This window comes from Phocoena phocoena, chromosome X, assembly GCF_963924675.1.
Source record: "Phocoena phocoena chromosome X, mPhoPho1.1, whole genome shotgun sequence".
In the NCBI taxonomy this organism is placed as follows: Eukaryota; Metazoa; Chordata; class Mammalia; order Artiodactyla; family Phocoenidae; genus Phocoena; species Phocoena phocoena.
The window spans coordinates 42418667-42479614 of NC_089240.1; the positions used below are offsets into that span (position 1 = coordinate 42418667).

Genomic DNA, 60948 nt, shown 5'->3' on the forward strand with positions numbered 1-60948 from the left:
GAAGACTAGGGAGGAAGTGACTGGGGCAGAGGAGAAGCCCAGGAAGGACCATCAGAGGAAGGAAAAGGATTTGAAGAGGAGGAGAGCTGGAAAGGGAAAGCCTAGGTGAGATTTTAGAGGGGAGCAGGTGGAAGTGAAGAGGAAGAGGGAAGGGTGGGGCAGCGACCAGAGGCAAAACAGCTGAAGGGAATAACCAGGAAGAGGGAGCAGCAGGGGAGGGGCTGAGCTGGGCAAGGTGCAGCTGGGACAGATCCTGTGGGGTCACTCACATCCATGAACTGGGCTGGCTTCCTCCCAGGAGAAGGACTATGGCTGGGCAGGAAGCCCTCGTGCTCCTGCCTGTAGCTAGAATAAGCAGGGAAATTGAGGCTGATGAGAAGGTAATTCTGATCCCTGACCTCAACCCCTTGGGTCCCCGACTCACTCCACAGCACCCCCAGGGAGGGCTCCGTTCATCTTTGGATCCTGCAGTTCCATCCTGTGGGCAGAGAAATGGGGTGGGGGGTTCAGAGATGGAGCAGGGGGGCTTACAAAGTGGGGAGAATTAGATGAAGGGGGTCGGGGGGGTCCGATAGTGACAGACAGATAGATATAGAAACAGAGACACAAAGATGAGGTGAGGGGAACAGGAACAGAGGGATTAGAGAGACAGGGAGACAAGTGGAGATAATTGGAGACAAGAGGGAGAGGCCGACAAAGAAAGAGATGGGAGAGAGAGAGAGAGGGACTCAGGGGAGAGACGCCAACAGTTACTCACTGAGACATGGAGAAAACGAGGGCAGCAAGAGGTAGAGGGGTAGAGACAGAGACAGAAAGAGAGAGATACCGACCCCTCAGCAGATGAGATGGCCATTTGGAGCTGGGATAGCCTCTCCTCCCAGACCCCAGACTCACTCTCTCTTGCTGTCTGTCTCTTCCCTGCCCCGGTCCCCCGCGCACCCCCCTCTTCCCTCCACCCTCACCGAGTGGTCATGCCTCTCACTCCTTACAGGGACACGTGTCCGCCTGACTGCCCCACCCCTCCTAACGCCCCCTACCTCCCTCCTCCCCGCCTGGGCCGCCAGCCTGAGCCCAGAGCTGATGCAACCTGTTGGAGGGGCTGAGGATGGGAGGCGGGCTCAGCGACCCCAGCCCCCCACACCCTGGACGCGGCAAACTGCTCTCTGCCACAACTCTGAATATTCTCACTAGAGGCCAAAAGCAATTCCCCAAACTGAACCCCCCTCCAGGGATAGAAGTGACCCAGGGACCCTCATTTAATCCCCCTTCTAGGGACTAGAGAGGTATTTTCTGGGACCCTTGTCAAGTCTTAAACACTCGTATTCCAGTAGAAGTCACTTTAGAGACACTTCCAGACTTGAGATCCTTTCTGGGCTTGGGGTGTCTCAGGAACATGGCCAAGCCCTAATTTCCCCTCCTGAAGAGGAGCTGTCTCTGAGGCAATCATCAAAAGCCCCCTCCCAGGGCCTGATGTGTCTCCTGGGGTGGGGTGTCTCTGCAATCCCCACGCAAGCCTGGAGCCTCCCTCTTCTGGACGGAGTGTCTCTGAAGAAGCCCCCAGCCCTGAACTCACTTCCTGGGAATGCTGTATCTCAGAAACCCCCATTCAAGGTCCCCATCATGACTAAAACTCCCTCCAGGAAACCCCCTACTCAAGCCCTGAATCCCCTTCCTGGGTCGGGGAAGGCTCTCAAGGAGCCCCTTCATCAGCCATGAGCACCCTCTGGAGCCTCCCACCCACTCCTGAATTCATTTCCTGGGATCAGGGTACCAAAAGGATTCCCCCTCCCATTCAATTCCGCACTAGTGCTAAAAATGCCTCCAGGGAGCCCCTGAGCCCTCTCCCAGGACCCCCATTCGTGCCTTGGGGACTCAGGAGCCCCCTCGATGGCCAGCACCCCCTCCTCACCTTCCTGCTCCTCTCAGCTCTTGAAGCGGCAGCAACTCAGAACTAGGGCTCTGGGACCCCGCCGGGCGGCAGGGCTCCCGCTCAACCAGACCCTGCCTTCGCCTGCCCTCTGACCAATCAACTCCGCCAGGCTTGCTCGGCGGCTAATCAGCACTGCCCGGGCCCCATCTGGCAGGCGGATTTTTTTTTCCTGTAAAGTTTTAACTTTAATTCAGTTTCCCTCTTCTGGTTCTGGGCAGGGGGAAGTCGGGCGGGGGTGCCTCCCTTCATCTGAACCCACATGGAGGGAAACAGAGGTTTCGGGGGAGGTGGGGGAGATGGACTGAAAGATCAAGGGAGAGTAGATCCACTCCTAGAGAGAGGGACAGACAGAACAGACTCAGGGGTCAGACATACAGTGGGATGGGATGGATGGCAGGAGGAGAGACAGAGATAGGAAGAGAAACAATCCCAAATAGAGACAGGCAGGCAGAAGAAACAGCACAAGGACAGACAACAGGAGGGGACAGAAAGGGTATGAGGGAGTGGTAGACAGGCAGAGGGGCAGTCAGCGAAGAAAGAGACTCAGAAACGGTGGGCAAGGAGAGGCTCTCGCAAGCTCCTGGATGAATGCAGATGGACAGGTGGACACAGCCAGACACATCCCCAAACAGAGATTAGGAACAGACACACTGGCTCAAAGGGACAGAGCAAGTCCTGCTGAGGCAGAGAGACACATGGAGGGGCAGGTGGCAACAGGCAGAGAAAGTCAGATTCAGGCAGAGGAGCAGACAGACCTGGGGACAGCAGTGGGACAGGTGCAGGGAGAGGCACGGCCAGGCCACCAGAGGCTGACCTCAGACAGACAGCCCAGCCGAGAGAGGACCCTAGATCTTGGGGGGTCCCCAGAGGGAGGCAGGGAGGGCACTTGTAGTTGGGCGGGGAGTGTGGATACACACTGTCTGCAAACTAGGCACACCCTGAAGTCCTGGACCCCAGCCTAGGCCTTGGGTGGAGCCTGTCCACACCCTAACGGAGGAGCCCCACTGTCTGTCTGCCTGTCTCTCTTAAATAGGGGTCTGTCAGTTGACTCCATTCGGGCATGTGATAGGCATGTCTGTCCCAGGCAAAGCATGTGTCTCCTGCAGGAAGTCAGGCGGGGTGGACATGGGGTCCAGGCCCGACTCGACTGGGCTGTTTGTGGCCCAGGTGGACAAGAGGCCTCTGTCCCAGCCCCTCCACCCACCTGCCCGCCCCCCACAGGGAGCACAGAATTCCCGGAAAGGCCAGGGGCTGGCTGGGGCTTCAAAGCTAGCCTGGAGGCTCCCACCCCACTCGCAGTGGGAGGAGGGTGAGGGATGGGGCGTTCACTTCCCCACAGCAGGAGAGAGACTCCCGCACACTCAGGGATCACAGCCCCATCCAGGGGCTTAGAGATGGAGGCAGGCTCGCCATCACCCACAGAGGTACAAACTCGCATGCAGACTCCCAGCCACACACAGAGAATATAGGCTGACCAATACGAACACGCGCAGATGGCACATGGAGAGCCCAGGCCATGGGACAGCCACATATAGCCACACAGAGTGACTTAGTCCGATAAGTATCATCACCCACTAAGCCACACACAGAGATCACAGACGGATGCAGTGACAGGCTCACACTGCTTTACAGCCACTACAGACTCACAGACATCATCACCCATGGACCCACAGCCACGCCAAAGAGAACCAACAGGCAAATCACACACAGACTCGCAGCCACACACGGAGCCAGAGCACACAAATATGATTCCACAGAGCCGACGACATCATACACAGGCCCAGCATCTCCAACACATGTGATTCCAGGTTCAGATGACCCTGGAGGCCAACGTCCAGGTTCAGCCTCTATCATGATACCTACGTGCATGTGAATTTGTGTATGAACTTGCGACCACACACAGCTCTGGTCACAGAGAGAGAGGCACCCACAGGCAGACACGATTGTACAGACAGAGAAGCCGCAGTTACAGACACATGCACAACTGCATTCAAGCAGATAGGTGCACACAGCCTTGTATACACAGCTATTCACACAAATCAAGTCGGGGAAGACATGCACAGGGAATGCATATGTAGGCGCACAAACTGGAAAAACAGGGATGCAGAGAGTACACTTACTATCATTACAAAGAGGAAATGCAGAAAATACACCTAAAGCTGCATGAAGAGGAAACAAGGGAACATACACTGGCACCAGAAGAAATGCCCTTAGGGAGCACACACCTATAGCCACTCACCGAGGAGAGATGCAAACATGGTGCCAGAGAAGAAAGACACACAGACATCGGAGACACACACACAGAGGAGAGACAGATAAACACACTTCTCACCCACGAGCATTACAAAGGAGACACATAAGCACCCAGGGAACACACACACACACAGCCCCATATAGATGAATTGCGCAAGCAGACGGGACCAACACACAGTTGTCAAAAAGGAAACACACGAGTTGGATAGGCAGCGATAGACACAACCAGGCAAGTAACATAGTAAGACACACGTGGAACTCACATACATGTGTTTGTTGCTGGGAACATGTACAGGTAGCTGAGATACCCTCAGGGTATTCATACACAGGCGCGTGGGCACAAGCCAGCGGGTGCACACACACACACCACTCCACCGTCTATCCCGGCCTACTCCGTGTCTCTCGTCTCTCTCCTCTTCCCCCCTGGGAGCCATTAAACATCTGTGCTTCAGGCCAGCCAGGGAAAGAGACACCTGTCAGCAGAGGCCTTGGCCCAAATGACTAAAGGGCGGGGGGACGGGGACTGGCTAGGCAGGTGTCTAGATTCCAAGAAAAGTTTGAAGTGTCCCATCCAAAGAACTAGTGAAACTTCAACAAAAAACAGATGCCCTCACCCACCACCTCCCAGCAGCAGCTTCCTCCTCTGATCATTGTCCTCCCCTCCAAGGGCCAGCCCTGCCCTCCAACATTGCCCAGCACAAGGCCACCTGGGCACACAGCTGGAGGTCAATGAATGCTACTTATCAAGTGTCATATTATCATCATTATTTTTATTTCTGCCGAGTGAACTCTTCTAGGGGAGGGGCAAACCTTCATCCAGCTCTGCACCCCATAGCTCAGCTAAGTTTCAGGGCATTGCAAATAGCAGGTGTTCCACATATGCTGGTAGGAGGAAAAACAAAGGGAAAGTGAAATCTGGCTGCAGAGGCAGCCTGCTTTAGAAGGAACAGATGTCTTTAAGCTTGACCGAGGCCTTGAGGCCGTGCCAGGGATAAGAACGCTTTGTTCGTTCATCAAAGTAGGGCCCTTTCTCAGGGTCATTTAAGGCTTTTGTTGGTTCATTAAAGCAGACCCTCGTGGGACACTTGGGATTCCTATCGAATCTATTAAAAGTCAGTTTAGGATCTTGTCAGTTCTTCTAAGCAGACCCCTGCTTTTCATTAAAACACTACTCAGCAGTCTTCAGGGGAGGGAGACACGGAGCAAAGCAGTTAACAACGCAAGCTTTCCCAGCTCTGCCACTTGGGAGCTGTGCGGCCAGGAGCAAGTTTCGAAACCTCACTGTTTCAGCTTCCCACAGGGCTTACTACTGCCTAACTCAGGGCCATGGGGAAGATTGAATGAATTAATACAGGTGAAACGCTAAGAACAATGCTTGACATACAGTAATCGCTCGATAACATCTTTGTGAAAGGAATTAATGAACTCTTCTCTGCCAGCGAAGGCATCCCCCCACTGAGCTGGGTTTGGATTCTAATCTCTCCTTTCATGCAGGCTCCCCACAGATAACTCTTCCGTCCCTCAAAGCAGCCCCTAGACGGCAAGGCTTTTTGAGTCAGCGTCTGGTCCCCTGCACCTGGACCACCCCCGTCTTTCCCTCACGTGGTAAGATGCCCTCCAGCACAGGGCTGGCCTGGCAGCTCCCCTCTCCTTGACCTTTTCAGGAGGCTGAGGGGAGGACACCTTTACACTCAGTGGGGTGCTGGGTGGGAGCTGCAGGCGGACACCCCACTTCGGGAAGAGCCTGGGGAGTTCAGAGCCTGGCTCCTGTCCCCCAATCCCCCCAGCCCTGCTGGAGGAAGCAAGTTTCTTTGCAAAAAATTAAACATCCTCTTTGTGAGAGGCAAGAAAACAGGAAGCATCCCACAGGGTGAACATGGGCCCCCAATGCCTGGCACCCCCTCCTCTCTGTGGAGCAGCGCCTGGTGGCTTGAACCCTTGCTTTCTCACACTTGCTCACCTCTGCAGGGGAGCCATGTTCCCACCGCCCCCCACAATGCCCTTGAACTCCGCTGAGAAGCTCTGGCTTCCTCCCTGGCTCTCCAGGGTCTCTGCGCGGCTGTCTACACCTCCTCCCAGGGCCCCACATAAATGCAGAGCACACCACTACGGAAAGAGTGAAGGAACAAAGCAACAAAAGGGTGAATTCAGCAAACATCTATTGAACACCACCTGTGTGCCGGGCCCTATTCTAGGCGCCAGGGGGGCAGCAGTGAACAAAACAACAGAAACCCCTGCCTAGCGAAGCTCACATTTCTCAGGAATGATGAATCTATCGTTCAGTTGTTTGAATACTCGCCAAGCTCATTCCCACTTCAGGGTTTTTGCACTTGGTGTTCCCTCTGCCTGGAATGCTCTTCCTCCAAATATTCCTAGGGTGTGCTCCCCTTCAGGTCTCAGCTCCAATGTCACCTCGTCAGAAAGCCTTCCCTGAACACACTGTCTAAAATAGCAATTCAATCCCTGTTACTCTCCAATCTTTTCACCCTCCTTTATTATCCTTCATAGCTTTTATCACCACCTGACATAACACATTTATATACTTAATAGTATATTTCATTTAGTAGTTACTTTAGTAAGTAGATATGTATAGATACTAGCAGATTTATATATATATATATCAGCATATACATTTATATAAGATATGTATATTTTATACATAAACTATACAAAAAAGCATAGATATATTTCCACATGACATATTTATTTGCTAATATATAATTTATATACTAGTAAATATTAGACATCACTATATATTTCTATATCATCACATACGCAGTAAATGGCATATGTTTACACATAGAATATATATATATATATTCTCCTTTGTCTCCTTTTCCTCATCTGTAAACTGGGGAAAACACAGCTATTATTAAAAATGAAATTATGTAAACTTATAATTAAATAAATTAGATTTTAAAAGGTGATACTCAAAACCCATCACTTCTTAATTATTATTTTACTACATTTCATTATTTCTATGCTCCTGAGATCATTTATCCCTATTTTAATTGTACTGTAGAAATAATACACAATGGTGCACTAGTGCATCTCTTCCAAGACTCTGTGTTCCGTGACTACACCTTGGTAAGTTGAAATTTGACAAGATGATAGTATGTAAACCATGGAAACTGGCAAATGTTAGAAATCAGGGCTTCCTCTCCCTCTCCACCTAAAGAGCTGATTGTTAACCATTTACCAGCACACCACTGAGAGCACTCAGAAGAGTGCCTGGCACATGGTAAACGCTGTAACAAATGTTTCCATTACTATATTTGCTTGTGCACTGGGTCGAGATGCAGTCTTTTTTTCTAGGTCCGAGTTAAAAGTGTTTGAAGAACACAGAATTGCAGTGTGCGGAACTACACCTATTTAATCCGGCCAATGACTCTCTGTGGAGTCTGAACTACTTGTTATCCCCATTCTACAGAAGAAGAAACCGCAGTTCTGAGACGGTAACAGTCAGAAGGCGCTATCAGTTAGCGGAAGTGGGATTTGAAATTGCAGCCGAGCAGCTTCTGCGCGCTCGCGCACTTAATTAACGCACTCTCCTTCCTCTCAAATTCGCCACCCCAGAGGTGATTGCACTTCGCGGCGTGCGAAAAATAAATAGGTGCCGCCGCGCGCATTGTATCTTGGGAAATGTAGTCCACAGGTTCAAGGAATACTATTGTACAAGAAGGGAGGGGCAGAGAGTACGGCGATTTTCGCCCTGTAACAAAAGAACAAAGTCAGTTCTCGTGCCTCGCGACGTTTCAGCCATGCCGTGCGCGACTTTGGCGCTTTACTCACGCCCGTTGCATGCTGGGAACGGCAGTTCGCCCGACGGGCTACGTCGGCGCGAGATGGCGGAACTCACGTGGTACGTTCAGGTCTGGTCCCCGCTTGGCGCGAGCTACCGCCTTCCACTATGACACGCTTTCCACGCTCTGGTTGCCCTTAGGCATGCGCGACAGACATTCGGATCAACTAGAATACAAACTGAAGCCCTACGACTTCTCACCGGTTTGCGCTCTCGCCGAGGCTCCGGCTGCTTGCGGACCGGCCTCCTTCGTTCCGCTTCTCCCCACTCCGAAAGTTTAAGGTAGGCCCTGGGGCGCGGAGGACTTGGGTCCCGGCCAAGACGGTTGAGGCATGCCTGCGCTGTCCCGCCGGTGAGGGAAGGAGGCAAGTTCGCCCTCGGCGCTGCAGCTGCGTAGTCCGGGCAGCTGGCACCAGGTAGGCTCCAGACCCAAGGTTTGTCTGGAGAAGGGGACCACTCATGCGGGATGGTCTGGGGGTGGGCGGGGGGGGCGCAGAGGTCCAGATACCGGCGGAGCCGGTCTTGTGGTCCCAGTGGGGACTTGGGCTTTCAGGTAATGATGAGGAGGGACCGGCGGTGTAGCCAGAGGGCTGTTAATGGGTGGGTGTGGAGGTTTGGTGGGCTGCGTGGGTGTAATAGAGGTCTGGTGGGAGTGTTATTGGGGAAATCGGTGAGGGCTAAAAGGCGTGTTTTAGTCGATGTGTTCAAGGGGGCCAATGGGATGTGTTCGTTAATTAATGAGGGGATGGTAGAGTGGGCAACTAGAAGATAATGGGAGGTAGGTAGGAGTGTGATCCTTGAGGGACTGATGGAGGTATGATATTCAGCGGGTTAAAGAGTGGTGGGGCATAGTGATTGAAAGGATAATGGTGCGGCTGTGGAGGGAATAATAGAGGCCGGTAGAAGTCATGATCAAGGAACTAATGGGAGTAGTGATCAAAGAAGAGAGAATGAGAGGCTGAAGGGGTGTTGTAATCAAAAGATTTTAGTGGGTGATGATGGTATGATCATTGAAGAATTAATAGGAGCAGAGTGAGCAGAGTGAGCAAATAGGAGTGAGTAAGCTGTTGGGTGTGATCGTCAAGTGATTGTTGGGTGGAGATAAAGGTGGGCAGTGAGGGGAGAATGTGGAACTGATGTATGATTATCAGGGATTAACATGAATGTGTGGTAGTGAAGGGTTACAAGGGGCTAGTGGTGTGATCTATGAAGGATCAGTTGGAGGGCCAGGTTAATGGGGACTGATAAATCATAGTAATTGAGAGCTCGATGGGGGACTAATAGACCATGATTCTCCAGGCATTAATGGGGGGGCGGTGATAAAGATGTAGTAATAAGGGAATTATTGGGGGCCTAATCACTTCAGGGGAGAGAGATTAAGGAGGTGGGGAGTGCAGTGAGGTAGTATGAGGATAATGGGGTGAAAGCAAGGGATTAATGGGGGGCTAGGAGGGCTATATGACTCTAGGGGCAAAGAGGAGAGCTGGGAAGACAGATGTTATTGGGGGTAAGGTGGGCAGAGAAGGGTTGATAGTGGGGTTTAATATGTGGTGTGTGAGTGACAGCAGTGGGAGGTGGACAGGGTCAGTAATGGGTCATCTATGAGATAAGGGTTGGATTTGTGGGATCTTTGGGGGGGATCTGTGGGGTTAGTGATGGAGCCTGAGAGCTCAGTGGTGGGGTCCTTCAGGCTCAGTGAGGTCATTGGGGTTAGTGACTGGGCTCCAGCCTTCCCACCTGTTGAGTGAGCTGTCACATGGGTCAGATGAGCCCGGTTTAGTTTTTGTGGTTCTCGCTGCCCTGCAGAGGTAGGTGATGGCCCACTTACTGATATAGGGCGGCGTCAGCTTACTGTTGGCAGGTCCCTGGGCAAACAGTGTGTGAGATGGGACGGACGTCAAAGGATAAGCGGGATGTCTACTACCGCCTAGCCAAGGAGAATGGCTGGCGTGCCCGCAGTGCCTTCAAGCTGCTACAACTTGACGAGGAATTCCAACTCTTCCAAGGTCCCCACTTGGCGGGCGAGTCATGGGGGGATGGGGTGGGCGAAGGGAATAGACAAGTGGGCTAGGTCTACAGAGCTCCCTGTGCTAGGTGGGCTGACTTGGAGGGTCTATGGGGCAGAGGCCAGGCAGGAAGATGGGCAGGTATGCGAAAGGAGCTGGGCATCTAGGCAGCAGATAGATACGGGTGCTCCCCAGGGGAAAGGGGTGAACTTTGTAGGGTCCCAGGTTGGAGAGGTGGGTGCAGCTGACCACTACACCTTCCTGTGTGTGCTCAGGTGTGACGCGGGCAGTTGACCTGTGCGCGGCCCCGGGCAGCTGGAGCCAGGTGCTGAGCCAGAAGATTGGGTGAGTGTGGAGTCCCAGATGGGAGAGTGGGAGGGCAGGTTAGATGGAGGGTGGACCAGGAGTGATAACTGGGCTGACATGGACCATGTTGTCCACAGGGGCCAGGGGTCCGGCCACGTGGTGGCCGTGGACCTTCAGGCAATGGCTCCACTACCAGGTGTGTTACAGATCCAGGGGGATATCACTCAGGTGAGAGCATGGCTTGGGGTGTTGGGGTGTATCCTGGGCAAAGGCCCCCCAACCTGGGGGCTACGGCAAGTGGAAGAGAGAAAGAGAAAGACAGACTGAGAAAGACAGACAGAGATGGAGTAACTGAGAGAACCCAAGAGAGTGTAACAGCAGAGAAACAGAGCCAGCCTGTCATCATCACAGAGAGACAGCAAAAAATGATCCCAGAGATGGAGCCTGGTCTTAGGCAAAGCCTGAGAATTTGGCTGACCCAGGGGCTGCGGGCCAGGGCCAAGGGCAGGTGGGGTTAGAGGGCTGTGGAGGGGGTGCTTTGGGGCCACTCATCCTCCCTCTTTTCCGTAGCTGTCCACTGCCAAGGAGATCATCCAGCACTTTGAGGGCTGCCCCGCGGACCTAGTGGTGTGCGACGGGGCTCCTGATGGTAAACAGCAGGGATTGGGAGGCCAGGCGGGGGCCCTATGTGTGTCCTTCTCTGTATGTCCCGCCTCTGTTGGCTTCTTTTACTGCCTCTCCTCTCCACTGTCAGCTGTTCCTATATCTAGCAACTTCTCCCTACCTCTGTTTCCTATTTCTCTGCCTCTGTCTTCTCCCTCCCCGTACCATACCATTTGGGTTTTGTCCACCCTTTCATCTTCTTATTGCTCATCTCTCTGCAACTGTCCAATTCCATTTCAGTGTTCACTCTTTTTCTTTTTTTATTTTCAGTTAGTTAGCCATCCATCCATTCAGCACATTTACTGAGCACCTGTTGTGTGTCAGGCACTGTTGTACATGTTGGGGAAAATATTTGTGAATAAAATTCTACTAATCTCTGGCCTTATAGAGCTGGTGTTCTAGTGGGAGCAGACAGAAGAGAAACAAGTGATTGAGCTATGTAGCCTGTCAAAAGGTGATAGGTACCATGGGGATGTCAATGAAAAGGAGAGGGAAGAGGGGAGTACCTGTAGGAATTTTAAATAAAGTTGGGAAGGCCTCATTGGCTTTAGCACAAAAACCTAAAGGAGTCAAGGGAATGGGCCGGGGGCACGTCTGGAGGAAGAACAATCCAGGTAAAGGAATTGGCCTATGCAAAGGCCCTGAGGTAGGAGGGTGCTTGGCATGTGCGAGGTATAGCGAGATCAGCGTGGCTGGATCGGAGTGAGTGAGCAGGAGAGTTGTAGGAGGTGAGAACAGATCCTTGTGTGGATCTTTCTGGGCCACAGTGGTGACTTTGGCTTCTTCACTGAGATGAGAGCGTGGGGAAAACCATGAGAGGGCTGTGAGCAGAGGAGGGCCGTGCCTGACTTGGGTTGTGACAGGATCCCTCTGGCTGCTGTGAGCAGTGTGAGGGGTGAGACCTGGGGAGGGGAGGCTGCTGCAGTCGTCCAGGTGGAGTTGAGAAGATTTGCTAATGGCTTAAATGTGGGTGTGAGGAGAGAGTGGTGGGTGGGTGTGCGTCAAAGGTAACTCGAAGATTTTTGGCTTGAACAACTGGAAGGATCAGATGAGATGGGAAAGATGATGGGAGGAGCAGGTTTGGACAGGAAGATCGGGAGTTTGTTTTTGGATGTATTGAGTCTGAGATGTTCGTTCTGATCTGAGTCTGGAGTCGAGGAACAGTCTGGACTGCAGGTAGAAATGATGATAACAATATTCGCGCCTGAGGTGGTTTTGAGAATAAAAATGAGTGCCTAAGGGTTAGGAGCTCAGAGTACGCATCTAGTTGGCAGATAGTATTTGCATGCAGAACCTTAGCAGTAAGAGAGCCTAGGAAATGTTTTTAGCTCTCTAACCTCTCTGGGAGGTTAGAACAGGAGCATAGCTAGACTGGAAGGCCCCCTAATGCTGTTCTCTTGATGCAGTAACCGGCCTCCATGATGTTGATGAGTATATGCAGGCCCAGCTCCTCCTAGCCGTGAGTAACCCTGGCTGCCCCTGCCTCAGTTTGGCCCCCTCCTGGCTGTCTCCACCTCAGCCTTAGCCATCTGTCCTGCCCACAGGCTCTGAATATTGCTACACATGTCTTGAAGCCAGGGGGCTGCTTTGTGGCCAAGGTAAGGCTCAGGGAACCTGGTAGGGGGTAGAAAGGGGTCTCCAAAGGTCATCCTCATGCCTTCATCTCTGCCTCCCCACCCTGCAGATCTTCCGAGGCCGGGATGTGACACTGATCTACAGTCAGCTGCGTGTCTTCTTCTCCACCGTGCTCTGTGCCAAGCCCAAGAGCAGCCGGAACTCCAGCATTGGTCAGTGGGGTGGAGGGGCCAGGCTGGGGGGTGTGCATCTCAGGGACCCATCCGCACGGGGTGGTGGTGGCAGTCGCCCCTCACTCCACCTTATCCCCACAGAGGCCTTTGCTGTCTGTAAGGGTTATGACCCCCCTGAGGGCTTCCTGCCGGACCTGACCAAACCCCTGCTGGACCACTCTTACGGTGAGAGCCAGAGCCCTGGGCCCCATCCCTGGGGAGAGTCTGTCCACCAATGGAATTTATGTCCCAGGAGGGCCCTCAGCCCCACCCCCTGGTGGAAACTCTGCACCTTAGGGGAATTCTGTCCCAAAAGGATCCTCAGCCCCATCCTCTGGAAATTCCACCCCCGTATGGATATTTTGTCCCAGAAGGATCTTTAACCTAGTGGCCTAGTGGTAACTCTTGGACCTGGTGAAAAGTCTGTCACAGGAGGATCCTGAGTCCTACCCCAAGGGAGACTCCACTTGTCTGCGGAGATTCTAGACTAAGAAGACTCAGTCACGTCCCAGGTGGAAACCCCACCCCTGTTTGGGAAGGTCATCCTGTGAGGACCTTCAGACTGGCCCCTAGAGGGAAAAAGCACAGAGCAGCTCTTGTGGCAGGCACACTTGAGTGAGACAAAGTCCAGACAGTATATGGCAGGTGGACCTAAGTGCAGTCGGAGAAAAGTGGGTTGGGGGTGTGTGTGTTTTAGAACAGGTGATCATGGAGGGCTTCCCTGAGGAAGTGATCTGAACCAAATGAAGGATTTCTGGTAAAGGAGGGTAAGAGTAGCTGGTGGATACGTTGGGGAGGCCTTGGTACTCATCCTGGGTGCAGCCTGAGTCACGACTGTTCCCAGACACCCCAGCCCTGTCCTGCCTCATCTCTCCCTGCTTGTCAGATCCAGATTTCAACCAATTAGATGGTCCCACCCGCATCATTGTACCATTTGTGACCTGTGGGGACCTGAGTGCGTATGATTCGGACCGCAGTTACCCACTGGACGTAAGCGCCCAGCCAACAGTGGGTGGGTGGGGGGTGCTGTCCTAGGTTCCCAGGTCCTCACCACCCCCTGCCGATATGTGTCCCTGCAGCTAGAGGATGGCTCAGAATACAAGTATACTCCGCCCACACAGCCCCCCATCTCACCACCATACCAGGAGGCCTGCACCTTGAAGAAGAAGGGGCGGCTGGCCAAGGAGATGCGCCCCCAGGACTGCCCCATCAGCACAGTGGACACGTTGCCCCAGTCCCTGGCCGCCCCACAGCGCCACACCCTGCTGGCCTCTGAGGTCTGGAAACACGGGCCCAGAGCCCTTAATGCCCTTTCTCTGTGCCCACAGTGACCCCCTCCTCGTGTGCCTCCTTCTGCCCCAAATCACATGGTTTCTGGGACAAACTTCTCTTCCCTGCCTCCCAATAGCTATAAAAGTCAATGGGTAAAACCAAGTACAGTGAACGGAAAAGCTTAGCCAAGTATCTGAGTCCCTTCTTTTTTTCTTAAGTAGGTGGAAGACAGTGAAATGAACTGTTCGCCTTAAGATGTTAAGGTAAATTTGCCTTTTTGTCTAAGAATTTGAGTAAATGGCACCTTTAAGAAAAAACTGAGTAAAATTTCACCTTTGAAATTTTTACATCAACTGGTAAGATTTCAGTCAGCAGACCTTTACTAAAACACCTGATCTTATGTGCCAGGAACTGCTTTAAGGATTTTACATATTGAGGTACTCAGTAAACATTTATTGAGCACATGCTGTGTGCTGGGCATTGTTCTAGGTTTGAAGATAGAGCAGGGAATAACACAGACAAATATCCTGGCCGTCAGAGCTTCTAGTTTGGGAAAGAGGTGATAAGCAATAACACAGTCTAAATGCAGGAGTTTCCACCCACATATACACAAACTATTTATCTTGACCTCTCTATATATGTACATACACACACACACACACACACACACACACACACACACACATACACATATATAAAATGTAAAAGTAATATGGGATATGAAGAAATTTTTAAAGCAGGGTAAAGAGGTCAAGAATTCTAGCGGGGGGCAGTTTGCAGTTTTTAAAAAGGTTATCATGGAAGGTCTCACTGAGGTAATGTTTGAGCAGAGACCTGAAGAAGATGAAGGAGGGAATCGTGTGTTTATCTAGGGGAAGAGCATTCCAGGGAGAGGAAATAGCAAATACAAAGGCCCTGAGGTGGAACCCTGCCTGGTATGTGAGGGAGCAGTGAGGAGCCAGTTTGCCTGGAACAGTCTGGGCTAAACCTATCAGTGCTGGAGGGCTTCGCACACTCAGGATACCACATTAGAGGACATCCCTGTCTGGCAATGGCTTTGCAGGTTATTCAGACCAAGTCTTCCATTAAAATAAGAAGTAAAAAAGACATCTTTAAAAAAATGAAATGGCAAATCACAATGGGAAGAGATATTTATAATCTCTATATATAGTATCCTTGATATTTAAAAAACTGCTATAAATCAGTAAGGAAAAGAAAATATGAGAATGGCCAGTAAGCACATGAAAAGCCGCTCATCAGGGAAATGCAGGCTAGAACTAAAAAGATTGACAATACTAAGCGTCTGGAAAGATGCGCAGCAGTTGGAACTCTTGAATACGCCCATGGCAGCATATAATGGTGTAGCCACTGGAAAATTGTTAGGCATTATCTGCTAAAGCTGCATGTGTGCCAGTTCCACTCCTAAGAAATGAGTACTAGAATGTTCCTAGCCAGCACTATTTGTAGTACCCCCAGACTAGATACAGCCCAAATATCCAATAGCTGTAGTATGGATCGTTAAATCCTGGTTTATTCGCAGTGGAGAGCTACACATCAAAGAATGAACATTATATGTTTTATGCATTTTTCTGTGTGTTATGGTTCACAATGAAAGTAAAGGAAAAAACTTCAAAAAAATGTTAGTAGCTGAGCAAACAATGATTATAGTAGAAGACAGTGGGGAAACATATTTTGGTTTAAAACTTCCTTTTACTTTGACCTTTAGTTAGCTGGCAATCTGATAAGGACTCGGAAGCTGTTTGCTGTCAGGAAAACCAGAACTTGAGTTGATGAACTTGTTTTCAAATATCTCATCAACCGGTCCTGAACATACAAGCTCCGAGTGGGAACCTGCAGCAACCACCAGGAACACAGCGAGGAAAGAAACATCACGGAATGTCCGTCTGCACTGCAGAGGGGATTCTTGAGTGGGGTCTTGCCTCTTCTCTAAATCTTTCCAGCCGTGTCCTGATTATGTCCAAAATTTACCCTGAGAGCGGGGGTTCTTAACCTTGGTAGAAGTCAGGGTTATGTGTGGATTTGATGGAGGGAAATATTACATCTTTATTTTCACTAATATAACTGAAATTTTAGCTATACTCCCGGATCTGAATGCTGGCGTCAAATCACAATAGTAAAAGCAGTGCCTGCAGCTTCCACCAATACAGATCACAGTTACTTTTTTATGTTATGTTACAGTCGTTGCAGGCATCTTAAAATATTGTTCACATTGGTCACTACTTTGAATAAGATCTTAAAATTTGATGTATTAATAAAAAAAAGTTCATATAGCATCCCAATGTTGTTTCATTTTAACATGGTAACTTTTTCTAGTTTTATTGAAATATAATTGATATAATGTGTAAGTTGAAAGTGTACAACATAATGATTTCATACATGTGTATATTGCAAGATGACTACTGCGGGTTTAATTAACATCTATCACCTCACATAGTTACAGTTTTTTTTCTTGTGATGGGAAGTTTTAAGATCTGCTCTCTTAGCTACTTTCAAATATACAATATAGTATTGATAAGTATAGTCACTATGCTGTATATTACATCCCCAGAACTTATTTATAACTAGAAGTGTTGTACCTTTTGACCACCTTCACCCATTTTTAGATTCCACATATAAGTGAGATCACACAGTATTTGTGTTTCTCTGACTAATTTCCTTTAGCATAATACTTACCTCAGGGTCTGTCCACGTAGTCACAAATGGCGGGTTTCCTTTTTTTATGGCTGAATAATATTCTATCATATGCACATACCGCATTTTCTTTATTCATCTGTCGACAGACCCCTAGGTTGCTTGCATATCTTGGCTATTGTAGATAATACTGCAGTGAACATTGGGGTACAGATAGCCAGATAGCTCTTAGAGGCAGTGATTCCATCTCCTTTGTATATATACTCAGAAGTATATATTTGGGATACGGGGAACAATTTTTTTTTTTAGCTATGCTGCATGGCTTGTGGGATCTCAGTTCCCTGATCAGGGATTGAACCCACACCACGGCAGTGAAAGCCCAGAATCCTAACCACTAGGCCACCAGGGAACTCCCCAGAGCAAATTTTTTACATTAAGAACCCCTCTCTTAAAGGAATATCAGAAAGTCTGCCATGACTGCCGCCCTGAATTTCTATATTTTAGCAAACAGGAGCTGACAAACACGAGCTACATGGGCAGACCCGGCTTCCGCAGCTTACTCGCTTATCTTTAGAAAATCACTGTTCTTTGTCCACACACCAGCCATTGACCTCAGGACTACCAACGTCCCAGTCTGTGACCCCAGGTGTTTCTATACCTGACTTTGTGACCCTGGGAGTGTCCATACTGAGTCTAACCCCAGGGGGCCCACACCACAGCTTGTTAACCCAGGAGTCTTATCACCCACATCAGTATGACCACAGGAATGTCCACACCCCAGTCTGTGTGACTCCAGGAATGTAAAACAGAAGTATCCACACAAAAGGTGGTGTGTCCACACCCGTCACCATGTAAATTCAGCAGTGTCCACACTAGAGTCAGTGACGTCCCAGGAGTGTGGACAGCCCAGTTTGTATAATCCCAGGAGTATCCACGTCTCAGTTCCCAGGAGCGTAAACACACCAGCCTTTGGGACCCTGTGGGCATACTCACCTCGGGCTGAGTGTACCTGGTGTCCACCCCCATCTGTGTAACGTCAGAAGTATACGCCGAAAGTCTCTCTGACGGGAGCAGTGTCTAATTCCCAGTCTGTGCAAGCCAGTGGAGTCCACACCCCCAAGTGTGTGGCCGAGGAGAGGCCCACCCAGCCTAGGCCTGCTCTCTGAGCTCAGGAGTGCCCACTCTCCACCTGCGTGGCCCTAGTCTTGTGACTCCAGGAGTGTCCACGCCCCTCAGTGTGACCCCAGAATTTGCCACGCCAAAGTCAGTTTGTCCCCAGAGGTACATCCGTCCCAGCCCGTGTGTCCCCAGTGGGGTACTTACTTCAGTCTGAGTGACTCCTGGAGTGTTTCCACCCCAGTCTGTGATGACAGGATTGTTTATTCTCCAGTCTTTGTGACCCCAGGCTTTCCGCAACACAGCCTGTGTTACCCCAGAAGTGTACACGTCCTGGTCAGATGACTGCAGGTTTGTCAGTTGCTTAGACTGTGTAACAACAATGGGTGTCCATTCCCCTGTCGCTGTAACCCCCAGGGTTACCACACCTCAGTCATTGTCGCCCCCCAAGGGTGTCTACAGTGTAGTCTGTGTCACCACAGGAGGGTGTACACTCCAGTCTGTGTGACACCTGGAGTATTCAAAATATAGTCTGTGACCCCAGAAGTGTGCATATCCCAAAGCTTCTGACCGCAGCGTTGTAAAAACTCCAGTCTGTTTGACCACTGCAAAATATGTCAGTCAGCGGCAGTGCCCACGTCCCAGTCTGGGTGACTTCACCAGTGGCATATGTCAGGCTCTGTCACCATAGAAATGTCCACCCCCTCTGTCTGATCCCAGGAGTCTCCAGATGCCAATGTGTGTCCTGAGGGAAGCACACCCCTAGTCTGTGTTAAGAAAGCATTGTTTGTTTACACCCCAGTCTGTCACTGTTGGCTTTCCACCTGCCAGTCAGTGTCCCCTAGGAGTGATCATTCCTCAGCGCTTGAAACACCAGGAGTGTCCACACCCCAGTGTGTGTAACCCCAGGAGGACCCACAGTCAGCCTGTGTTTCTCCAGAAGGGTCTACACAATAGTCTGCATGACCCCAGGATGATCAACTTTCTGTGCGACCACAGGAGTGGCCACCACCCAGTCCATGTGTCCCTAGGATGGTACACCCTTGACTGTGTGATCAATGAAGTCTCTATGCTCTGGGATCTGTGGCCACCAGGGTGTCACTCCCCAGCCTGCAACTCCAGAGCTTTCTACTCGGTGTGGGAGTGAGGAGTGTCCCCACCTCAGTCTCTGTGGTCCCACAGGCTCATTTACTACGTCATCCCTGTCACCCTAGGAGTAGCTGAACTCCAGTCTGCGTGATGCCACAAGCGTCCACATCCCAAACAAGGTGAGCAGAGGGGTGTCTACACTTGAGTGCGTGTGACCATAAACATGTCCTCCCCTTGTCTTTGTGATCCCAGATGGGTCCGGTGGGTTTTACCCTGGCTGTATCCACATCCCAATGTTTGACTACAGAAACGTCCACAGCCCATCCTTTGTGACCCCCCCAAGGAGTGTCCACCCCACAGTCAGAGTCCAGAAGTGGCAACGGCTTAGTCTGTGTGACTTTGGGAGGTTCCACAGCACAGTCTGAGTGGCACCGTGAGTGTGATTATCTCAAACTGTGTGATCACAGAGGTGTCCACACTCCGGTCTCCGTGGCCCAGGAATGTCCACACCTGAATTTCTGTGACAGAAGCAATGTCCAATCTCGAGTGTATGTGACCCAGTATTGTCCAAACCCCACAGTTGCTGGCACAGCGTGTCTATACCCAGTGCCTGTGGCCTCAGGAGGGTGTGCTCCCATGAGGGTGACCACAGGAGTATGAAAGTCCCATGCCTGTGACTGCTGGTGGGTCTACACTCCAGTCTGGGTGACCCAGGGGAGGATACCCCCCATCTGTGTGACCAAAGGAGTCTCCATGCTCCAGTGTCTGTGATCACAGGGGCGTCGGTCACCCATTCAGTGTGACTAGAGGAATGCCCACACCAAATTCGGTGTGATCACACCACTGTCCACCCCCATCTGCCTGTCCTGAGAGGCATCTCTGCTGCGGTTGGTGTGATCCCAGCAGAGGGCACACTGCAAGCAGCATGACTACAGAGGTCTCCTTCTGGATAAACACAGGCTGACTGTGGGTCCTCCTGGTGTTACATACACTGGGGCGTGGACACTCCTGCCTATGATACTCTGGCAGTGTCCACGCCACAGTCCTTTGACTACAGTGGCTCCCCAGTGTATGTGTCCTCAGTCATGTCATTGTCCCAGTCTGTGGTCCAGACCCCAAAGTTTGTGACTCTGATGGTGTCCAAAGTTGAACCTGTGTGAGAAGGTACCAGATCATAGTCCGTGTGACTCCAGGAGTGTCCACCCACCAATCTGTAGGAATCTAGGAGAACACATCCCAGCCCATGAGACTTCAGGAGTGGCCAGGCCCCATCCTGCATGACCACACACCAGGCTGTGTGACGCCCTAGAGCCTCCACACCCGAGTGTGTGACCCCAGGAGGTCCACATTCCAATCAGTGTGACCCCAGGATTGCTTACACCCAAATCTAGTGACCTCATGAATGTCTACACTGTCATCTGTTTGATCCCAGGAGTGGCCACACCCCAGGCTATGTGACCCTGGGAGGATCCATACACCAGTCAGTGTGACCCCAGGAGGGGCTACATCTAGAGAAAGAGTAATCCAGACAAAGGGGAAAAGCCTGTGCAAAGGCCCTGAGGCAGGAGCATACCTGGCACACTTGAGGTAGAGTGGGAGCAGAGTGAGCGAGGCGCGAGTGGCAGGAGGTGAGGTCGGAGAGGTTACAGGGCCTGGTTCTGTAGGGCCTCTCTGGCCACGGGGAGGACTTTGTCTTTTTTTCTGAGAGAGATCTCAGAGCAGGGGTCTGAGCAGAGGAGGGCCGTGGGCTGACTTGGATTGTAACAGGACCCTCTGGCTGCTGTGAGGACAGACTGGAGTCCTTAAGTCAGATCAGAGATCAGGCTGAGCCATGGAGGGCAGGGGCCCCAGGAGCCAGGGCCATAACCACTTGACAGGCCTGCCCAGGGGGCTGTACATTCTCACTGGGGCATATGGTAGCCCTCCTCCTGTTCCCCAGAAACACAGGATATATTGGGGAGAAGTCATGGGGATTGAATGAAAATGACCTCACTGTGGGACCTCAGGCCAGCCTTGCCTTTCCGTGGGCCCTGGGTTTCCACCTTTGGCACATGAGTATAATAATTCTTGCCCTGCCAATCTCTCCAGCATCTCTACTCACCTATTCTCTCCAACCACACTAGCCTCCTTGATGTTCCTCAAACACACCAAAGCATTATTCCCACTTCAGGGCCTGTGCGCCTGCTGTTTCCCCTGTGCTTGAACACTTGTCCCAAGATATGTACATCGTTCACAGTTACATGGCTTCCCCCTTCGTTTTCTTTTCTCTGCTTAAAGATCATCTCCTTAGGAAGCCTTCCCTGACTATCCAAAATAGGACCTCTGTATCCCTGCATCCTGCTTTGTTTTTCTTCATAGCACTTAGTACATCCTAATAGTATATTATATATCTACTTGTTGAGTCAGCCAGGGCACTGCATTCGGGGTGGAGGGACACAAAGCACACACAGGTGGAATTTCAAAGAGACCTGAATGAAGGGACAATTACAGAGGTGCAGAGAGTTCAGTAAACCAGTAAGGTTGCTGAGCTACCCAGGGACTGGCATCAGAGGGGTGCTGCCACCATTCCTAGGCCTGAAGGGGCAGGAACGGGAACAGTGTTCCCGAAACCCAGGAGAAGCTGGAACCCAGCCCCAGCCAGTGAACACCTGGCTTTCTCTGTCCTTGTGTTGTCCAGTCACCTACCGGGGCCTCTCATTGGCCAACCCCGCTGGAAGCCAGGTGGGGCAGAGCGTGGCTGATGAAGTCCACACAGGGACACAGGGCAGGACAGGGAAGGAGGGAGAATGGATTGCCGGGGGTGAGGGGACAAGTAGAATATCTAACGTGTTAATTTAGTGTTTTCCATTGCCTATTGAATAATACTGAGCATGGGAGGTCCCTGAAGACAGGTGTTTGTGCCTGTTGTGTTCTCTTCTGTGTTTTTAGTACCTAGAGCAGTGCATGGCACACTTAATAAATACTTGTTGAAAGTGTAAATGAAACAAAATAATAGATATAAATGTATAATGCAAAAGTGAAAGGATGAGCCACAGACTGGGAGAAAATATTTTCAAAATACATTATCTGACAAAGGACCAGTATCCAGAATATGTAAAGAATTCCCACAATTCAATAATAAGGAAACCAACAACCCAATTAAAAAATGGGCAAGAGATTTGAACAGATACTGCACCAAAGAGGAAATACAGATGGCAAATAAACATGTGAAAAGACGCTCAACATCATTAATCATTCGAGAAATGCAAGTTAAAACCACAATGAGATATCATTATACACTCATTCGTATGGTGAAATTTAAAAAGACTGACCATACAAAGTGTTGGCCAGGCTGAAACTCTCCTATGGTGCTGGTAGGGGTGTTAAATGGTTAAGTCACTTTGGAAAACAGTTAAGCAGTTTCTTATGAAGTGAAGCATACACCTACCACACAACCCAGCAATCCTACTCATATGTATTTATCCAAGAAAAATGAAAACTTGTGTTTATACAAAAACCTATATGCAAATATCCATAACAGCTTTGTTTGCAATCACCCCAACCTGGACACAACCCATATGTCTTTCAACTGCTGGCAAATAAATGAAGAAACTGATACATCCTCACTTACTACTCAGCAATGAAAAGCAAACTACTGATGCATCCAACATTCATGACCCTCAAATGCACTAGGCTAAGTGAAAGGAGCCTGAATAACAAGGCTACATACTGTCCGGTTCCACCTATATGGCATTCTGGAAAAAAGCAAAACTGTGGGGATAGCCCACAGATCCGTGGTTGCCAGGGAGGGGTTAGGGGTGGAGGGAGGGGCTGACTTCAGCGTGGCCACACAAAGAACTATTTTGAAGTGAGAGAACTTCTCTCCTACCAGTGGCAGTTAACCAACTAGTTTTGTTTGTCAAGCCTCGGAGAACTGTATGCTACAAAGGAGACATTTTACTGTATGTAAAATATACCTCAGTAAATATGACTTTTTTTTAAGTGCAGTACTTTGCAAGCAGTAAGGAATTCTATGTCTACAAGATGGGCTGTGATCGTGCCTGTTGTTACTCCTCCTCTCCATCTGGTTTCTGCACAGACACGTCTCAGGAACGCATCTGAGGAAAAGGAGGAGCTGTAGCCATCCTGCCACAGCTCAAGGTAGCGCTTTGTTTGTTGACTGTTAGGACCTGAATTGTGTCCCCCTACAAATTCATGTGTTGAAGCCCTAGCCCTCAATGTGACTGTTTTTGAAGATGGGGGCTTTAAGGAGATCATAATTAAATGAGGAATGAGGTCATAGGAGTTGGTCCTAATCCAATAGGACTGGAGGGAGTCTTATAAGAAGAGGAAGAGACACCAGCGAGCTCTTTCCATGCATACGTGCACAGAGGAAAGGCCATGTGAGGACACAGTGAGAAGGTGGCCATCTGCAAGCCAGGAAGAGATGCCTCACCAGAAACCAACTCGAATGGCACCTTGATCTTGGACTTCCAGCCTCCAGAACTTTGAGGAAATGTGTCTGTTGTTTAAGCCACCCAATCAGTGGTATTTTGTTATGGCAGCCCTAATACATTGAGCAAACTAATACTTTGCCTCTCAGTTTCAGATCTGACTCCAGGAGACTCATTTTGGCCATGTCTGAGGACAGCAGGCATTCAAGTGAAAGAAGGAAAATTCAGCACAGTCTCCCTGTCTAGCTGAACGGGGCTCTGAAGCTCAGAGAGGGGATGTGTAGCCAGAGAAACGCAGGGTGAAATCCACAGCACTCCCACAGATCGGATTCTGGGGGCTGTATCCACAGGACATCCTCAGCCACACTGCAAGATGAGTAAGAATTGTTGGGGGTAATAAAAATTTTTTTAAAAAAGAATTGTGTGGGGAGTTTTCAGAACCGCCCTAAGCCTCCTTCTAAAACCCCACCCAAACCTGGTTCACGCCAGGCTGTTCTCCCACATAACACGTATGCAGTTTAGAGCCACTGGTGCCGTGGTTTGGGAGAGTAGCTGTAATGGTGTAGTCTCAGGCTTGGTGGCAGCCCAAGGTTAGGGACAAATGTCTGAATCTCTCTAGGTGGCAGGGGCTGGGGAAAGCTGGGGTGGATCATAGATCACAGACCGCATCTCACAAGAAAGTTCTGCCAGACGCAGGAGCTGAAAGCAATTACCAGCCAGGCAGGGTTGGTGATTGAAAGCTTCCAAGGGTTATTGGGTGTGCACGCCCACATGGACGTGTGTGTGCAGTGTGCATTCCAGCATGTGTGAAATTATTTGCATGCGTGCCTGGTGTGCTTATGTCTGTGTGTGCACATTTACAGTGTTCACATGTGCACGCATATGTGGTACATGCATGTGCATTCAGGCTTTGCTGGTTTGGGTGCAGGTGTGTTTGTGCATTACACAAGTACAAGTGTGCACCTGTGGAGATGCTAGGATGCAGATGAGTCCAGCAGGGACACGGAGGCCTGTACCCTGATCAGGGTGTTTGTGAATAGCAATAGTGTACACACACTGGGATGTGCTTATGCAGGAGATTTCGTGTTCAAAGCCCTATTACCATGGGCGCAAGCCTGAGTGTTTGTGTCTGTGTGTGTATGGGTGTACCCTAGGGTGCACATGCGTGGCTGTGTGTAAGTGCACAGGTACAGAGGAGCCCATTGGCCCAGGCTTGTGTGTGTAGTGTCTGTGCTTGTATATCCCGGGTGCCGGTGCATTTGCCAGTGTGAATGACCAGGTGCACACATGGGGCTGGGCCTGGGTGTCAGTAAGCACGTACCCCTGAGAGCCTGGGCCTGGGCATGTGTGTAGGCATGGCTGGAGTTATTTCCATCGGCCTGGGCCTGGCTGTCTGTGCTCATGTCCCCTAGGGGGTTCATGAAAGCACATCTGTGTTTGTATGGACTCACTAGCGCCCAGGAGCCTGGACTGTGATGTCTGTGCACGCGTACCCTTGGGCACCCATAAGTGTGTGTGTACACAGGTGCATATTGGTCCATGGGCCCTGTATAAATGTGCGTGTGTGTGTGTGGGTGGGTGCAGGTGTGCCCACAGTCCTGGGCCTCACTATCTGTGCATGTACAACTCTCGGGGCCCATGCACATGTGTGTGCATGGTTTCATGTGTGGACATGGGCCTGGGTAAGGGCATGTGTATACGTGTATCCCTAGGGGCCCATGCATGGCATGTGCTCAGGTGTTCAGATGTACCCATGAGCTTGGATCTTGGTGTCTGTGCACACGTCTCCTTGGGGACACACTTATGGCATCTGTGTGGGGGATGGGCGTGCTGCTCCCCTTCCACCTACACCTGGCTGGGGATTGTAAGAGAAACCAAGAAGTGTGCTTTCTCTAGGAATCCAGGTTTTGGCAGAGGCCGGGGAGTGGGATTCAGGACCGTTTTGCTTTTCTCCAACCTTGTTACTTGGTACAAAGCTAGAGCTGGGAAACCGCCCCTTCCTTCATTCAGCCGAGTTGAACACAGTGGTGGGCTCTGGAACCCTGGAGATGATGTGACCAAACTCCAGACTCCAGGAAAGATGAGCAATGCTTATAAGCCTCCACGATACAAAGCAGAAGTGCCAGCAAGCTGCTCAGATCAGGGAGCAGAGACTCAGGTAAGGTTTCCTAGAGGGTGGGGTAGGAAGGTGCAGGGAAGAGGGCCCAGGGCAAGGGAGGGCCTGGATGTGCAGGGACAGGAAAAGGGAGACAGAAGTCAAGGCAAAGGCCTCGACTCAGAAGGCCAAGGCCTAGGAGTAGGAAGGCAGTGTTCATTCAGTCAGGAAGCCGCATCTGGCTCTCTCATCGCTTGTAGGAGACCCAGAGGCCAGGCCTAGGAGGAGCCTAGAGATGGATTAGGGTTGGTAAGTGGGGGAGTCGTTGATCTGTCCCTGGAATGGGCAGCTTACACTTAGGAAGCTGTTTAGGGTTCCCAGGGCCACTGGGGCCCAGGTAAGCCACCACCCTTCCCGGGCCTCAGTACTCTTTGCTGTCAAATGGCTTGCCTGCTTGCAGCCCAGGCCCAGGGAAGCATTTAGCCTGAAAGAGTAGCCCACAGACAGTGAGCGGGCAGAAGAGCGGCTCCCCAGCGTTAGGCCACTGTCCTGCTCCTCTGCTACCTTTGAGTCTTCACACCCTTTCTCCTGGGGCAAGGTTCGGAAATGGGCTGAGGGAGCCATGCCCGCTGGCCTGTCGGCAGTGGGGAGGCCAGGCCTGGCGGACCAGCCACCCTGGGCTAGGAGGGGGCAGCTCCACTGCCAGCCCCAGCCCCCCACCAACTTGCCCAGACGGGGGTGGGGGCGAGGCACAGGGACCCCCAACCCTCCTCCTGGCTCTGGCTGGACAGGGGGACTGCTGCTCCTGAATTCCAAGGCTGGCCCAGATGTACAGCAGGTTTGCAGAGAGCAGAGAGGTCTCCCTTCTAGTCTCAGCACCCTAGCCCTTCACCCCAAGAAAGCCCCTCAGGTGTAGTGTCAGGGCCCCCACCTCAACCCCAAGCTGATCGCTTTCTTCTAGATCCTTTTAGTAAGGGGGTCACCACTACTGACTGTATAATATTGGGACAGCAGGCCACCATGCACAGCTGGGCAGGCTGTGCCCTGACCAGGGACACCCAGCCAAGGAGGCAGGTGGGGACGGAGATGTGGCCTGGGCTCCTCTTGCATCCCTGGGTCTTGGCATGGGGCCATGTCCGTCAGGAGGAAGGGGCGTCCTTTCCTGAAGTTCGCAAACGTCCTAGGTGAGCTAGTGGCGCCCCTCAGCGTCCAGGTCTCAAAAGCAAAGAAGTGAGGAGATAGATGAGTCAGAAAGCGGATATAACCACAGGGGCTGGGCATGCCTTAACTCAGGAAGGCCTCTGAGCTGCAAAAAGTCTCAGCCAATGTCTAGTTCAGTGCTATACATTGTCAGGGAAAACTGTGGGAGGCTTTTCAATGGGCAGAACTATTCCCAGGTGTCGTTTCAATGGAACGCTCGTGTGTCTAGGGGACATTTATGGCTTATCTGATCCATAGGGGCAGCACCCTTGTCTGTGGCTGGGCCATTTTGAAACTCTATAGAGACAGGAGTTAACATGCGCAGAACTGAGGAGTCCCGTTATTAAACATGCAAGTGAATTTTGTCCTGTCGAGATACAAGTGCTTTCTACCCTGTAGAAAGGATGACTTCAAATATCCTAGGGCATCAATTGGCAAATTCATCTATATATATCTATTCTGCAGATTCTCCTTTGAGCTGATTGTAACGTCTTAGCAGTTCTCATTACTAAAAGCCCTAAGTAAAATCTTTGACGTGTGTTCACTTTATATGTGTATGAGTCGTGACCTTACCGTTTTGGAACTTTTTCTTTAACCACATCTGCCAGGTCATAGTACAGATAAGGTACAGAGGTGGGAGGGGAAGGGTCTTGCGTGAAGGGAGCCCCAGGGGCTGGGGTGGGGAGACAGCTGAATCCAGGCCATCCTGGGCTCTGCCCTGATCCTGGAGGGAAGGGCTGTGCTTTGCACAGGGTGTGGAAAAGGGGGGCTGTGACACCCCCCAACCCTGAAAATGTGGAATGACCCTCTGGGGTGAGGGCCCCCCCTGTTTGTTCCCACCGTCAGTGCTGTGCCCTGATTCAGATCTAAGGCACAGCCAGCTCCCCATCCCCGTCCTGGACAGTGCCAGTTGTGTTGGGCTTATTCAGGACACACAGGTGCTGAAATGCCCCGTTGCCATCCTGGGCTGCTGGGCTGGTGACACCAGTGGGAAGGGCTTTATTCTCAGGCAGGTTGTTTCAACAGCTGAGTCTCAGCTGCCTTATCGATGAAATGAAGGTAATTATGGTTCCTGCGGAGCAGATTAACCGAGATAATGGATGAGAAGCTCTTTAAATAGTCCAGTACAGAGCAACGACTAAATAAATGTCAGCTGCCAGTCATTAGGTCTGTTTGCAGAACTTCCAATGGCAGACATCTTAGAAAGGATGCTTGGGACCCCTTCCAGACGCTGGCCTAGCAGGGCCCAGCTTCTCCATCCTGGGCTAAGACACCTAGGAAGTGCTCCCTGGGTGATGGATCAGTGAGTCAGATCCCTGGCCAGCGAGGATGTGTCTGGCTCACTCTCTCTGGAACCCCTGTGGCTGCCACCCAGGGGATCCTGGGGCCCAGAGGACGAAGCGGGGAGGAGCACAAGGAAAGATGAATTCCCATCAGGTGACTGTGGGGCTCCCTGGGGGAAGTCACCTCTTGGGGCCTTGGTTTCTCCATCTGCACAATGGACACGTTGGAGTTGGGAATTGGCTGCTGAGGACCTTTGCAGCCACCTTTTAGGGAGGAACAGATGGTCTCCAAGAGCATAACAGCTGAAAACTGAAGCTCCCCCCTACCCAGGCCCTGCTTTCAGAGATAAAGCACTGCAGACCAGAAGGGGAAAGGCACACCCCTCCACAATAAGGAAGCTGCTCAAAAGGCTGAGAGGCAGAGTCGGCCAAGAGCCCAAGTGCCTGCGTGTGCAAGGCTAATGTAGAGGAGATTTTGGTCCTTAGGTCACACCTGAGGCCTGCTTGGGGAACTTGTAGGGGCTGAGGGATGGACTCAGTAAACCTCATCTCTCTCAGCCACCAGAAATTCTGCCTCTCGTGACACGTATTTTATACTAAAATGTCAATGTCTTCCAGAAGCTGTGAACGTGTTTGTGGCAGAGGCTATCTGAAGAAGGCAAAGCCTCACTGGAAACGATTTAATCTAATGGTGGAATTTAGGGCAGTGTGGCAATAGGAAGGAGAGGTCTCTGGGGAGACTTCCAAGTACACAGTGGATCTAGAGGCCCCAAGGCAGCCCAGGAGGAAAGAGAAATCTCTTTCCTATCTTAGGTCTCCATGCAAGGCAGATGGCCCTCCCAGGCAGTTCTTTTCCCTTCCTCTGAGAGCTCTGTCTGTCCAGCTGTCAACCTGTCACTTGAGTTCTGCTCCAAAGCTGTTGAGTAGATGTGTATTCATCAAGCATCAATTTCTAACACTGAGGAAGGAGCTTCCTAAAGAGGGAGGTCTGTTCTTCTGGATGATTACAGATAAGTTCTGTGTGGGAGGGTCAGACAGGAGGCTCCAGGAAGCAGATAGGGCAGGTCAAAACATTAGAACAGTCATCACCCGCTCTTCCATCCATCCACCCACCCACTCGCCCATCACCCAACCACTCACCTAGCCTTGCACCCATTCAACCACCCATCAGTGACCCACCTACCCACCTATTCATTCCTCCACTCATCCATCCACCCATCCGTCCACTCACACACCTACCCAACCATCCACCCCCCCACCCACATAACTGGAAACTCTTATGGATCCAGCCCATGCCATGCATCGGGAGCACAGAGATGAATCATGCCCGCCCCCTGCTTTTATGCAGCCCCCAGTCTAGCTGGAGAGACATCCACGGGCATACCTCACTGCATGATTCTGTGATCAATTCTGTGGAAACCCCAAGAGAGAGGAGAAGGAAGGGCATTCCTGGAAGTGGGCACAGCATGGATAAATTTGGGGAGGTGTAAGAGAGATGAGTGTGGTTGAAGAATCAGGTGAATGAAGGGCCGAGGCAGAAGTTGACACTGGAAAGAGGGGGAGGGACCTTTCATCCCTGACCCTGGGAAGCCAGGGGTGACATTTGAGCCAAAAAGCTGGCACCCAGAGAGTGTAGCCAGAGACCTTTGGGTGGCCAGCCCACTCTTGCTCCAAGCCCCAAGGAGCCATGTGTGTCAAATCCAGCCTGCAATTCAAAGAAACAAAAAGACTCCAAATTCTCAGAAAGGATGCCTTTGTGGCAACTGTCTCTGAGATGGACGGAAAGACGGACGACAGATGGATGCATAGACGACTGGTTGGTGTGCAGATGCAATCGTGAACTCTGGTTCATGTCACGTGCTCTGGGGACGCGTGTGAGGGACCAAGCATGGTTGGGGGCATTAGGCATGTGCATCCCAACGTACCCGGCTCTGCAGAGCTGGGGGGCTTGCAGGATGCACGGCTGCATCGCCAAGGGAAGAGGAGGGAGGGGAGCGCTGGGCAGCTGTGCTGGTGAGCATCTCTAACCAGGAAGTGGAGGCCACTCCTAGCTGGGGCTCTAAGAATTTCCTCGACGGAAGCAGCTTCTGAAATCTCCTGAGTGTAGCTGAATTTTTATCTAAGAAACCATCCGAGGCCCCTTGTCAGGAGCGTTGGGCTTATGTTGGCTCTGTGGGATGGCGTTGTCTTTCACAGTTACCAAGTGCCAGGAGGACAGTCGAGGATGTGCCATAGGGATGACATCCCTGGCAGGGGATGGGGCTCGGTGGCTGAACAAACTCCCGTGCTGCAGCCTTCCAGCCTTTCAGGCCCAGTTAGGAAAAGCCCACAGCTTTAATAGCTCGACATGAGGTCGGTGCAGTCAGACCTTGGGGCACCAGAGGGACCCAGGGTAAGGGACAGTGTACCAGGGGGCCCTGGGGAGCCAGGAGCTATGGAGAGACCCAGGCGGGTCCTGGAAGGAACAGGAGCAGCAGCCTGCAGGTGTGGTGGGGCAGGAAGCTGAGGGCAATAGGACTGCAGGGTGAGCGTCAGTGCCCCCCCAGATCCAGAGAGTCTTCTTGGCAGCCCCATTCCAAGCGTGCTCCAGGCAGGCAGAGGCCAGCAGCACCTCCCCTCCTTCACCCACACTAGTCAGCTGCTTGATGGAGTCCTGTAGTCAGCCCTCCCTGGACATCCCCTGGAAGCCCAGCCCAGAGCAGCCCAGCACAGCCCAGCGCAGCCCAGCACAGGCACTCGGGGCCCCAGACAGAACAGATGTGCAGGCCGTGCCTAGTGAGGAGACAGGAGCTTCTGTGTGACAAGGCCTATGAAGGGAGGGTCGGCCCAGGGTATGGGAGTGCCAGAGACAGGAGGCGGGAAAGGTTTCCCCCACCTCGCAGGTGATACCAAGCTGGATCTTGAAGGGAAATCAGGAGAGCTCAAGGATGAGAAGCAGAGGAAGGGCATTCCAGGCAGAGGGCATGGCATGGGCAAAGGCGGGGAGGTATGAGAAGGGAAGCAGAGAGATGGGAAGAAGGCATACTCCTGGTGACAGGGTCTGTGAGGGACCAGGCTCTGCGACCCAGAGCAGCTGGACCAGGGAAGATGAAACACTTTGGGTTAGCCACCATGGTTTCCAGTTCCCACCCAGCTACCAGCTCTGGGGGTGGGACTTTGAGGAAGTCACTTAATCTGTCTAGACCTCACTTTTTCCATCTATTTAATGACATTACTGATGCTCTAGGCATAAGGCCATTTAATTAAGAGCCTGTGGACCAGAGGTTTCAAGGAGCCCTTGAATTTTCAGCGAACTCTGTAAGTGCTGTCAAAGCCCTCCAGCCAAAGACCCCCAGGAATACGCCGGTGCTTGAACAAGTTGGGTTGACTGCTCATTGCAACAAGAGACAGCTCACACTGTGGGGAACCGTGGGGTGTCTTAGTAAGAGGGTGCTAGAGAGGATTTCTTCTAGGATTGGGGCTGGTGTTAGGTGATTTGGGGGAAGGCTTAAGGAAGCAGGGCTTTGCTCTGGATTGGAAGTGGAGTGATTCTGTGATTGCGTATCAGTAAATCTTATCTAGAAAGAGGGAAGATTAAAGTGAGGCTAAAGTTGTAATTGGTAAAGAAGCAGCATATTAGCCAGGTTAGGGGACCACTTGGTCATTTTTGTGGCTCGGACAACCCTCACGCTCTGTCTGTGTTCAAACGTAATTATGGATTGGTCTTGTTTTTGTCTTGATCTATGGCGGCTGCAGAGTGGCCTTGCCTGAGTCTGATGTGCTACAAAACTGTTCACATTCAACGCGGGGGGCGGGGGTGGGAGGTGGGGGGACACACCAAGTTCTGTTTGTGAGTTGGATGCCAGCTCTTGGATATGGGGCCTGCTTTTCTCTTTCTCTGTGTGCTCCTAAGGAGAGGGCTTTAATCAGATTTTCTGGGAGATCTGGGATCTCACAAAGAAACAAACGCGTAAATTCTAAAATCGCTTAGAGCCCAGACAGGCTTTGAATCGCCTGTCCAAGATGGCCCCTCATTTGGCTTATCATATGTGACCTCAGTTGCTGCCTCTGGGAAATGAGCGGCTCTTATAGCAGCATCAGGTTGTGTGGGGGAGGGTGCAGCCACCCGCAGAGGCTCCGACAATGTTGGTGAAATTAAATCACTCTCTTAAAACCAGTCTCTGTGAAATTAAATCCCTCAATCTTAAAACCAACATGGACCATTGAATGGCAGTAAGAAAGACTGTTTGGTTTCTCTTGTGAATAGCAGCTTTTCTTCTTCGTGCTTTTAAAAATGTCCTTTTTACAATTCCAATGCCGGGGAATATGACATCTAACAAAAATGCATATGTGTTTCTCATTTGCCCCAGCAATCCCACTTCCAGCAATTGGCCCTGAAGATACACCTCCAACAATGTGAAAATACACATGCACAAGGTATTCACTGCAGCATGATTGATAATTGCAAAATATTGGCAACAATGTCAGTTCCTATACATAGACAGTGGTCGAATAAAACGGTGGTACAGTCACACAAGGGAGTCCTATGCAGCTGTAAAAAGATCGAGGAGGAAAGCTGTGGATGGATGAGGAGTGATTTCCAGGACATACTGTTAAATGGAAAAAAGCCAAGTGCATAAAAGGGTATGCAACCCTTCGTGTAATAAACAAGATGATATAAGAAAACATATGTATGTTTGCTTACCTTTACAAAAAAGAAACATACAAAGGCTAAACCAGCACATATTGAGATTGGTTGCCTAGAGGGCTGGGTGAGGGCCAGCTAGAAGAAATGGGACAGAGAAGTGACACTGCTTGTTGTCACAACAACATACTTGTTGATAAAGTTCTGACTTTTGAAACCATGTTAATGTTTCACATACTTAAAAAAATAAATGAAGTTAACAAGGATGGGGTAAAATCCTAAAATGGAATACAGACAGAAACAAATGAATCTTAATCATATTTCAAACACAGCTTCACTGAAGGCGACCAGGAAGAACTAGCTCAAGTAACTTTTTTTTTTAATATCTCGAACTCTCCTTTTCAGGGTTAAAGAACCTAGAACATGCCGTCGTTTTCATGGACTGTACTAAAAAACATTTCCCAGGTGGTTGATGCTTCAGAATGTATATGTGTATTCTCCTTTGTTTCCGATAGTATCTGAAAGAATCACTTATTTTGTACTGGATCCCATTTATACAGTTCAAGGGTAAAGTTGATATGAAAAAATTAACTTACTGGGGCTTCCCTGGTGGCGCAGTGGTTGAGAGTCTGCCTGCCGATGCAGGGGACACGGGTTCGTGCCCCAGTCCGGGAGGACCCCACACTCCGCGGAGCAGCTGGGCCCGTGAGCCGTGGCCGCTGAGCCTGCGCGTCGGGAGCCTGTGCTCCGCAGCGGGAGAGGCCACAACAGTGAGAGGCCTGCGTACCACAAAAAAAAAAAAAATTAACTTATTATAAAGGAAAACTCTCTGGGTGAAGTTCATCCAGTGCTTTTGAAGAACCCTAAAGACTGCAAAGGACTGAAGTGCCTAACAAAATTGTGTCTCTATTCTTTGCTCCAGTTAGTTTTAATTATTTTGCTTTGTTTGAAAGTTAACATTGATGGAATGAAATTTGGCCTAAAAGGAAACAAGGAAGAATCAGTTAAGAAGACACGGGTATTATTCTGACTGTAGATGGTAGCAGCAGGCTTCCATGACCATAAACTTGGGAAGTATTTTTGGAAATTACAAAATGAGCGTTCAGTGGGACATCATATTTTGATCATCTGGGCAGAAGAGTGGGAGTTTCTTCAGAGAGCTGTGGTCGTCTTAGTACCTTGTAGTGAATTTGGTATAAAGCCGGGATCCTAGGTGCAGGCCTGGGGATGTGATGGTCCATTGGTGTCAGCCCAGGGCTCTTAGTGGAGGCTTCGTCATTTTCCATGTTTGTTGTATTACACTGGCAAGGAGTTGTTTTTGTTTTGTTTTGTTTTTTAATGTCGGTTCATTGGTTTGTTTATTTATTTATTTTTGGCTGTGTTGGGTCTTTGTTTCTGTGCGAGGGCTTTCTCCAGTTGCGGCAAGCGGGGGCCACTCTTCATCACGGTGCGCGGGCCTCTCACTATCTTGGCCTCTCTTGTTGCGGAGCACAGGCTCCAGATGCGCAGGCTCAGTAGTTGTGGCTCACGGGCCTAGTTGCTCCGCGGCATGTGGGATCTTCCCAGACCAGGGCTCGAACCCGTGTCCCCTGCATCGGCAGGCAGATTCTCAACCACTGCACCACCAGGGAAGCCCAAGGAGTTGTTTTAACTAGTCTTCTTCCCTTTTCAGTATATTTCTATTTGTAAATTTTATTCAGGGGTGATTTCATAGCACAGGTTTGGAAATATCCACTTTCACTCTGGTTTTCAGTGATTTCGCTGTCCTTGCCCCATTGCATGTTCCAGGACTTATCCCCGAACTGGCAGCACACCCTTTTCCTGTGTGTTTCATCATAACTGTGATTAAGGGCTAGTCCTCAGCACTCAGACGTTTTACATTCAAATGCCAGTTTAGGATTCCACATTTTCAAGTATACACTTGCAGTCAGTCGTGAGAACGACGTCAGTTTTCCATTCTACACTGAGAGCTCAGCAGAATTTGCCATTTGGTCATTTCCTGTAGCACAAGCCATTGTGCCAATCTGGGTGTGAAAAAGGCATGTGCTCCAAATCCTTTTCTTAGGACAAAGCCGCAGAGGCATACCACCAACTAGATTCTCCTGTTACAGCTCTTAACCCAGCGAATGCTGTGTCGGGCTCACCTTCCACGGGTCGGGTTGGAGCCCACCTGTGGCTTGTCGGTGGGACTGCATTTAGAGCTGTTGCTGAGGGCTCATTTCCATGGACTGTAAGACAGAAAGATAAGGAAAGAGGTACATTTTCTACTCCCTTCTTACCTATCTTTGATCTTTGTAAATCCCAAGGCATTTTTACATTCTTCAATGCTGCTTTTAGAGCCGCTTTCGTTGTTGTTGTTGTTGTTGTTGAATACTATATTCCCACTGCAGCCAGTTAAGGACATGTAAATAAGTGATGGAGAAGCAAAACGAAATTCCAGACCAAGCTTTTCCATTTACCATGAAATTGGTTAAAAAAACAAAATGGTGCTGATTTCTCACATACCATCTCTGCCACATCACTCCAAGGAGACTGTCTGTGTCCCTCCCAGCATGTCTCCTTTGCATGGGACACCCACGTTCCCACACACCTTCTGAGTCATCCTGTTGCTGTCTTAACATTTGTCCCATGGTCTTCCCACCTTTCCTTTAACATGGTCAGTTCATATAAGGTTGTGTTATGTTGTCATTTATCTTCAGTTTTCTTACTTTCTAGGAACTTCCTGTAGAAAAAGCCCCCCAAACAAAACAAACCTTAATTGACTAAATAAAGATAATGCATGCTCAACTTAGGATAAGCACTAAGGCAAAGCATACGAAATCTACCAAGCTTGCAAGACCAGTTGAAGCTGACTCAGAAACCCTAACACACAGCCGATTGCCAGCGGGCTTCTTGTTGCCCTGGTTAGAGTCAGGCATCCGCTTCTTCGCTGGCGCCCAACACACGTGCTGGGCTCGCAGGGGATTGAGATGCACAGAGGAGGGCGCTATAGGTTGGGCTAGCTGACCTGGCTCCTCTTCACGGGACTGGTAACTCAGACCTGAGCGTGGCCCTGCCTTTTGGCACAGAGCAGAGAAAGGAATGAGTTGAACCTAATCTTGCAAAGCAAGTTCGCTGTTTTATCAATAGTTTGTTGTAGATTTCAGGGATGACGGATTCTGATGCACTCGTTTTATAATGTTTTGGTCCCACCAGCCCTTGATGCCTTTCCTTTAAATGAATTGTAGACAGAGGGATTTAGCTTCTTTCTTAGCCTGTTTTTTTTTGTTGTTTGTTTGTTTGTTTGTTGTTTTTTACCACAAGCCGATTGCCAGCATAATGGAGAGGAAACCAGATTGGATATGGACTCTTTTTTATGCCTCTTCCAGTGTCATGTTTATATATCCAAATGGACATTATCCTCTCAGATTATTATCTGGCACTAACTTATAACTGTTATATTATCGGAGACGGTAGCAATATATCCGTGCCCGGGATGCATCACAGGCCCGTATAGATGTATGCCTACACCTAAGGGTAAATGAATTTACTTATCAGGTTTTACACATCAGTCTCTAATAGAGATTTTAAAAACCCAACGAATTGGCCTATATCTGAGTATACAAGTGTCATTTCTCCGTGCATTATTATATGCCTTCCCTCTAATTAATGACTGAGTTAGTGGAAAATGGCTGTTTATTCGTGTTTTTTTTGTTGTTGTTGTTCTCAACTTTAAAAGTAATCTACCTCTTAAAATTTGTAGTTTAATACTTGTTTGGTGAATTTGTGCCACTTTAACCCTTTCACTATCATTCCCATTTTGTTACATTTCTGTTATGGGGACTTTATGTTGAAATATTGTATAAAGCGTTTGTAGCAGTTTAAAAATAAAATATTTAAAATTATTTAAATTGTTTTGGATGCTTCAATTGTGTTATACGTGATTTACATTCTGTTTGAGTTGTTAATCTGGAGAGTGTTCTTGTACTGAAGTTTGCTGTTAGTAATTTTATTGTTTCTTGTTAGAGAGTGATATAAAAGACTATTCTGATGAAAACATTAAAATTTACAAATTGACATACAAAAGGGGTTGTCCGTTGATTTTAACCAAAGTAGCCTTGAGAGAGAGAGAGGTTAATTATAGACAGACAAGTTAAGAGTGGTGTTTGCTATTTTTCCCCTTCCAGCATGAAATAAATCATTTGAGCTTGTCAGATGTACAGAAAGTTTTCTTATGCTGTTGCTAGCAAGCACTTAATGACAGGGGGGAATTCAAATGATGCATTTTATATCATTGCAACCAATAAAAAACTTTCTAAAAGCTGTGGGAAAAAAATCCTACCAGGGATTGAACCCATGCCCCCTGCAGTGGAAGCACAGAGTCCTAACCACTGGACCTCAAGGGAATTCCCAAATTGAAGTAACTTTTGAACAAGGTATCCATCAGGCTACAGACAAAATGGACTGTAACAAATACTGACCTCTTGTTGGTGGACTTCTCTTCCACAGTGAATCAGGTTAGTGAATCTGAAACTACTGAATGTGTACTTTAGGACTGAGCAAATAAGTAAAATTCTTGTGGCTAATGAGAATCAGGTTTCTCACTGTTGGAGAAGGGAGTTACAAACAGAAAGGGAAACAGAGAAAGGCTCGGATGAACACTCTGGTGTTGGATTGGTATTGTACAATAGATGTCAGTAGGAACTCATGGATTTTAATGTATAAGTAGAAAGATAGATGTGTGCATGGATTTACATACATATGTGTATATGGATTCACAACATATACGCATCCATATTATATCCTAACTCTGTCCACGGAGAGGGCCTAGAATCAGCAACGCTACAGAAGCAATGAGCACTTCTAGTTCCCAGATCTTTGTGTCCTAAGTGCCATTATCCACTCAAAGAAAACGAAGCTTCTCTGGAGAAATGTCTGAGTCCAGGGCCAGGACTGGGAATGTACAAGATGAGCCTGAAACATCTTGATGTGATCTAAAGGAAAGATGTGCTTAAAAAAATGATGGAGACATGTTAAAAGGACACAGGAGCCAGCTCGAAGAGACTCCCACTGGCCAAAACTAGAACAATTTGAGCATTAAAATGAATAATCACAGTTCTTTTAAAAAATGGTGTTGGGAAAACTGTATATCCACATGCAAAAGAATGAAGTTGGGTCATATCATATACAAAAATTAACTCACAATGGATCAAACATATAAATGTTAGACCTAAAACTATAAAACTCTTGGAAGAAAACAGAGGGAAAGCTTCATGACATTGGATTTGGTAATGATTTCTTGGATATGACACCAAAAGCATAGGCAACAAAAGAAAAAATAGGTAAGTCGGCTATGTCAAAATTAAGAACTTCTGTGCATCAAAGGACACAATCAACAGAGTGAAAAGGCAATCCATGGAATGGGAAAGAATATTTACAAATCATATATCTGATAAGGGGCTAATATCCAGAACATACAAAGAACCCCTACAACTCGACAACAACCACCATTTTCAAATGAGCAAAGGACTTGAATAGACATTTCTCCAAAGAATATATACAAATGAGGCCAATAACCACATGAAAAGATTATAAACATCACTAATCATTAGGGAAATACAAGTCAAAACCACAGTGAGGGGCTTCCCCGGTGGCGCAGTGGTTAAGAATCCGCCTGCCAAGGCAGGGGACACGGGTTCGAGCCCTGGTTCGGGAAGATCCCACATGCCGCGGAGCAACTAAGCCCGTGAGCCACAGCTACTGAGCCCGCGTGCCACAACTACTGAAGCCCTTGCACCTAGAGCCGGTGCTCTACAACAAGAGAAGCCACCGCAACGAGAAGCCCATGCACTGCAACAAAGAGTAGCCCCCGCTTGCCGCAATTAAAGAAAGTCTGTGGGCAGCAAAGACCCAATGCAGCCAAAACTAATAAACAAATAAATTTATTTTTAAAAAAAACACACACAGTGAGATACACCTCATACCCATTAGGGTGACTACTATAAAAATAAATAAATAAGTAAAATAAAAAATAACAAGGGCTGGTTAGGATAACCTTGTTGGAACTCTTGTGCACTGTTGGTTGGAATGTAAAATCCTGCAGTCACTGCAGAAAACAATATGGTGGTTCCTCAGAAAACTAAGAATAGAATTACCATATGATACAGCAATTCCATTTCTGGACATATAACCAAAAGAATTGAAAGCAGGCTCTCAGAGAGGCATCTGTACACCTGTGTTCATAGTAGCATTATTCATAATAGCCAAAAGGTGGAAGCAACCCAAGTGTTCACCAATGGATGAATGGATAAACAAAATGTGGCATATACATATAATGGAACACTATCCAGTCTTTAAAAAGAAGGAGATTCTGACACATGCTACAATATGGATGAACCTTGAGGACATTATGCTAAGTGAAATAAGCCAGTCACAAAAGGGCGAATACCGTATGCTTCCATTTACATGAGGTACTTAGAGTAGCCAAATTCATAGAAACAGAAAGTAAAATGGTGGTTGCCAGGGGTTGGGGGACGAGGGGAGGGGATTTTATGTTTAACAAGTATGGAGTTTAAGTTTGGAAAGATGAAAAAAGTTCTGGAGACGGATGGTGGTGTTGATTGAACAGCAATGTGAATGTATTTAATGCCACTGAACTGTACACTTAAAAATGGTTAAGATGGGCTTCCCTGGTGGTGCAGTGGTTAAGAATCTGCCTGCCAACGCAGGGGACATGGGTTCGAGCCCTGGTCCAGGAAGATGCCACATGCTGAGGAGCAACTAAGCCCGTGCGCCACAACTGCTGAGCCTGTGCTCTAGAGCCCACGAGCCACAACTACTGAGCCCACATGCCAAAACTAATGAAGCCTGTGCGCCTAGAGCCCATGCTCCACAACAAGAGAAGCCACCGCAATGAGAAGCCCGTGCACCGCAACAAACAGTAGCCCCTGCTCGCCACAACTAGAGAAAGCCCGCGCGCAGCATCGAAGACCCAATGCAGCCAAAAATAAATAAATAAATGTATTATTTTTTAAATGGTTAAGATGTTAAACTTTATGTTATGTGTATTTTATCACAGTTTTAAAAATTATGTTCAGTGAAAGAAACAAGACACAAAAGATTTGTGATTGTATGATTTCATTTATATGAAATGTCCAGAATAAGCAAATCCAGAATGAGATTAGTGGTTGCCTAGGGCTGTCAGAGACAGATAGGGAGTGAATGCTAACAGTCACAGGGTTTCTTTTTGGGGTGATTGAAATATCCTAAAATTAGATTGTGGTGATTTTTGCACAAGCCTATAAATACACTAACTACCATTGCCTTGTACAACTAACTTGGGTGAATTTTATGGTATGTAAATTGTATCTCAATTAAGCTACTTTTATAACTACATAAAGATAGTAACTGGGACTTCCCTGGTGGTGCAGTGGTTAAGAATCCACCTGCCAATACAGGGGACACGGGTTCGAGCCCTGGTCCAGGAAGATCCCCCATGCCGTGGAGCAACTAAGCCCGTGCGCCACAACTACTGAAGCCCCCGCACCTAGAGCCTGTGCTCCACAACAAGAGAAGCCACACAATGAAGACTAGCCCCCGCTCGCCGCAACTAGAGAAAGCCCACGTGCAGCAACGAAGACCCAACGCAGCCAAAAATAAATTAATTAATAAATTAATTTTAAAATGATAGTAACTGATTTTAACCTGTAAATTATGAGTCCCACACTGATACAAATAAACAAATGAATAAATAAATACATGGGGAAGAAGAGAAAGCTCTTTCTCACAGTAGAATCCCAGCTATCCATGTAAAAGAAAATCATTATATGGCCACCATCATAGTAGTAATTGCTTCAGGCAAGAATCACCAATGGATGCTAAACTGGTGAGTGGAAGTTTGACGAAAAATAGGAAAGATACATAATCTCAAAGTATGTCCCTACAAGATACTTATTAATTACAAAGGGGAAAGAGTACATTTCGGTGGAGAAACCTGGAAAACACCACCTTAATCGAATGATCAAAGCTAATACCAACAATTTGGAATTAACCAATGCTTTGTGCTTCCGGTTACACTGAGGAGAACACAGCGTCACTTCTGTGGAATTCCTGCCCGAAATGCATAATCCAAATCTAATCTTGAGGAAACATCAGATAAACCCAAATTTAAGGACATTCTTCCAAAGCACTGACCTGTGCTCTTCGAAAACATCAAGATCGCGAAAGTTAATGGAAGATGGAGACATTGTTCCAGATTGAAAGAGACCAAAAAGACCTGATAAAGGAATGAAGCTCGTGACCTAGGATTTCCTTTTCCTATAAAAGGACAGTATTGGCACACCCACTAGGATGGCTAGAATCAGATGACAAAGTGTTTGTGAAGATGTGGAGAAATTGGAACCCTCATACTCTGCTGGCAGGAACGTAAGAAAATATCCTTGTTCTTAGAAATTTTATACTGAAGTATTTCGTTGAAAGGGCATCACACCTGCAACTACGATCAAATACTTTAGAAAAAATTATAGATAGATAGATAGATAGAGATATACTGAGAGAAAAAGAGAGACAAAATGAGAGAGAGAAAACATTATTCTGAGGCTTGGCAATTTTTTTTGTCAATCTAATAAGCAAAGAATGGGATCTCTTTGTCTTAATTTTCATATTTAATTATAGGGAGACCATTTAAAATGTCCTAGAATCTATAACCCAGAATGACTACAAAGGCTATAAAGTCTGACAGATATTTATTGAGTGCCCACTCTCTACTAAGCTCCAGCGGTAAAAATATGAAACATCACACCTAGTAGATATGAAATCATATCTGTTGTTTTAATTTTGCATTTCCCTGATAAAGAGATTGAGTTATCTTTTCATATATTATACGTATTGGCCATTTCAGGTGCCTTCTGCCGTGGATTACCTATTCATGTCTACTGTCCATTTTCTAGTGTATTGTTTGTCCTTTTCTTATTGATTTGTAGATGCCCTTTATATGTCCTAGAATCTAGAGACTAGTTCTTTGTCACACACATCAAAAGACTAGATGGAAACAATCAAGTCTGTGAAGCTCAGGGTACACATAGTGAGGATCTTCCAGTTTTAAATGCCAGGTCTTGCAACCAAAGGAAATATTTCTTGCTTGTGCTGTGGGTCATTGTTGACTCGATTTGAGTATGTTTGAAAACTGAGGAAAAAATTAGAATGAAGTCTAAGTCATAAAATGTATGGCCTGTATTCTGCTGTTAAGGAAAGGAATTAATATTTGTGCATCTGGCCTATGTAATTATCCATTACAGTTGACCACTGAACAACTGGGGAGGGTCTCAATCCGTGTATAATTCATAGCCGGCCCTCCATACCCACAGTTCCTCTGCATCCCAGGAATCAACCAAACAAGGACTGTGTAGTACCGTAGTATTTACTATTGAAAAATATCCACCTATCAGTGGGTTGTGCAGTTCAAACCTGCGTTGTTCAAGGGTCAACTGTTAAATATTTTTCATTTGTAATATATGCATATTCATTTATGAGGTAAAACTCCATTTAACTTCATGTTAACATTTTTTTAAAGAGAGGAGACATGCATTTCTCTTCAATTGCCATTGGTATTTCCAAGCAAAGAATTGCTAATCCCACTCTTTTGTTTAACAGAAAGGGACACTGAAGCCCAGGGAGTGGGCATGGCTTGCCCGGCTCCATACAGGCAGGCATTAATCTGATTAGAACCTGTTTTCCTTAGCTCCTCAGGTCAGGGTGGGGTCCAGCTTGACCTTGGCTTCCTTCTCCCTTCCACCTGATAGCTAAGTAAGTATGCAGTCCATGCCCAATAAATGCTCCTTTGGAAAAAGGCCCTTCATCAGCCTAGGGACAGAGCGGAGTGTCCAGACACTGCAGGGTAGGGTAGGCAGACAGCAAGTGCTGCATAAATCCTCAGAGTTGGTGCAGATAGGGCCCAATACAAACCATTGTTGGGGACGCTGTAAGTGCTTTATAAATGCTCCCAATCGGTGCTCCGTACTAGCCTCCGGAAGGAGTCCCTAGGGGAAAGCACAGGCGCCTAATTCTTGCTCCTAGGTGACAGTACTGGTGTTTCTGGACGGTCCCTGGTGCTGGAGAGGGTTGGAAATTCCCATAGCTCCTTCAAAGGATGGGAAAGGAGACCTCGGTTTATTTTCCCATCTGTGAAAAGGGGGCACAACAGTGACACGAAGACGTGCGCGGGTGGGCAGTTTCGGGGGCGAGGCTGATGGCTGGGGAAACGGACTTTCTCTCCTCCCTCCCCCATCTTTCCCATCTCGGCTTCCAAGGATTAGGAATTTGGCGTTTGGACAGTTTGTTCTTGGACGGCCAGAAGACCTCCCGACGCGACCCTTCAGGGACTGGCACACCAAGAGGTCGGAAAGGTGCGGGATCCAACGTTCCACACGCCGACGTCCTCCCGCGCCCGGCTCCTCTCAACCTCCCGCTCCTCCTTCCCTCAATCCTCCCGCTCCCCTCCTCCTCCGTCCCCGCCCCGCTCCTGTCCTCTTATTGGCCGAGCGGGCCGGCCGGGCCTCCCCGGGATTTAAAGGGCCCGCTCTCCGCGCCGCCCTGGGAGCCGCAGCTGGTCCCGGCCTTGCGGCCTGCGGGGGAGGCTGCCCGGAGGAGGCGGCGACGGTGGCGGCGGCTGTACGTCCCCGGCCCCCTGGACCGCAGCTTTCTTACTGCCAGGTAGGTCGCCGGTAGTGCACGTGCGGCTCTCCCGCTCGCATCCTGAGCCGGCCTCCCCTTGCGGGTCTGCAGCGCGTGTGCTAGGGCCCCCTCTCCATCACCTTTCCAACTCTCCCTTCTGCTGTGTCCCTTTCCACCACCTCCACCTCCCTGCAGCCCCCGGGCCTGGGCAGGGCTTTGTTGGCGGCCGGGAGAGGCCGGGTGGGGGTGGGATGGGGCGCGCGGGGGATACAGGACACCCCCCACATCCGTTCAAGGAGAGATGCACACGGCCCCCAAGTGTCACAGGATCTCCCTCTCTGCCCTCCACACTGAGTGACTCTACCTCGGAAACCAGGGAGCCCCCCACTTTGATATACAGGCCTACAATGTACACCATTCAATCACTATCGGACCCGGACTCTTCCCAGCATACAAGAAACACAGGTCCTTCATTCACCGCAGGTCATGGGCTGTGTGTGTGCACCCAGAACACCCACACACACACAGCTGGCAGCTCAATCTGATGTACCTGACACTCACACCCTCCCTCAGCCCCCCAGTACCCTGTCTCTACAAGGGTTGGACAGCCCCAGACAAATCTGAGCGCTCAAGTCCATCTCTTGAGCATCGTCTGCCCCGTGGACATCCCAACTAAGCTCCTTCTATGTCCCCCCTTTGGCAGGTCTATCCATCAGTCCATCCATCCGTGGGGGTCCACAATGGCCACCTTCAGCCGCCAAGAATTTTTCCAGCAGCTGCTGCAGGGCTGTCTCCTGCCTACTGCCCAGCAGGGCCTTGACCAGATCTGGCTGCTCCTTGCCATCTGCCTCGCCTGCCGCCTCCTGTGGAGGCTTGGTAAGTGCCTGCCACACCATGGGCCACCACGCCAGGCCAAATCACACCTGCCACGTTCATCCGTACCAAGCCCCACTTTATCCTGCCACATCTTGCCAAGCCAAGCCAGGCTCGTACACGTCCAGCCTACCACAGCCCACCAGGCTAAGCGCCATTCTACCACACCACGTCCCACTAACCCAGCCACCCCATGCTACACCACACCAAGCCACATCCTGCCATGCCAAGCCATACCTTTCCGTATTCCTGGGTTCTGGGACTGTTGAAAGCTGAGGTTCTTGAATCTTGGGATCCTGAAATGCCTACATCCCAAGGTTATAAGATTCTGAAATGCTGATGTCACAGGGTTATGGAAAGTACCATGTATCCCAAAGTGCCGTGTTATGGGGTTTGGGGATTCTGACAAGTTGAAATTCTCACATTCCAGGCTTCCAAAATGCTGGCATTCTGGATTTCTGGAATCAAGGCATGATAAAATCTCTGGATTCTAGGATTCTGGAATGTTTCCACAAATCGTGGCAAGCCTATATCCAAACAACAAGATCCCAAGTACCCGAGATCCCCATGGGATGCTGAGAATTTTGGAAATCTGAGATTCAGAAGTTCTACACTTTCTTTTTTCTTGTTCTTTTATTTTAAATGGATGTTTTATTTTTTCCCCAGGTTTATCATTTTGAAAAGTTTCAAAGTTACTGAAAAGCTAAGTTGAAAGAATAGTACAATGAACACCCATATATGCATCACCCGATTCTCCAACTGTCAACATCTTGCCACATTAGCTTGATCTATCTACCTACCTATCCATCCGTCCATCTGCCTATCTATCTATCATCTTCCTGAATCACTTGAATAACCTGCTGACACGTCATCCCAAATCCTCTTGTGTGTGTCCCCCAAGAACAAAGACATCTTCCCCCCACAGCCATAGCCTCAACCATCACCCCTCAGGAAATTTAATCTTGATGCCATAATATTATTCAATATAAGTTATTCAAATTTCCTCCAGGGTTCCCAAAGTGACCTTTATAGATGTCTCTTTTCTTTAAACCCAAGCCCTGCCACCTCCCCAGCTCCCCAACACCTGCTTTGGGCCCCCTGCAATCCCACCACGTTCCAACCTCTAAGCCTTTGCCTGAGCTACGTCCTCTGCCCAGGCTGCCCTTCTACCAGCCCTGCTCTAATTCCCTTTCTTTTTCTCTCACCCACAGGGTTGCCATCCTACCTGAAGCATGCAAGCACCGTGGCAGGCGGGTTCTTCAGCCTCTACCACTTCTTCCAGCTGCACATGGTTTGGGTCGTACTGCTCAGCCTCCTGTGCTACCTCGTGCTGTTCCTCTGCCGACATTCCTCCCATCGCGGCGTCTTCCTCTCTGTCACCATCCTCATCTACCTACTCATGGGGTATGGGTGTATGTCCTCATCCCCACGCTGTCAGCAGAAGGGTGGGGGGATCCCCAGGCAGGGAGGACGTGGGGTGTTTCTGGAGGGGATGGAAATCTGGGAGACTTGTTCTTTTCGAAGGCTACACAGAACAGGCTGGACTTGAGCTCCCCCTGGAGGAGGGAGCCCTGGAGAACTATTCCTCCATGAGGTTGTGCAGGGCAGGGAAGGGTATACCCTCTCTGCACCTTGGTTTCCCCCCTTTGTGGTATCTGAGGCCAGAGGAGTCATAGGGCCAAGACCACCACCTTTTTCCTCAGTGAGATGCACATGGTGGACACCGTGACATGGCACAAGATGAGAGGTAGGCAGCCCTGGCCCTCTCCCCTGCCCCAGCCCTCCAGCCCCACTCCACATCTCCTAACTCCCCCCACCCTGTCTTTCCTTCCCCGCTTTTCTCCCTCATCTGCCTAGCCCACTGGACACGCAGCCCTTAGATTCCCCTTACATCTGTGTTTCTCTCTACCGTGTCTCTGCCCCATCTGTCTGTCCCATCTCATGTCCATGCCTGACTCTCTTGAGTCAAGACATCTGCCAGTCCTGGGCCTACCTGCTCAGCTGCCTGTCTGGCCCCATGCCCACCTCTCCACACTTGCTCTTCTTTCTTACCACCTCTCACCTGGTGTTCCCCATACCCCATGATGACCTGCTCTCTGCTCATCCACTTGACCATGGGCACCACACCTAGGGGCCCAGATGATTGTGGCCATGAAGGCGGTGTCTCTGGGCTTCGACCTGGACCGGGGTGAGGTGGGTGCAGTGCCCTCGCCCGTGGAGTTCATGGGCTACCTCTACTTCGTGGGCACCATCGTCTTTGGGCCCTGGATATCCTTCCACAGCTACCTACAGGCCGTCCAAGGCCGCCCGCTGGTGAGGTCCTGGGTGGACAGGTGGGCAGGGACCATGGGAAGCCACCGTGGGGCAGTGTTCATGGAGCCTTGATCCCCACAGAGCCGCCGATGGCTGCAGAAGGTGGCCCGGAGTCTGGCGCTGGCCCTGCTGTGCCTTGTGCTGTCCACCTGTGTGGGCCCCTACCTCTTCCCGTACTTCATCCCCCTTGATGGTGACCGCCTCCTTCGCAAGTGAGCACAGCCTTCGAGGCCTCTGCCCAGCAGTGAGGGGGTTGGGGAGGGACCTGGGGTCTCCCCAGCTCCGAGTTGTCTCTTAACGCTTCTGTCTGTCTTCTGTTACTACAGCAAGAAACGCAAAGCCAGGTAAATGAGGGCAGGTGCTGAGGGCGAGTGGGGCTGAATGGGGGCGGGTGCACAGTCTGTGACTGATTGGTTCTGTGAGTCTGAGACTGTCTGACCATCCACCCAGTGACTAGACAGAGACTGAGTGTCTGTGGCTGTGGTTTGACCAAGATTGGCCCTATGACTCCGTGTACAATGGATACTCCGTCACATACTGTGCCTGGCTGTCCGTCTGTTCTGCTATTTCACCATCAGAAGCAAGTTATGTGACTGCAGTGCCACAAGTATGTGTTGGTGGGTGACACTGACCTGTCTGTGACTCTAGCTAGGGGTTTGTATAGGTTGTTTACCTATCAGCCAGGGACTCCTGTGTGGGACTGGAGTTCTGGCTGTCTGACTGTCGCGTGTTGTGCGCATGTCTGTGATGGATTCTGCCTGTGGGTCTGCCTTCTCTGGCTCCTTGGTATTGCCTAGCTGAGGGGCAGAACCGACCATCCACCCCGGGTGTGACTAGGATTTCATCCAGCTATTTGACTGTATGACCTTCTCCCCTACTCATTGGCCGCTGATTGTGTCTGATGCTGAATGAGGCTCTGAAGGGTGGAATGACTTGCCCAGTGTCACCCAACTAAGCAGCCAGGCACTAATCCCAGGCCTGAATCCTATGCTTTTTCCAGTGTAAGACGCTGCCTGTCTTTGACCGTGTCTGACTGTACAACTGACAGGATGACTATCTGAGTGCAGAATTGTGTGTGCATGAATAACAGGGTGCTTGATGGTCTCTGTGCCTAACTGAAGGACTTCCGGGTATCTTATGGTCACCGAATCAGGTCAGAGAGCTTGGAGTCTGACAGTATGTGTGTCTGGCCATGTGGCTGTGAGGTCAGCCTCTAACAGTCCCTGGGTCTGGATGTCTGGCCACGTGAAGCTGCGGGACCATGTCATAGTATAGGGCAGCTCACACATCCATTTGAGCTACCTGAAACTAACTGATGGTGTACGGATGGATAGATGTGTGGGACTATCACAGCGCACCTCTTTTGCCGCCATATTTGTCTGTCTTGTTGATGAACAACTCAGGCCAGCCTCCAGGGCCTCTCTGACTCTCTTTCCTTTCTTCTCTGCTGCCTTCCTGACCCCTAGGGGCACCATGGTAAGGTGAGTCTACAGAGGGGCCAGGGATGCTGGCACATGGTGGGGTGTCATGCTGGGGCCTGGGCGTGATGCCTCTCTCTCCCTGGCTCCTTTCCTGCAGGTGGCTGCGAGCCTATGAGAGCGCTGTCTCCTTCCACTTCAGCAACTATTTTGTGGGCTTTCTGTCCGAGGCCACGGCCACGTTGGCAGGGGCTGGCTTCACCGAGGAGAAGGATCACCTGGAATGGTGGGGAGGGCTGGGGAGCCCCATCTCCCACAGGGTGCTGCCTAGAGGAGCTGCAGGGAGGAGGGGGGTGTTCCTGGGGGAGGGAACAGCCAAGAACAAAAGTGTGGCCATCAGGTGGGTTGAAATCCCAAATGAGTTTGTGTGTCTCTTTTGCCCACAGGGACTTGACGGTCTCTAAGCCACTGAACGTGGAGCTGCCCCGGTCCATGGTGGAAGTTGTCACAAGCTGGAACCTGCCCATGTCTTATTGGCTAAATAACTGTGAGTCACCAAGTCACCACTCCAAGAGAGTTGGCAGTCCTCAACCCACACCCCTTTCACACATTCATACAACAAGCTGAAGATAGTAGGGACCAAAAAATCTCCCAAATTCCTGCCCTTGTGGAGTTGACATTTTTGTGGGGGTAGCAGTATAATAAAAAGAAAATAGACAATAGTTCAGGTAGTGATAAGTGCTATGGTAAAAAATAAATAAATAAAGCAGGTAAAGATGACCTGGGAGTGTTAGGAGTGTGTGAGTAGGGGTGGATGCAATTTTAAATACATCATCCAGAGCAAGTCTCACTGAAGAGCTAACGTTTGAGCAAAGACCTGAAGAAGGTGAGAGAGCAATCAATGCAAACATGTAGGGGAGGAATTTAACACATGGAAGGAACAGCAAGTGCAAAGGCCCTGAGGCAGGAGCATACCTGGCACATTTGAAAAACAGTGAGGAGACCAGTGTGGTGGGATCAGAGTGAGCGAGGGGACCAGTGGCAGGAAGTGAGTTCGGAGAGGTGACAGGGCCTGGTTCTGCAGGGCCTCTCTGGCCACGGGGAGGACTTTGGCTTTTTCTCTGAGAGAGATCTCAGAGCAGGGTTCTGAGCAGAGGAGGGCCATGGGCTGACTTAGGTTGTACCAGGACCCTCTGGCTACTGTGAGGACAGACAGGGAGTCGGGGAGGGCAGAGTGGAAATGGGGAGGAGAGGTCAGATTCTGGATAAACTCTGAAGATAGAACTGACAGGATTTGCTGAGTTTGGTTATGGGCGTTGGGGGTGGGGGGGGCAGATCAAGGGTGATAGTGAGGCTTTTGTCCTGAGGAACTGGAAGGGTGTAGTTGACACTGGCTGCACTTGGGAAAGACTATATAGGAGGAGCAGGTTGGGAGGGAAGATCAGGAGCTAACTTTTAGACAATGTGAAGTTGGAGGCCATTATAAAGAGACTTCATCCTGGGGGCCCCAAGAGGTTGTGGGTATCCTCACCCTGCCCTATGGCCCTCCAGGAAGGGCAGGGGGGAATCTCAGGAGACACTTTGCCCCACATCTCCCCCCTGCAGATGTTTTCAAGAATGCTCTCCACCTGGGGACCTTCTCAGCTGTGCTGGTCACCTATGCAGCCAGCGCCCTCCTGCACGTGAGCAGGGCGGAGCGGGACCAGGGTGGTAGCTGGATGGGGGTGGTAGGGCCTCCTCCTCACTCACCTCATTGCCCCCCACCCCCACCCCAGGGCTTCAGCTTCCACCTGGCTGCAGTGCTGCTGTCCCTGGCGTTTATCACTTATGTGGAGCACGGTGAGGGCGGAACCCAGCCCAGTAGATGGGATGGAAGGTTGGTGGCGGGCTGGAACCACCGTCCCCTGAGGCTAACCTGACGCCCTTACCTCTGCCCCCCCAACCCCGCATCTGCCCTAGTCCTCCGAAAGCGCCTGGCTCGGATCCTCAGTGCCTGCATCTTGTCGAAACGGTGCCCAGCAGACTGTTCACACCAGCATCGCTTGGTGAGGGTTCAGCCTAGGCAGCCTTTTGTCCAACTCTCTCCCTCAAAAATTACTTCTGTCTCCATCTTATATCTGTCTCAGGGTGCCCAGCTTCCTCTTCCAGTGCCCGATCCACCCCCATAACCTCATCTCTATTCACTGGCATCCATTTATCTAACGAACATTTATCAAGCAACTGCTATATACCCACCTAGCGTTTATTTTCCCCAGTGAACATCTGTTGAGCACCTGCTGGTATCAGGCATTGTTCAAGGTGCTGGAGACACAGTGGTGAACAAAACAGACCAAAGTCCCAGCCCTCTGGGACAAACATTTTAACAGGGAAGACAGTAAATAAAAAATAAGTAAAGTATAATAGTTTGTTAGACTGTGATTAGTGCCAAGGAGAAAATACATAAGAGAAAGAGAAAGGGAAGTATCAGGGGCTGAGTGGTTTCAAGTTTAAATGGAGAGGTGACTTTTGAGTTCTTTAACTGAAGGTGGTGAGGGAGGGAAGCATTCCAGGCAAAGGCAACAACCAGTGTAAAGGCCCTGAGATGGGAGAGGGCCTGGAATATTTGAGGAACAGCGAAGGAGGCCGGTATGGCTTGAGCAGAGTGAGTGAGACAGGGAGAGGTGGGCCCTGTACGTCACAGTGGGGATTTGCTTTTGTTTGAGTCTTTTTCTTTTTCTCATTCTTTTTGCAACAAGAAGTATGGAGAATTTCAGATTTTCCTCCCACCCGACAACCAATGTTTATTACCATAAACCCCCAACTCAAAGCCCTACCCACCATTTTTCCTCCTCTGCCTGAATACTCACATGTCCCCCAACCTGGACGCTCTCATGCTAACAGTACCCTCATCCTTGGATACCCCTTGAGCGCCCATAGGAGGATCAGAACCATCTCTTTCCTACCCTGGGGGTGGGTGCCCTGGACATCCTCATTCCTGTGCCTTGTGCATTTCCCTGTGTGCCCCTGCCCAAGTGGGGCTGGGGGGTGGTGATTAGGTCCAGCTGCCAAGCATATCCATCTGTCCCCCACAGGGCCTGGGGGTGCGAGCCTTAAACCTGTTCTTTGGGGCCCTGGCCATCTTCCACCTGGCCTACCTGGGCTCCCTGTTCGATGTTGATGTGGACGACACCACAGAGGAGCAGGTGAGGTGGGGCCCTGGGCTCAGGGTTACCCAGGGATATGCTACCTATTCATGGGAACCATGAGGACAAAGGTGGGGAGGCCAAGGCATGGGAACCTTGTGTCATCTGTCTCCAGCTTGTGTAGCCACTGCTCTACTGTCCTTCTGTCCCCTTGTCCCTCTGGTTGATTCATACTGTTGGGTCTTTTACTTGGGTGAAGTGTGCAAAATACATTTATTTTACTTATAAAATTTATTTTCTAGAGATGGAGTGCAAAATCCAGGTTTTACTTTTTTTTTTTTTTTTTCAGGTTTTACTTTTTTTAAAGTTAATTATTTCATCATATTTTTATTTAGGTAGAATTCACAAGATTTCTTTAATTTGTTAAAAAAATAGTTTTATTTACATTGATTGTGCAAATCCTGGATTCTACTTAAAAAGTGTATTTCGGGCTTCCCTGGTGGTGCAGTGATTGAGAGTCCGCCTGCCGATGCAGGGGACACAGGTTCGTGCCCCGGTCAGGGAAGATCCCACATGCCGCGGAGCGGCTGGGCCCATGAGCCACGGCTGCTGAGCCTGCGCGTCTGGAGCCTGTGCTCCGCAATAGGAGAGGCCACAACAGTGAGAGGCCCGCGTATTGCAAAAAAAAAAAAAAAAAAAAAGTGTATGTTAAAATGTATATACTAGTTTTATGCAGGTGGAGTGTGCACGTTCCAGGTTTTACTCCTTTTTAAATGAAAAACAATTTCAAAATAATGTTTATTCATATGGCACTAGCGGATCCCGGTTGAGCTTCTCTTTCAGTTCATTTTTTTTCTTTTTCTTTTTTTTGGCCATTCCAGGCGGCTTTCGGGATCTTAGTTCCCCGACCAGGGATTGAACCCTGGCCCCCACAGTGAAAGCGCCGAGTCCTAACCACTGGACGGCCAGGGAATACCCTGCATTAACTATTTTTAAAGTTTTAATAAAAAAAAACAAAAATTTTATTTAAAAAGAAGCAAAACCCAGATTTTGCACATTCAACCTGAATAAAAAATTAAAAATTGTTTTTAATGACAAAATATAAAATAATATAAAGTTTTATTTTCAATTAAAAATTTAAGGAAATTCCCTGGCTGTCCAGTGGTTAGGACTCGGCGCTTTCACTGCGGGGGCCAGGGTTCAATCCCTAGTCGGGGAACTAAGATCCCTCAAGCCACGCGGCATGACCAAAAAAAAAAAAAAAAAAAAGTTAATGCATATCACGTGGTTGAAAAACCAAACAGTATTCAAGATATTCAGGGGAGAGTCTTATTCCTGCCGTCTTACCCCCACCCTCTTACAGGTAACCACTTTTATTCATTTTATTAAACTATCCTTCTAAAATTGAATCATAATAAGCAGATATAAAAATATATTTTAATTCCCTCCCCCCTGCTTTTTACCCTAAAGGTAACACATGAATGACACTGTGCTGCATGTTGCTTTTTTCACATAATTCCTGAAAACCTTCCACATGAAGACATAGAGTGTCCTCGTTCATTTTTTTCCATTGTGACACAATGTAGTTTGTCCCTTATTGGTGGACACCCAGGTGATTCCCACTCTTTTCCTATGGTAAGTGGTGCTGCAGCAAGTAATACCCTCACATCCACGTGGATTCACATAGGTGCAGACAGAGCTGTAGGATCTAGTCTTGACAGCAATGTAGAAGTTACCTTTTTGCCCTCCCACCAGCAGTATGTGATCGTGCTTGACGCCCCGACAACAGAGTGCCTCTCACACCTCGTGGATATGTTTGCCAGTTTGAGTGGAGGAAGATGATGAGTGAGGCTGAGTATTTTTTCGTATATTTAAGAGCCATTTGGGTTTTTTTTTTCCTTTACTGAAAATGGCCTACTCACCTCCTTTGCTAATTTTTGTCTTTTTAAAAAATCAATTTCTAGGAGCTCTTTATATATACGGGAGAGTACAGGTCAGAGAGTGGGATTGCCTTGTCTTGTTTTTTTAAATTTTTGAAAGAGAAGAAAATACAAAAGAAAAAAACTAAATATGCCTACCTTTCATATGTACCCAATCTCTTCTCTGGGGCCTCACTCAGGGTTGCAGTGGAGTCACAGAAACGTCCTTGAGCAAAGGATAGGTTTTCCTGAGACCTTCTTTGTTCTTGCTGAGTGGGACCGACCATCACCGCTTTCTCTCCCACAGGGCTACGGCATGGCATACACTGTCCACAAATGGTCAGAGCTCAGCTGGGCCAGTCACTGGGTCACTTTTGGATGCTGGATCTTCTACCGTCTCATAGGCTGAGGCACATCTGTGGACCCTCACAACTCTCTCAAGACCCCTCCTCAGGGTGCCAGCTCTGATGGGGGATGAGGGAAGGCCCTCTCTCTAATTCTTGACCCTCTCTCCATCCTTGACCCCCCCAACACCCATACACACACACACACACACACACACACACACACACACACACACACACCATTTCCATGCCTGTCAATCCCCACCCCACCACAAGGCGGGAAGGGAGTGGTCCCTGCTGGGGCCTAGGGGCGGGGGATACTTGGGGAAGCAGAGAGGGGGAGATCCAGGGCCTCCCCGCCTTCCTTGACCCTTTTTATATAGAGTTTGTTATTATCAAATAAAAGTAGGAAGTATACAAAAGGCTCGCTCTTCACTGCTCAGTGGGGAATAGAAGTGAGTGAGGAAGGGGGCACAGCATGGATAAAGGTTTGGAAGCTAGAAACCGTGAAGAGGGAGGTTGTGATTGGTTCATGGTTTATTATCATTCATGATTGGATGATGAGCCTGAGGATAGCACTGCTTGATTTGAGTGGGGCCAGGACAGATTGGATACTTGGATGTAGGGGAGGCCTGATACTAACTGGCTAGAAAAACTGAGGGATCCCCATTCGGTTTGGTTGCCCTGACTGGGACAGAGGAGGGAAAGACTGATGAAGAGCTGATGCTTATTGGTCCTTAGGACTGAGGGCTGTGGGTTCTAATTGGATAGGAGGCCTGGGTTGGATCTTGATACTGACTTAGTCTGGGTGCCCACTGGGTTAGAGTTATGGAGTCCTGATTGGTTCTTTAGAGTTGGCAGGGGGAGATTGAGGGTCTCCATGCCAATTGGCCAACAAGGCTGAAGGGCCTGGGTTTTGATTGGTTCTTCTGACTTGAAGTCAGGAGAGGTGAAGATGGCCTGAGGGAGAGGCAGAGGCAGCGTGTAGGATTGATCTGCCTGTTGTATTAAGTTTCCTTGCCCATTCGGGGATTAGGATTGAAGATTGGTCTGGGAAAAGATTTCGTTGCTCTGCCTTTGAAAATGAGGGCAAAGGTGAGAAGACACAACGCAATGCTGATGCAACAGCACAGAAACACCCGATTTCCGATGTGATTTATAAGGGGATAGGAAACTGAAGCCGCGACTCGCTGCAGGTTGGCTTCCGCCGAAAACGCCCACCAACCTTGGCCCTCCCAGCCTCTTCCACGCCTGACTGGATCTCAACCAACAGCGAAAATGGTACCAACGCGTGAGGGCGGGGTCGGCGGCACAGAGAATTACTATTGGTTGGGAGCGGCACTGGCCTCCTTCCCAGCCCCTCCATTGGCCAGTTCCGTAAGGCGGAACCTGTGAGGGGTTGGGTTTGAACTAGGGATATTTCGGAGCCAGCGACCGATCCTAGAGAGACCCCGGAGCCGGTGGGAGAGGCCGCTGCAGCCGCGCTGCTGGGTGAGTTCCCTCCGCCTGGCCTGCCACTCCATCCCTTAGTTCTCAATTGCAAAACGGCCAGCCCTCGGCGCGCCTGCGCGAGACCCTACCCTTCCCCCCCCCCCCCCCCGCGCCGTCCCACCCCACCCCCCCCGCCACCCCCACGCGCCTGCGCAGGACCCCCGGCTACCGCGCGGTCGTCCGGACGACAGAAGATCCGCCTTCTCATTGGGCAGCTGAACTAGGGGGTTCTAGTTCTGATTGGTGGTCTCTGTATTTGACCCTCCTTTTTCTCTTTAGCGCCCCGCGCAAGGCTCCTCTTTGTTGCAGGTTAGCCGCAGGCTGCGCAATTTCGGGAGGAGTCGGGCGATCCCACACACTGAACCTGAGGGTCGTCTTTCTGATTAGTCTTCTCTCTTCTGTCTTGCAGCTTCCAGGACTACGGGGAGGGTAATAGCTTTCCGTTGCATGATGCAAGACAGTGACCCCTGCAAATGGGACCTTACCTGGTCGTTGTGTCTCCCCCAGCCGACTGTGACCCCTGAGGGCGGGGATCAGGTGGCTCCCCCACCAAAGCGTGACCAATGAGGGCTGGGACCTAGTATGATTCTTGTGTCTGCCCACCAGACTGTGACCAATGAGGGCAGAGACTGGGCCTGGTTCCTATCTTCCCCAGCAAACTGACCAATGAGGGCTGGGACCTGTTCTAGTTCCTGTGTCTACCGCATCCTATGGCTCCCGGAGGGCTGGAACAAGCTTTCAGTCTTTCTGTGGCCTTATAGTCATGTTTTTTAAAACAGTAAATAATTAGATTATTTTAATCATGTCTGTATTAATTGGTTAATTGAGTCCATTTACATTTCTTGTCATAATAAACTATTTGGATTTGATTTTATGATCTCATTCTGTGCTCTCTATTTGTTCAGGTTTTTCCTTTCCTTTTATTCTCCTTTCTACATATCCACACACCTCCATCAGCCTACAAAGACATGACCACCAATGCCAGCCCCGTGCACCCATACTGGCCTCGGCACCTGAGGCTGGACAACTTTGTGCCTAATGACTGCCCCACCTGGCATCTCCTGGCTGGCCTCTTCTCCATCTCTGGGGTCTTAGTTGCGACCACATGGCTGTTGTCAGGTCGTGCTGCGGTCATCCCACTGGGGACTTGGCGGAGACTGTCCCTGTGCTGGTTTGCAGTGTGTGGGTTCATTCACTTGGTGATTGAGGGCTGGTTCAGCCTCTACCACGAGGACCTTCTCGGAGACCAAGCCATCTTGTCTCAACTCTGTGAGTCCTGAGTTCTTCAGTGTGCTGTGGAAGGGAATTTCCTGGGCAGGGATTGGCTTAGATGTTTACCCACCCACCAACTCTTTTCCATTCATTTTAAATAAAATTTTAAAATTTATTTAACTTTTTGTTGCATATATATTCACATGGATCCAAAACTAAACAATTTAAAGAGGTATGCGGTGAAAATCTGCGTTCTATCCACCAAGTTTCCCCAAATAATTGCATATGTTTCTTCAGGGTTTTACACATAAATTAACACACATAAGCCTCAGTTTGCTCAATTATAAAAGAGGGATAATAAGTCATATCCAAATATATGTAAGACACCTAGAACAGTGTTTGGCAGATAGTAGATGCCATATTACTTATTATCATCATCATCATCATTTTTACTTTTTCTTTTGTGTAAATGGTAACATGCTATATACGCTTCTGAACTTTGCTTTTTTTAAATGAGGACACTTACAGAACTATTTGACTTTTCCAGTATTGATAGCATTTTCCACCAATATTTTGCTGTTACAAACAATACTCCTTTTTGGCCTCAAGAATAAATCTGGTAGAACATTCTTCTGCAAGATCTCCGTGTGGAGATCTGCTTTTATCTCTCTAGGGTAAATATGGAGGAGTGGAATGGCTGGGTCACATGGTAGATGTGTGTTTACCTTTATGAAAAACTGCCAAACTTTTCAAGAATGGCTGCACCAAAAAAATAAAAAAATGGCTGCGCCATTTTATATTCCCACCGGCAGTATATGAGAGTTCTAGTTTCCCACATCCTCACTGACACTTGGTATGGTCAGGTGTTTCTTAAATTTTAGTCCTTCCAGTGGATGTGAGTGATATCTCATTATGGTTTTAATTTGCTTTCCCTTAATGACTAACAAAAGTTTGAGTAGCTTTCATGTGTTTACTGACCATTTGGAAATCCTCTTTTGTGAAAAGCCTATTCCAGTCTCCTATTTTTACATTGGGTGATCTGTCTTTTTCTTGATTCTCTGCTCACTCTTTCATTTACTCATCTGTTCACCTTCTCTCTCTCTCTCTCTCTCTCTCTCTCTCGCTGTCACTCACTCATTGGCTACGTCCCTCACTCCATCATTTACACTTGCCTCATTTTACTCCACAAACATTTATTGAATACCAGACAATCACAGCAACACTTATTGTTCTGTGCCAGGTTTGCACACATTATCTTGTATACATATATTAACCCTAGAGTCCAAACAACTACCCCATTTCACAGATGAGGAAACTGAGGCATGGGGAAGTTAGTCTGAGTTCCTTTTCCTGATGATATTCTTCATGTATGTCTCTCGTCTTCTTCAGGGAAAGAGTATGCCAAGGGAGACAGCCGATACATCCTGTAAGTGTTTGCCTCTGTCAAGGGAGACCTGTGTTTTGGAGGGGTGGTGAGTCAGGGACCACTAATGGGGTGCCTTGTGGGGAGAGCACAGTGATGCCAGTGCCCCCCAATCCTTTCTCTTGCAGGAATGACAGCTTCATGATATGCATGGAGACCATCACAGCTTGCTTGTGGGGACCACTCAGCCTATGGGTGGTGATCGCCTTTCTCCGCCAGCAGCCCCTCCGCTTTGTCCTACAGCTTGTGGTCTCTGTGGGTGAGGAGAGGGCCCACACTGGGTGCTTGAGGGCTTGATGGGGGATCCACAGACATGGGGGCATCCCTGCAGGTGGGACCTCTCAATGTGCCCATCCAGGGCTGAGTCAGACTGAATGACAAACTCCCTGAGGTTCTGGAACAGCCATGCCCCTCTTTGCCTGCATTCTCAAGCGAGGAGGGTTCATTTCTCCTCCCACTCCATCACAAAGTCTCCCATGAAGGTTACGGTTACATGAGGTGACCCATGATGGTGGGAGGCCCCCGGATCCTCCAGGAGCAAGATTCTGAGTTTCCTTCATCTGAGATTCAGTCCTCTTATGTTCTTACTTTGTTAACTTTCTGGAAATGTGAGTTCTCTCTAGTCCTGGAATCCTGAGATGTCTTGAATGAAAGGATTTTGAGCTTCCTTAAACTCTAGAGATATGAACTCTCCTGAGTTCAGAAAATCTTAGCTTCTGATTTCTGGAAATCTCACTTGTGTTTTCTGAAATCCTCAGCCATATAATTGCAGAACACTTAGGTCTCTGAATTTGGGAATCTTGAGCTCTGATGACTTGGAAAATGGCTTGGAATTGTTCCCCCTCCTTACAGGCTTTCCTTCTTCCCCTTCTATCTCTCTCACAGGTCAGATATACGGGGATGTGCTATATTTCCTGACCGAGCACCGTGAGGGATTCCAGCATGGGGAGCTGGGCCACCCTCTCTACTTCTGGTTTTACTTTGTCTTCTTGAACGCCCTGTGGCTGGTGCTGCCCGGAATCCTCGTGCTTGATTCTATAAAGCAACTTGCTCGTGCCCAGAGCATGCTGGACACCAAAGCCACAAAAGCCAAGAGCAAGCAGAACTAATGAGTGATGAACTGGGCTTGAACACTGGCTATTGAGGAACTCTCCACCTGCCAGAAGATTCCAATCCTTGCTCTCACGGGTTGGAAGGACAAATCAAATTGATCTGTCAAACTCAGGCTGATGGGTGAACAGGGGGAAGAAAGGAGCTGTGTGGAGCTACTGTCAGGAGCTGTTGGGACAAAGGTACAAGAGAACCTTGGAAGTCTGTGATGGGGACAGTTTTTTTAAATCAGGAAATAAAGATCTTGACCCTATGCTGAGAGATCTTTAATGACTAACCCCAGAGATGCCCCATGACTGACCCCATAGACCCCTCCAGCACTCATTCCACAGACCACCATTCTCTCAGCCATAGACTGCCATCATCATCATGTAGACCTCGAATCTATGACCTCACAAATCCCCATCACTGACCCCACAGATTCCTCTGATGGCTGATTAAATCCATGAATCACACCTGTCAGCTCTTTTAAGGTGTGATCATCCACCCACGCCCTTGGCGTTCTCTCCAGAACACACCTCTCTTTTTGCAATATGGACAGGCTGAGAATTTTCCAAATCCAAGTTCTTCAGTTTACTAACCTCTTGTCTCCTGATCAGGTACCCCACAACTACCCCATCACTAAATCCACAGACCCCTCATTACTCCAAAGACCCCCATCACTACCCTAACCATCCCATCACTCACACCAGAGACCCCACAAAACTCACTCCACCACCCTCCCATCACTCACACCACATACTCCATCATTAACAACTAAGATACCCATCACTCTCCCCACAGCCTTTTTTTTTTTTTTTTTTCTGTATGCGGGCCTCTCACTGTTGTGGCCTCTCCCGTTGTGGAGCACAGACTCCGGATGCACAGGCTCAGCGGCCATGGCTCACGGGCCCAGCCGCTCTGCAGCATGTGGGATCTTCCCAGACAGGGGCACGAACCAGTGTCCCCTGCATCGGCAGGCGGACTCTCAACCACTGCGCCACCAGGGCAGCCCTCCCCACAGCCTTTCATTTGCTCCATAGACAGACCATCATTCACCTCACAGACCTCTGTCACTCACACCACAGACCCCATCACTTGCCCCAACAGACCTCCCATCACGTACAACTCCAAGACTCACCTCATAGACTCCCTATCGTGTCACACAAACCCTCTCACTCTCCCCACAAACCCCCTATCATTTACCCCATAGGCCTCTTATCACTCACCATACAGATCCCCTATCACCACCCTATAAACTCCCCATAACTCACCCTGCAGAATCCATCACTTACCTTACATACCCCATCACTCACCCTATAGATCCCCAATTACCCTACAGATCTTCCATCACTTACCCCATATCCTATCACTCAACCCCACAGACCACCTATCATGTACCCACAGATACTCTTCACCCTACAGACCCCCATCACTCATCCTGCACTCTCTGTCATTAACCTCATAGACCTTCAGTCATAAAACAAATGGGTACTTGAGGAATTTTGAGGAGATGACAAAGAATGAATAATAAAACTGCAGATACCTGGAGACTGGCTCCAGGTAACCTGTGCAGAGCAGGACTTCATTTTAAATCCTGGTTCCGCTCAAGCCTACAGTGTAGCTTTTGACAAATGCCTCACTGTTAAGGCCGTGCTTCACTTTCTCACCTCAGATCCATCACTTACCTCATGGTTTACTTAAGGCATGCTGGCCTCTGTGCTCTTCCTCAGACACACCAGGCACAGGCCCACCTTCGGTCCATTGCACTGTCTGCTCTCTGTGCCATTTACTATCGCTTTGGTCTAGAGCATGTTTTCCCCTTTCATTCAGTGCTTTCATCTGTAAAATGCTTATAATAATAGTACCTATCTCATAGGGTTTTTATGCAGATTAAAGGAATTAATATATTTAGACTATCTGGCATACACTTTGTTGAATGGAACAATGAACAAATGAAAGAGAAAGTTCTCCCCAGCACTATGGCAAGGACCTCCTTTTTGAATTCCTTGCTTCCAGTATCTTTCCTTCCGGGGCTCTCTCCACAACCAAGACAGGGACATCTGATCACATCATACCCCCATCTAAAACCTGTGCTCCAGGGCCTACAGGATAAAACTCCAAGCTCTAGGCTAATGTTTTGCTCATTCCACCCTATGGTAATTTTAATGAGAAACAGATTTTCAAACTCCCTGTTTCCATCAGAAAATCCAGCAGTGCCACAGAAGTGTTTTAGAATTGCAGTCTTCTCTAAAAAGGTAACGTTAAGGGTAGCATCCATACAATACTGCAGCAACGGCTGGAGTCCAGGTAACTTACAGGACTCCTTTGTGAGAAATTACATTTGTAAGGGCAGCCTGTATTTTGTCCAAACCATATAGATGTTATACAGTAAAGTGAGGAGAATGCCTTTTTGCATTTTGTGGTGCATAAAGTTTCTCAAAGGAGTCTAAGCTATGTCCAGTATTCAGCTGGTATTTGGTGGACACACACCATTTAATAACAGGACCGATCTCAACGTGTTGTAAGGATTCAATGAAAACAAAGGCAAACTTTAAAAAGCTAGGACCTCCAGAGAGCATA

At 49.2% G+C, this 60948-nt stretch overlaps 4 protein-coding genes across 9 annotated transcripts in view; 3 read left to right on the forward strand and 1 right to left on the reverse strand.

Moving 5' to 3' along the window:
- Positions 1–1943, reverse strand: part of SLC38A5 (solute carrier family 38 member 5) — a 9028-nt gene extending 7085 nt beyond the window's left edge. The window contains exons 1-3 of one of the 2 annotated variants that reach the window (XM_065900116.1): positions 1910–1943; positions 425–478; positions 270–345 (exon numbers count right to left, since the gene is read on the reverse strand). In XM_065900116.1, coding sequence (XP_065756188.1) covers positions 270–345; positions 425–477 — 129 coding nt within the window. In that variant the 5' untranslated portion in view covers position 478; positions 1910–1943. Of the gene's footprint in view, positions 1–269; positions 346–424; positions 479–894; positions 903–1909 lie in introns of those variants that run through there. The other variant, XM_065900115.1, reaches the window with a different exon arrangement.
- A 6087-nt stretch (positions 1944–8030) lies between these two features.
- On the forward strand, positions 8031–16357 carry FTSJ1 (FtsJ RNA 2'-O-methyltransferase 1). Of its 2 annotated transcripts, XM_065900808.1 has the most exons (13): positions 8031–8267; positions 9833–9991; positions 10267–10336; positions 10435–10525; positions 10868–10946; positions 12367–12419; positions 12505–12558; positions 12645–12747; positions 12850–12933; positions 13634–13737; positions 13827–14024; positions 14241–14282; positions 15750–16357. In XM_065900808.1, exons 2-12 carry the CDS (start codon positions 9871–9873, stop codon positions 14271–14273), a joined length of 990 nt encoding a protein of 329 aa, XP_065756880.1. In that variant the 5' UTR covers positions 8031–8267; positions 9833–9870; the 3' UTR covers positions 14274–14282; positions 15750–16357. The 2 variants fall into 2 exon arrangements, with proteins under 2 accessions (XP_065756880.1, XP_065756881.1); XM_065900809.1 differs by lacking the exons at positions 8031–8267; positions 15750–16357 and having other exon boundaries at positions 9871–9991; positions 13640–13737; positions 14241–14273.
- Positions 16358–43070: 26713 nt separating this feature from the next.
- Positions 43071–53567, forward strand: PORCN (porcupine O-acyltransferase). 4 transcript variants are annotated; one of them, XM_065900464.1, is made up of 14 exons: positions 43902–44037; positions 45246–45438; positions 45738–45781; positions 46166–46347; positions 46429–46559; positions 46674–46691; positions 47814–47828; positions 47926–48051; positions 48212–48312; positions 49371–49447; positions 49541–49604; positions 49725–49810; positions 50837–50947; positions 53114–53215. In XM_065900464.1, exons 1-14 carry the CDS (start codon positions 43902–43904, stop codon positions 53213–53215), a joined length of 1386 nt encoding a protein of 461 aa, XP_065756536.1. The 4 variants fall into 4 exon arrangements, with proteins under 4 accessions (XP_065756540.1, XP_065756536.1, XP_065756538.1 ...); XM_065900468.1 differs by lacking the exons at positions 46674–46691; positions 47814–47828 and adding an exon at positions 43071–43200 and having other exon boundaries at positions 43865–44037; positions 53114–53567; XM_065900466.1 differs by lacking the exon at positions 47814–47828.
- Positions 53568–54598: 1031 nt separating this feature from the next.
- On the forward strand, positions 54599–58640 carry EBP (EBP cholestenol delta-isomerase). The gene is made up of 5 exons (XM_065901156.1): positions 54599–54641; positions 55599–55910; positions 57243–57279; positions 57405–57535; positions 58162–58640. Exons 2-5 carry the CDS (start codon positions 55610–55612, stop codon positions 58383–58385), a joined length of 693 nt encoding a protein of 230 aa, XP_065757228.1. The 5' UTR covers positions 54599–54641; positions 55599–55609; the 3' UTR covers positions 58386–58640.
- The last annotated feature ends 2308 nt before the right edge of the window (positions 58641–60948 follow it).

Coding starts and splice junctions, on each gene's coding strand:
- FTSJ1 (XM_065900808.1), top strand. CDS start 9,871: ATGGGACGGACGTCAAAGGATAAGCGGGATGTCTACTACCGCCTAGCC. Junction 9,992..10,266: donor GGAATTCCAACTCTTCCAAG/GTCCCCACTTGG, acceptor GTGTGTGCTCAG/GTGTGACGCGGGCAGTTGAC. Junction 12,748..12,849: donor CAGCCGGAACTCCAGCATTG/GTCAGTGGGGTG, acceptor TTATCCCCACAG/AGGCCTTTGCTGTCTGTAAG.
- PORCN (XM_065900464.1), top strand. CDS start 43,902: ATGGCCACCTTCAGCCGCCAAGAATTTTTCCAGCAGCTGCTGCAGGGC. Junction 49,448..49,540: donor CAGCCAGCGCCCTCCTGCAC/GTGAGCAGGGCG, acceptor CCCCCACCCCAG/GGCTTCAGCTTCCACCTGGC. Junction 49,605..49,724: donor TATCACTTATGTGGAGCACG/GTGAGGGCGGAA, acceptor CATCTGCCCTAG/TCCTCCGAAAGCGCCTGGCT.
- EBP (XM_065901156.1), top strand. CDS start 55,610: ATGACCACCAATGCCAGCCCCGTGCACCCATACTGGCCTCGGCACCTG. Junction 55,911..57,242: donor AGCCATCTTGTCTCAACTCT/GTGAGTCCTGAG, acceptor CGTCTTCTTCAG/GGAAAGAGTATGCCAAGGGA. Junction 57,536..58,161: donor ACAGCTTGTGGTCTCTGTGG/GTGAGGAGAGGG, acceptor TCTCTCTCACAG/GTCAGATATACGGGGATGTG.